Source organism: Ornithorhynchus anatinus, chromosome 1, assembly GCF_004115215.2.
Source record: "Ornithorhynchus anatinus isolate Pmale09 chromosome 1, mOrnAna1.pri.v4, whole genome shotgun sequence".
NCBI classification, from domain to species: domain Eukaryota; kingdom Metazoa; phylum Chordata; class Mammalia; order Monotremata; family Ornithorhynchidae; genus Ornithorhynchus; species Ornithorhynchus anatinus.
The window spans coordinates 96,580,549-96,651,811 of NC_041728.1; the positions used below are offsets into that span (position 1 = coordinate 96,580,549).

Below are 71,263 nucleotides of genomic sequence, written 5' to 3' on the forward strand. Positions count from 1 at the left end.
AAATGTTCAGGACATGTCATCCCCTTCCTCAAAAATCTCCAGTGGTTGCCTACCCACCTCCGTATCAAAGAAAAACTCCTCACCATTGACTTTAAACCACTCCCTCACCTTGCCCCCTCCTAAGTCACCTTGCTTCTCTCCTTCTACAGTCCAGCCCACACACTTCACTCCTCTGGCGCTAACCTTCTCAGTGGGCCTCGATCTCTCCTATCTCTCCATCGTCCCCTGGGCCACATCCTACCTCTGGCCTGGAACACCCTCCCTCCTCAAATCCACCAGACATTTACTCTCCCCCACTTCAAAGCCTTACTGAAGGCATATCTCCTCCAAGAGGCCTTCCCAGACTAAGCCCCACTTTTCCTCATCTCTCATTCCCTTCTGCGTCGCTCTGACTTGCTCCCTTTGCTCTTCCCCCCTCCATTCACTTATGTCTATATGTGTATTTTTATTTATTTGTATTGATGTCTGTCTCCCCCCACCCCTAGACTGTGAGCTTATTGTGTGCAGTAATTGTCACTCTTTATTGCTGTATTGTATTTTACCAAGTGTTTAGTATAGTGCTCTGCACACAGTAAGTGCTCAATAAATACGGTTGAATGAATGAATGAATGAATGAATGAGGCTCAGGCTAAAGAGGTCCCCAACTTCTCCAATCTCTGGCACAAAAGGGGCAGGAGTCGAAGTTCACCCTGAAAGAGCACCGCAACTCCTCCACTCCTTGGCAGGAAGTGGGCAGGAGTCAAGGCTCAGCCTGACAGAGCATTCCTAGTCCCCCACTCCCTGGCGGGAAGGGGGCAGGAGTCGAGGCTATCTTAACAGCACCCCCACTCTTCCACTCCTGGCAGAAAGAGGGCAAGAGTCAAGGCTCAGCCTGACAGAGTGCCCCAACTCCTCCACTCCCTGGCTTCACTTTACTTCTCTGTGCCTTGGTTCCGTCATCTGCAACATGGGGATTCAATACCTGTTCTCCCTCCTACTTAGACTGTGAGCCCCATGTGGGTCCTGATGATCTTGTATTCTTTCATTCATTAAATCGTATTTTTTGAGTGCTTACTGTGTGCAGAGCACTGTGCTAAGTGCTTGGAATGTACAATTTAGCAAAAGATTGAGAAAGTCCCTGCCCAACAATGGGCTCACAGTCTAAAATAGGGAGACAGCAAAACAAAACAAGTAGTCAGGCATCAATACCATCAAAAAAGATAAATAGAATCATAGATATATACACATCATTAATAAAATAGAGTAATAAATAATACATACAAATATACATAAGTGCTGTGGGGAGGGGAAGGGGTTATACCCCAGTGCTTAATACAGTGCTTGGTATTTAATAAGTGCTTAACAAATACCATAATTATTATTACTATCCACATAGACACACAAACATGATGGTCACAATGTTGGTGAAGTGCCCCTTCAAGGATGGGGAATGAGCCTCGACCCTGACATCAAAGGACCGAGGGCCTGTACAGAGGAATTGATTAGAACCTGAGCAGAGGAATTGATTAGAGCCTGAGCAGAGGAACTCATTAGAGCCTGAGCAGAGGAACTGATTTAGAGTGCCAGTGACTTTCACAATCCCACTCACACTTTCTCATCCATACCAGTCATGTTCTTGCTGAGGCACAGAGAGCAATGAGGGAGACGGTGAGCAGGGCTACCGTTTTATCCAGCTGCTGGAAAAAATGGGATTAGATGCCAGCTCTCCTACTTTCCAGAGCAGTGCTCTTTCCACTAGACCATCACCCCTCCCTCAGTTCCACTGCACTTATCCCTATTTTTTTTTACTTTAATGCCTGTCTCCCCCTCTAGACTGTAAACTCCTTATAGACCAGGAACATAATAATAATAATGAATAATAATTAGGGTATTTGTTAAGTGCTTACTATTTTCCAGGCACTGTACTAAGTGCTGCAACGTGTCTACCGACTCTGTTATATTGGAATCCCCCAAGTGCTTAGTACAGTCTGCACAGAGTGCTTAATAAATACCACTGCTTGATTGATTGGACCAATGTCAGGGACCCAACCCTCCCCTCTCTCTGCCCCCGCCCCCACATTATACATAAATACTAACATATACCCACACATGTGCACAAACACCAAAACATACAAATACCTATGTAGATACACCTCCAGAGAGGCACACAGACAAATGCCTAAATCAATCTCAAGAATCTGCATAGTCTAGCACAATAGGGAACTGAAAACCCACTGGATTATTTCCTCAAAAAGTGGGGCATCTTTCAGGCGCTGGATCAGGCCCCAGGAGTTGGGGGAAGAAAGGTTTGTCCGGGGGTATCTTCCCCTGCAGCCCAAGTCTGGGCCAGGCAGAGAAGGTAAATGCTGAGCACTGGGGTTAGAGAAGCAGCGTGGCTCAGTGGAAAAAGCCCGGGCTTGGGAGTCAGAGTTCATGGGTTCGAATCCCGGCTCTGCCACTTGGCAGCTGTGTGACTCTGGGTAAGTCACTTAACTTCTCTGTGCCTCAGTTACCTCATCTGTAAAATGGGGATTAACTGTGAGCCTCACGTGGGACAACCTCATCACCCCGTATCTCCCCCAGCGCTTAGAACAGTGCTCTGCACATAGTAAGCGCTTGAGAAGCAGCGTGGCTCAGTGGAAAGAGCATGGGTTTTGGAGTCAGAGGTCATGAGTTCGAATCCCAGCTCTGCCACTTGTCAGCTGTGTGACTGTGGGCAAGTCACTTAACTTCTCTGTGCCTCAGTTACCTCATCTGTAAAATGGAGATTCAGACTGTGAGCCCCGTGTGGGACAACCTGATTCCCCTGTGTCTACCCCAGCGCTTAGAACAGTGCTCTGCACATAGTAAGTGCTTAACAAAAACCAACATTATTATTACTTAACTTGCAACTGGGTCCTCGCAAGTCTCTGACCCTCAGGTGGAAGCGTGTCTGCTGACAAGGACATGCTGGCTGAGGCTGGCAACCCTTCACCAAGGAAAGGACTTTCTACTGGGAGTCATGACCGAGTCCGCCCTGAGGCTGGACCCATCTGCCCACGGTCCCTTCTACCCGAGCTAGGCCTGGCTAGGGCAGGGGCAAGGGTATAGCTGGAGAGGAAGTGCCATGTTCCCCAGGGCTGACACAATTCAAATGAACCCCGGAGGCAACGCAGCATGGATGAGTGAGAGTAATGAGTCGGTGAATGAGCGAGTGTGTGAGGGGTGACTGAGAGAGTGAATGGATGAGTGTGTCAGCGAATGTGAGGAAATGAATGTGCGTGTGTGAATGGGTACCTCCCTGGGCGGAGGGGCGGGAAGATTGATCAGAGAAGGTTGACCTCCCATGCCGTGTCCCAGTGATCCACAGCTAGAGGTGAAGAGGGCAGGGGGTGTAAGGAGGGTGGCCCATAGTTTAGGGTAAAGTCTTCACCCGAGAGAATTGGTCTTGTCCGCACACTGGCAGGACCAAGCCCTGGACTCACCTGCCCCCTCGTGGCCAGAAAGAGGACCAACATGCCGTCTCTGGGTTGGCTGCCCTCTCCCGAACTGTCCGTCCGTGGGTAATAATGTTGGTATTTGTTCAGCGCTTACTATGTGCACTGTTCTAAGCGCTGGGGTAGGTACAGGGTCATCAGGTGATCCCACCTGAGGCTCACAGTTAATCCCCATTTTACAGATGAGGTAACTGAGGCACAGAGAAGTTAAGTGACTTGACAGCTGACAAGTGGCAGAGCAGGGAGTCGAGCCCATAACCTCTGACTCTGAAGCACAGGCTCTTTCCACTGAGGTATTGCAAGGACCGGGAGGGTGGGAGTCAATCAATCAATCAGTGGGTATTTACTGAGCCCTCATTGTGTACAGAGCACTGTTTAACCTCTTGAGTCCGTCTGAAGCTCAGTGGATTCAGGTGCCCCTACCCCAGCGAGCTACCCCTTTTCCTCATCCCCAGGCCTGGATCCGAGATTGCAGGGGATAAGGGGCTGCCATCTAGACTGTAAAATCACTGTAGGCAGGGATCGTGTCTGTCAACTCTGTTGTATCATACTCTCCCAAGCGCTTAGCACAGTGCTCTACATACAGTAGGCTCTCAATAAATACCATCGATGTTAGAGAGGATGAAGGGAGGAACATGTACAAAATCAGAAGTGGGATAGCTGAGATTATTCCTGATTCCTTGAGTGGGTGGGGGCGGGGGGAGGAACAGGTCTGGGCCTTAGGCATCTGTGCCTAACCCGTTGTACAGGGCCCTTTGCAGCAGGCCCAGAATAAGGTGTCAGTACGTGAGTCGGAGGTGGGGGGGGGGTGGGGGGGAGAAAGGGGGGGCGGGGAGAAGGAGAGGGAGAGGTCAGGCAGGGGGAAGGAAAGAGGAATCTGCTAAGTAATACGGTTTTCTTGCATGGTTTACAAGAGAGGACAGGACACTTAGGTTCAAATCGTAGCTCTTCCACAGGCCACTAGTGTGGCCTTGCACACCTCAAGCCCTTTATGTCTTAGTTTCCTTTTCTGTAACGCAGGAATAAAAATGCCCTCCCTCCCACCTCTCCCTTCCTAGACTGAGTCCCGTTTGGGCCACAAGCTGTCTGATCTAATTATTCTGGTCTAATGATCTCCCTAGCGCTCAACCCACTGCTTGGCATATGGTTAACACTAATAAAGACCATATTGAAGTTTTCCCCGAGGGATCCTTGTGGACCACTCCCTCAAGGGGCCCTTACAGGCCACGTGGCTGCTCGAGAAGGGCACTGAGGGTAACTTACATTGTATGCCTAGCACAAACCACAGTCCCTTGCACGTTTGAATAGAGGACTGCGGTTGCCTTGGCTTGCGCCGTCCACTCTTTGCTGCTACCGGGGCCCGGGCCAAACGGGAGCTGCGGCCAAGCCGACTGCCGCGGGGGCCCCTGCACGGCTTCCGAGCTTCGGGGAGCTCAGGGGATCACCGGAGCGGGGAACTCGTGCCGCAGAGCCAGAGAGGAAGGGTGCCCGCCGGATCCCCGGATCCCCCCACTTGACACGCCCCCTTGCAGCTTTCCGTCTTGGTGGTCGGTCCTGGACTGACCCCTCCGCCTCCACCCAACTCTACTCGCTGAAATGCTGACGTTCCCGTCTGGTTTAGGCCCCGCCTTATTAATAATAATGTTGGTATTTGTTAAGCGCTTACTATGTGCCGAGCACTGTTCTAAGCGCTGGGGTAGACACAGGGTAATCAAGTTGTCCCACGTGGGGCTCACAGTCTTAATCCCCATTTTACAGATGAGGCAACTGAGGGACCGAGAAGTCGTGACTTGCCCAAAGTCACACAGCTGACAAGTGGCCGAGCCTGGATTCGAACCCATGACCTCTGACTCCCAAGCCCGGGCTCTTTCCACTGAGCCACGCTGCTTCTCTAGGAACTTATTCTGGAACTTGGTGTGTGGGTGGGTGGAGGGGGGGGCACACTGCCCCTCCTTTCGCCCCCTCCCCCCTCAGGACCTCTCCCTCTGTGTGATGGGGAGCCCGCTTCATGGGCCTTTAGCGGAGGGGTGCGACGTCGGCTGGTACCCCGGGGCAGGGGGCAACCTTTCCATTGGAGTGGCGGGGGCTCTCCTCTCCGGACTCCCCAAACTCCCATGCCCTGATCCTACCTCCTCAAGCTCTCATGCTCTGATCCATCTCCCCAAACTCCCATGCTCTGACCCATCTCCCCAAACTCCCAAAGTCTGACCCAACTCCCCAGACTCCCATGCCCTGATCCCACCTCCCCAAATTCCCATGCTCTGATCCCACGTCCCCAAACTCCCATGCTCTGATCCCACCTCCCCAAATTCCCATGCCCTGATCCCACCTCCCCAAACTCCCATGCTCTTAACCCCCTTCCCCAAACTCCCATGCTCTGATCCCACCTCCCCAAATTCCCATGCCCTGATCCCACCTCCCCAAACTTCCATGCCCCGCCGTTTCGGGGGAGGACACAGAGCTGAGTGGCCCTGCAGGGTCCCGGCCTTACTAGCGCGCTCCCCGAGCCTGGAGCCACGCTCGGGGAAGGGAAGAAATCGATCGTGTCCCTCGTCTTGGCCCTCCATCTCCTGTTCCTGGGGTTCCGCACCCAGGTTGGGGGTGGAGGGGAGGGGGGCTCTGGGCTCGCGGCCCCCTCCTGTTCGGGATGCGGGACGCTGGATCCAGAGCGGGGTGGTCCCTCCCACTTCCCCACCCTATTGCTGCTCCCCTCGGGCGGGGGGAGAGGCCGGGGATGAGGTGCGGCCGGGAGGCCTCCCCGCGGCCCCTCTCCGACCCGACCAGGCCCGGCCTTGCGGGGAGGAGCTGCGGTTTGGGAACGCCCCCCTGGCTCCGCACGCTCGGGGCGGGGGCTCCTGCTGGCCGCGGAGCCCGGGCCCTGCCCTTCCCCCTTCCCCCGGCCCCCCTTCCCCCTCCGGCTTGCCTTCCTTCCCTTTCCCGCCCGGCAGAAGCCCTATAAAGCAGCGGTCGGCTGCTCCGGGCGGGACAGATAACCAGCCCTGCCCTGCCCTGCCCGGAGCTAGGCCGGAGGGGGAGCAGGTCGAAGCGGCTTGGAGCGGGTTCCCTCTCCCCCTGTCCCCCCTGCAGCCGGCTCCGAGGTCCCCTCCCCGGCAACCCCCCGCGGGGACTGACAGGACCGTCCCTCCGTCCAGCCGGCCCCGGTCAGGGGAGGAAGGGGAGGTCTCGCCTCTCCCGGAGCCATGCTCCCGCTGTGGCCTCTGTGGCTCCTGGCCCCGGTCCGGGCGCTGCCCCAGGGTCCGGCGGCTTCGGCCCAGTCTCCGGCCGGCAGCCAGTGCATCGGGACCGACTGCTTCGCCGTCTTCTGGACGGCCACGTCCTTCGAGAGGGCGTCCCTGCTGTGCGAGAGGCGCTCGGGCCACCTGATGACCGTGCGCTCGTCCGTGGCCGCAGATGTGATCGGCCTGCTGCTGGAGAAAGCCCCGGTCCGGACCCCCGGCAGCCGCCTGTGGATCGGCCTGCAGCTGGCCGACCACAACTGCAGCCACGACGGGGACGGACCCCTGCGGGGCTTCCGCTGGGTCACGGGCGACAGCCGCACCAGCTACAGCAAGTGGCGAGACCGGGACGACCCGAGCTGCGGACCGCTGTGCGTGGCCGTCCCCGTCTCGTCGGCCGAGCGGGACCTGATTTGGGAGACTCAGTCCTGCGACGCCGTCTCCTCGGGCTTTCTGTGCGAGTACAACTACCCCAACTCCTGCCAGGCCCTGGCACTGGCGGCCGGTGCCCGCTACGTCACCCCCTTCGGGGGGCACGGGGGTAACTTCCAGTCGCTGCCCCCCGACAGCAAGGCCTTCGTGTCTCAGCTGGGACTGGAGCTGACGTGCGGGGTGCAGGGGCGTGGGGACGGGCAGGAGCAGGGGCTTCGCTGGGGCCGCCCGGACCCGGGGGCCTGGGACTGCAGCCTGGATCAGGGCGGCTGCCAGGGCACCTGCAAGCGGGAGTCCGGCGGGCCCGAGTGCGAGTGCCCCGGGGAGACTGTCCTGCTGGCCGACGGGCGCTCCTGCGGGCCGGCCGGCGACTTGTGCTCGGGCAAGTGTGACCAGTACTGCATGGAACTCGAGGGCTCCGACGGCTTCCAGTGCATGTGCGACTCGGGCTTCACGCTGGGCCCCGACGGCCGGACCTGCCTGGACATCGACGACTGCGCCCTCAGCCCGTCCCCGTGCCCGCAGGCCTGCATCAACGAGAAGGGCGGCTTCCGCTGCGAGTGCCACCCGGGCTACCACCTGGAGAACGGCCAGTGCCAGCAGCCCGACTGCGCCAGCCTCAACTGCGAGTACCAGTGCCTGGTCCAGCCCGACGGCCTGCCCCGCTGCGAGTGCGCCCCGGGCTTCGCGCCGCGCCCCGACCAGCCCGAGAGTTGTGCCCTCTTCTGCAACCAGACCCAGTGCCCGGCCGACTGCGACCCCAGCCCCGAGGGCCCCTGCTCCTGCCCGGCGGGCTACATCCTGGAGGAGGAGGCCGAGGCCGAGGGCGGCAACGTGTGCAGCGACATGGACGAGTGCTCGGCGGGCAGCTGCGACCAGGGGTGCCGGAACCTGCCCGGCTCCTACGAGTGCTTCTGCTACGAGGGCTTCAGGCTGGACCCGTCAATGGATGGGGGCTGCGTGATCGACGGCGACGGCACCGTCGAGGAACCCGGCTCGGGGGAGCCTTCGCCGGCGCCGCCGACCTCCACCACCTCCCCAGAGACCCGGCCCGCCGGGAGGGGCGTCCCCCCCGGGGCGCTGGTCGGCATCGTCCTGGGCGCCCTGGCCCTGGCCGCGGTGCTGGTGGCCGTAGGGTGGCGGCTGCGGAGGCGCCAGTGCCAGGCGCTGGGCCACAAGGGCGCCGGGCCTGCCAAGGAGATGATGCTGCACCAGATGCGCGACCATCCCGCCCCCCAGAAGCTCCAGGTCCTGGGCCGGGCCCCGGGGGTGCCAACCGTCTGAGGGTGCGGCCGGAGGGCTCAGCCGGGCAGTGCCCCCGGAGCGCTCAGCCGGGCAGTGCCTCCGGAGCGCACAGCCGGGCAGTGCCCCCGGAGCGCACCGCCGGGCAGTGCCCCCGGAGCGCACAGCCTGGTAGAGCCACCGGCGCGCACGGTCGGGCAGAGCCAAGGGAGTGCGGAACCTCCCCCGTCCCCAGAAACCCCTACTCATTTTCCCGTCGGACCCAGCCCCCGCCCCCTGCCCCTCGCCCGCCGCTGTTCCAGGACCCACCCGCCTTTCCCCCGGGCGGCGGGGCCGGGGCGGCCGTCGGACACCAACCTCAGCGCGCCGGAGCCGTTCGTGGCTCCGAGCACCCTGACTCACAGCTGGTTTCGGGGGTCTTGAGTGGGCCCCGGGGGGCACAGGGTCTAGCTGATGGGCTCCTTGCTCTCCTCCTTCTAAAGTTAGTCGCTGCCGGCGCACCCCAGGGGAAACTTGGCCCCGGGGCCACCTGAGGGTGGGACCCAGGGCCTCCTGCTGGGGGAGAGGCAGGGCTCCTTTATCTCAGTCCACGTGGGGGGATCTCTGTCCTCCCTTCCTCTCCCTCCCCTCGCATTCCATCCCCACCTGGCCGCCCGGCTGGCTGCAGAGCTCGCAGACCAGAGAGGAAAGCATTGAGAAAGGAAAGCCTTATTCAATGCTCGGAATCCACCCCGCCCCACTCTCCGGAGTCGCCGGGGACCGGGGCGTTCTTGGGGCTGGGCGGGTTACTTAAGGGTCAGACCAGGGCTTAGAAGCTGCCCCCGGGGAAAGCTTCAGGCTGAAGGGGTCGCTGAAGGGGTCACTCGGAACTCGGCCCTCTGGGCTCCAAAAAGATCATACTGACGGGAGAAGCAGAGACTTTGGGTGCCTTTATCCCCAGCCTTTCAAGGTTGTACCTCACAACCAGATCCTGACTGGGCCCGCAAAGGGAAAGGCCAGCTTTGAGCAGCCAGAAGCCCTGCTCTTGACAAATGGACCACTTCTAAGGTGGGCTGGACTACCTATATTTGCTGTCCTCACTGAACGGATTCACCGGATGATTGTCTGGCTCCCCGCCACCCAAACTATGTAGACGTAGCTTGTGCCTCTGGAATTCTCCCATTTTGGGTGAAGGAGGATTGCTCGAAGATGTCGAGGGTTGAGAGCCGGGCCCTTCCCATTTCAAAAAGCTGGGGAGTTTCTGTTTCTGGGTTTCCCCCTTTGAAGAAGCAGCAGGAAGTACACAAACTGGAGCGGGGACTCTGGACCCTGGAGTGGAGGGTGTCTTGGGACGTTTAAGCTGAAGTGATCCAATTGCCTTCAACTTTGGAAGAGAAATTCTGTGTTCTGCAAAGCCCTTGTTTTTTAACTGTATAGTAGTGCCCTACCATTTTGTAAACTTGACATGTGTAAATAATTATTTATTTATTGTAAAGAGCAGGGCAAGGCCTTGCTTGAAAGTGCTTAGTACACTGCTCTGCACACAGTACGGATTCAATAAATACAATTGAATGAATGAATGAATGTTCAGAAATAAATGGTTGTGCAAGCCTGTCTGGCACCAGGACCGGGGGTACTTGTTTATTTTCCGACGGCAGGGAGTGGCTTTGCCAAGCAAGACTTGCTGCTTTCCCTGTCCATTTGTGTCTTTAAACAAGAATTCAAGAACCTGGGGAAAGTGACAGTGCAATGCTGGATTCAGTGCAGTTTGCCATGCTGCTGGCCCACCTTTAAAACTCTACTTTCCGAGTTCCATTTTCTTCTGAAAATTCCTGAAGCCACTGGCAAGCAGTCTGAAGGGATTGGCGTGTGCCTCTCTGCACCAATACCTCGCCTAGTGGAGGGGCTGAATGAACTATCTTTGGAAAACCAAAATACTGGGAAGTGTCAGGGAAAAAGCAGCTTTAATCCATTTCAGAAACTTTAATGGGTGAGTCCCATGCCCGAAGGCACTGCTCAGGACTGCCAATTTGGTACCCTCGCTCCTAGCATCCACCCCCGTAAGCCGCTCCACCATGTGAATGGGGTCCCCCGGCAGCTTCCCCCTCCACCCAGGAAGATGCCAAAACATCATCGGGCTCTGCTAACCTCCCCACATGTCCCACCCTGAAATGAAGGTCACTCCCTCTGGCTCCTCCCTGAGCTGAGCATCTTGTTGAGCTGCCCATCTTCCACCGCAGTCACCGGAGATGCAGTGCAGGATGACTGTGGTGTAAACCTCCTGCCCTTCTGCCTAGGGATGGTGAGGGAGGAGCTCACATCTGGTGGTCATACGGTATCCACAAAGCTGGAAATAAACTCACACAAAGGCAACAGTATACGCACAGAGGTCGATGACCTGAAAATGTCTGGGGATGGAGAGGGCTGGGTCCTTCAGCTGCTGGCAGTGCAGCCAAAGGAAGTTTCTTAGTTTGGGAATTTATAAGTATTTAAGTGCTTAGTAAGTACCAGTGTAGAATATTAAAGGTAGTAAGTACCATCACTATGTGCTAAACCCTGGGGTGGATGCAAGATAATCTGATTAGACTCTGTTCCCTATGGTTTTTGTCCTATTTGTTAAGTGTTTACTATGGGCCAAGCATTGTGCTAAGCAATGGGGTAGACATGGTGCAGTCAAGCACAGACCCTGCCTCACATGGGGCTTATAGTCTAAGGGGGAGGGAGAATGATAATCACAATAATTGTGGTATTTGTTAAGCACTTACTGTGTGCCAAATATTGTATTTAACCCTGGGGCAGACACAAGCTAAACAGGTTGGACACAGTCCTGGAGCTCAGGATCCGAGGGGGAGGGAGACCCCATTTTATATATGAAGAAACTGAGGCCCAGCAAAGTAAAATGACTTGCTCAAGGTCATAGGGCAGGCAAGTGGAGGAACTAGGATTAGAACCCAGGTCTCATGACACCCAGTCCTCTACTCTTTCCACTAGACCACACTGCTTCTCTCAATCTCAGTGGGGCTCACAGTCTAAAAGATGGGGGCAGGGAGGGGAGCCACTCTCTTGTCTCCAATTTATTACAGATGAAGAAATTGAGGCACAGAAAAATTAAGTGATTTGCCCAAGGTTATACATGGGCATATACCTGGGATTAGAATGCTAGTCTCCTAATTCCCAGGCCCCTGCCCATTCCACAAAGCCATCCTGCCTTTCTTAATAATGATAATAATATCTATATTACTTGTTAAGCACTTACTGTGTGCCAAGCACTGTTCTAAACCATGCCAAGCACTGTTCTAAACTCTGGGGTAGATAAAAGCTAATCACGTGGGACACAGTCACTGTCCCCCAGGGGCTCACACTCTTAATCCTTATTTTACAGAAGAGATAGCTGAAGCCCAGAGAAGTTAAGTGATTTGCTCAAGGTCACATAGCAGACATGTAGAGGAGCCAGAATTAGAATTTAGGTCTTTCTGAGTCCCAGGCCTGTGCTCTATCTACTAAGCCATGCTGAGGCAAGATGAGATTCCCTCCTCATCGCAAACATCTGTGGGCCAGACCTTTGTTTCTGGATTGTCTCCTTTAAAATGGTTGGGGGCTGGTGCTATGGTCTGGAGCTGGTCACAGCGCCAGTGACAGGGATAGTGCCTGAACCTCCAGCCATGTCACACTGGCAGGGAAATCTCTGCCTTTCCCAGGCTCTGCTCTTGAGAATGTCCAGCTGACTGGGGCCAGCTGCTGAAGTCAAAAGAACCCTGGACCTGGGCCAGGCTAATGGGAACCACTTGAATGCTGTTTCTGTCTTGTGGGTGGGAACCTGGGTTTGGGGGAGAATGGAAGAATTGGGTCTAGATAGAGCAGCGGGAATGGTGTCAGAGGCAGAGCAGAAATAAGGCATAGTGGAGAGCATAAGACAAAAAGCCAGCTGAGTGGTCAGACTACCTTGGCCCCCAGCTATTCAGTCCTGTTCCTATCAGGCACCAGGTTGGGAGAGAGAGCAGCAGAGTAGCCCTAAGTGATCCACCCTTCCACCTGATTGACATTGAAGTCCTGGGACCTTGTGCCCTGCTTCTTCCCCACCCTGCCAGGTTTCTTGGGCATGACGACACTGTGTAGGAGGCAGGGCTGCAGGGGAGAGGGAGGGCTGATGTGGTGACCCCAGGAATAGAGAGATGGGGGCACAGAGAGGGCCAGCTGGGAGGGGCATCATTGCTGAAATGGAAATGTCTTCTGCCTCCCCAGGCCATGGCTCCCTGGCCCTCTCCATTTCCATAAAGATAATACCATACATTCACTGACTCCAGCCCTGCTCCACTCCTGCCAGAGAGGGAAGACACACAGTAAGTCACTTGGGATCTGCCTGAATGAGCCTGGCCAGATGTTGGGGTTGAGTTCAAATTGTACCACCCTTTGGCCAGGGCAGCCATTTTCCAGTAGTCCCAGGACCTACCCCCACCACCACCCCCAGGATGGGATTACTGGTGGTGAGCTCCCCCGCACTGGCATGGAGTGGCAAAATTTCTCACTCAGCTGCGGAGTTCAAAATGCTCTCCGTCCATTGGAGAGCAGGGTGTCCCCTACCCTGACCCACCACCATCTGCATGAGCTCTCAGGTCAGTAACTTTCTGCAAAGAAATGAATTCCAGATCCCTGCCTCAACTCGTGCCGAGGCAGCTCGTAGGCGTGCTAGTTTGGTCAGCATCTCTCCTGGGACCAGCAACTGCAGTTGACCGCAGAAAACCACAAAAATCTAGAGACCTCTCCAGTGAGGGTGGCGCCAGGGATTCTCTGGGGAAGCCTTGGGGTGTCTCCCAGAGTGACAGTAGATTGGCAGGGTGGGCACCCTAAGCTCGCTTGCCTCTCTGGTGTGTGTGGGGCTGGCCTGGATGGTTCCAGATTAGTCTGCATGCAGAATGCTGGCAAATTATTCCCTCCCTAGGGTCCACAACAGGGATAGGAGGAGGTGGGTGCAGAGGAAGAATGAATGGGGAGGAGGAGAAGGAGAAGGAGGAGCAGAGGGAGGAAACCCTTTTGGCCCTCCCCCACCAGGGTGGGGCACTTGGGTTTCAGTTGCCAGTGTAGTAGAACAGACCTCGAAGTCAGCAAGTCATGGGTTCTAATCCAGACTCTGCCAATTGTCTGCTGTGTGACCTTGGGCCTCACTTCACTTCACTTCTCTGGGCCTCAGTTACCTCAATTGTAAAATGGGGATTAAGACTGTGAGCCCCACGTGGGACAGGGACTGTATCCAACCCTATTTGTGTCCACCCCAGCCCTTAGTACAGTGCCTGGCACATAGTAAGTGCTTAACAAATACCATTCATTCATTCATTCAGTAGTATTTATTGAGTGCTTACTATGTGCAGAGCACTGTACTAAGCGCTAGGAATGTACAATTCGGCAACAGATAGAGACAATCCCTGCCCAGTGATGGGCTCACAGTTTAATCAGGGGAGACAGACGGACAAAAACAAGACAAGGCAAAATGGGAGCAAGTTAAGGCAGTGCAGAAGAAAGTGAGAGAAGAGGAAAGGAGGACTTAGGAAAAGCCTCTTGGAGGAGATGAATATATACGAGGAGGGAGGGCATTTCTAGGCCAGAGGCAGAGGTTGGTGATGAGATAGACAAGATTGAAGTACAGTGGAAAGGTTAGCATTACAACAGCCTGGCCAGGTGAGGCAGGAGGGGGCAAAGTGATTGAGTACTTTAAAGCCAATGGTGAGGAGTTCCTGTTTGATGTGGAGGTGAATGGGCAACCACTGGAGTTTCTTAAGGAATGAAGAAACATGTCCTGAACGTTTTTGTAGAAAAGCGATCCGGTCAGCAGAGTGAAGTATGGACTGGAGTGGGAAGATACAGGAGGCAGGGAATTCAGCAAGGAGGCTTATACAGTTATCAAGGCTGAATAGGATAAGTGAATGGATTGACATTTTGTTGCAGATGCTACTGGTCCTGTCCATCAAGACACTCCCGATCCTATCCAAGATGATCCAGGTCCTACCCCGCAAGATGATTCGGGTCCTGTTTTAGAGGCCCAGGTCTTGAGAAGCTGCATGGTGTAGTGGATAGAGAAGGGGCCTCTTGGCTGCAGACAAGAAGACACGAATCGTTCTGGTCAGGTTTGGGATTTTGTTCCTCACCATCATCTTGAATTCGCAGCTACAGAGAAATGGTGAGTGCTGAACCCCAAATTTTATTTTGCAGAATGGTCAAACACCATAGCTTGGGAGGTGATCAGTGAAAGACCACCCCCCAAGACACTTTTTAGGTTACATTTATACTGTTCTCGAAAAAATCTAACCTAAAAGTGTCAGAGTGAAGATTGGCAATTCCGATTATACGGTTCGATTACCCAAGATGGTGATATAGATAGAAAGACTCAGAGACAGAAGTCGGGATAGCGCAGAAAAGGAGGAAAGTGGCTATACGTCCATTCATCCCGGTGGGATAGGAGTATACCACAATTATTATTTCTTTTATTGGTGCTATGGGTCAGGGCCAGGTGAATTCAGTGAGCTGGGGGGGGGGGCTGGGGGGAAGAGAAGCACTGAAGTCCCCAAAGTGTAGCTGGGAGGAGATCCATGTGGACAGTGGAGCACTGGGTATCTGAGAACCTGGCACACTAATGATCAGGCTCGAAGACCAACTAGAGCAGGGAGGAAGCACCAAACCAGGTGTCTGCTGAGCTCCTGACTGCTTCACCACTTAGCCATATGGTGCCACCCTGGCCTGCCTCCCGACCAGCACCTTTCAATAATTATAATAATAATAATTTGTTAAGCACTCGTATGTCAGCGACTAAACTTGCAGCCAGGAGGCTGGGAACACTGGGATGGATGGTGAACACTATAATGGAAACCCTCACAGGAGGGTGGGCAGTCTGGGCCCTCAGGGAATGGTGGGCACTCAAAAACCAGGTTGGGGCTGTTTCCTTTCCTACTCCAGACTTCATCCTGAACACTCTGTAATGAGCAGGCCTGCCTGAATAACAGCCATCAGACCAAGCCCTGCCCCAGCCCAGCACTCCCGTTTCCCCTCTTCTTGTGGGCTGCCACAAGGAACAGACAGCCTGAGTGGGGGCCTATTCGTGGCCCCCACCCATCCAGGCAGCAGCAGTCAACTGGGTGAAACTGGGGATCAATCAAGAGCCCCACAACAGGGCCCAGTCTCTTCACATGCTGAATCCAATGGGTTTAGCTGATCCCAAACATTGTGTTTCGATGCACCATATGCCACTCCCTTGGAAGAATGGTGTGCCCGCATTGCCAGGAAGTCTACCATTCTGGAGATGGGCATGGGTTTCTGTCATGCCCCCTGAGGCCCAAGGTGGGTAGGCTGGACACCATGGGTGTACTGCTCGATTCCGATTCAGAGGAGGGCTCCCACAGTGAAATTACATCTTCATGGAGTGGTGAGTTCCTTGGTGAAAGGAAATGTGTCAAAACCAGCTGGAAGTGAAAGAGCAAAATGCAAGGTTGGCATTCCACTTGCCAGTAAGCTCTTTAAAGTGGCTTTCTTCAGATAAACCTGGATCAGATTCTTTGGTTCTTCCCAGCCCCAATCCCGACTGCAGCCTGCCAGCAGCAAAATTTGGGGTGTGTTCCTCATCCCTTCCCACCCCTCCCTCCCTCACTCTTGTATCAGCAGGTTCCAATTCAGGCAAACAGCTGATTTCCTCGGGAGAGAGAAAGAGAGAGGGCAAAGCTAAATATTGTTTTAACTTCCCTTTCCAGCTACACCTCACCCTGTCCTGTAGGCATTGAAAGTGACTGCAAGAGCCAAAGCCACTCGGGACGGTCATCAAATCTTGCTGCCATGGGAACTTCTTGCTTCAAAGGCGCAAGACAAAGTGTGACGAATCAAAACTAAATCCAATTTCAGGTAGATGCCAGGGCTGTGGCTTGCTTGTCACCAACCCAAATAACCAGGTTCTCCCCACTGTTGAAGCTATATCGGGGAATTTTTCCTTGTCCAAGAAAGGGTTAGCTGGGCCCTCTCAAGCCACATGGAGCCTCCTTGGCCTCCCCTTTCCCTCTGACCTGCCATCTCTAGGTGAAAGGGCATTATTCATTCACTTGATCAAAATTTATTGAGCACTTACTCTACACAAGCTAACAATAAACAGACATTCCCTGCCCATAGTGAGCTTACAGGAAGCCATCAGGGACTGGGTCTGATAGCCAGCCTGCTGCTTACCTTGGACACAGAAGGTACCACCATCCAAAAGGGAGTGGGCAACAGTGGTTCTATAAAGGACCCAAACATAAGTGCTGATCTTTCTCCCACTGGACAGACTTTGAAAAAGAAGATGGTACAGCTCTGCATATAGTGAGTGCTCAATGAATACCGTTGATTGATTACACTCAGTTGCCCTGGAACAAGGCACCACATTCTTGACAAACCCTTTGTTAAGGAAAACTCACGTTGCAGAACCAAGACCCACTTTGCCAGAAGGATGCTAGCTAATTCATTCAAAAGTATTTATTGAGCGCTTACTATGTGCAGAGCACTGTACTAAGCACTTAGAATGTACAATTCGGCAACAGATAGAGACAATCCTTGCCCAATGACGGGCTCACAGTCTAAATGGGGGAGATAGACAGCAAAGCAAAACAGTACATAACAAAAACAAGACAACATCATCAAGATAAATAGAGTCAAGGGGATGTACACCTTATTAACAAAATAAATAGGGTAATAAATTATATATACAAATGAGCACAGTGCTGAGGGGAGGGGAAGGGGGAGGAGCAAGAGACTGGGGGGAAGGGGAGGGGGAGTAAAGGGAAAGGGAAGGCCTCTTGGAGGAGGTGAGATCTCAGTAGGGCGTCGAAGAGGGGAAGAGAGTTAGTTTGGCAGATGATATGTTCTATGCAAAAAGAGCAGTGAGAGCCCTATTGTAGAAGAACTGAGTGAACGGGGGGATATTGTACTGAGAGCCTACTGGGTTCAGAGCACTGAACTGAGCACTTACTTTGCACAGAATGATGTACTGGATGCACACTGCAGAGCACTCAACTAAGCACTTCCCATGTATAGAGCACTATAATAATAATGTTGGTATTTGTTAAGCGCTTACTATGTGCAGAGCACTGTTCTAAGCGCTGGGGTAAACACAGGGAAATCAGGTTATCCCACGTGGGGCTCACAGTCTTAATCCCCATTTTACAGATGAGGGAACTGAGGCACAGAGAAGTTAAGTGACTTGCCCACAGTCACACAGCTGACAAGTGGCAAAGCAGGGATTCGAACTCATGAGCCCTGACTCCAAAGCCCGTGCTCTTTCCACTGCGCCACGCTGCTTCTCATGAAGCTATTGGATGCAGAGCACTAAATTAAGCACTTTGTGAAAAAAGACCTGTACTAGATACACCCTGGGTGCTGAGCACTGTGCTAGACATTTGAGGGCACACAATAAAAGTAGAAGATGTGGTCTCAGTCCTTGAAGAGTTTACAACCAATAGGACTATCCGGAAATTCCTTCAAAATCATCTTCCCCAAAGGCATGTACCTTGCCCATCCCCGAGTAACTGCCTCCACGGGACAGTGGAGAAGAGTCTTTGGCCCACAAGTATTACACATCCACCCCTGGGCCCACCCTCTGCTCCCTTCCCCTTCTCTCCTCCTCCTCCACAGCTGCTGCCAAGTCTGGCCTATGGAACCCCCTTTCTCTAAGCTCTCTTTCATTCTTGACCTTTTCCTTTCCCCATCTCTCCTCCTCCTTGCCCTTACTGGCTCACTCCTGAGGACACGGACTCTTCTGCTGCTCTCTCCAGTGGAGGCCTCTTCTTCTCCCACGCCCCCAGACTCACCGGGAAAGGAGGCATCAGCTACCTTCTCACACCCCAATGCCGCTTCCGCACTATTCCCCCTCCCCTTCCCTCTCCTTCCCCTCCTTTGAAGCCCATATTATTCGCCTCTATCACTCCCTCCAGATTCCTGTAGCTGTCCCCCTGGTTCCACCTCTAACTTCTTTAACCACCTTGACCCCTTTCTCACTTTCCTTCTCTCCTTCTCCCTACCCACTCTGATCCTTGGAGACTTCAACATCCAAATAGTTGTACCCGGTGACTCCTCTGCTACCTGCCTTCTATCACTCCTTGACTCTGCCAACTTCTAGCTCCACCACACCTCACCCACTCAGCAACTTGGTCACACCCTCAATTTCATCATCTCTTCCCGCTGCACTATCTCCTTTCTCACCAACTCTGAAATCCCTCTCTTTGACCATAATCTTCTCACCTGTCCTCTCTCACACTCCCTAACCCTGCAAATCTGTATTACTCCCCTACAGAGACCTCCTCTTGCTTGACCCCATCCATCTCTCCCAAAGCATCTCACCCCACCTAGCCTCCCTATCCTCTCTTCCCACTCTCAATGATCAGATTACTGCTCTCAACTCCACCCTCTCTACTCAACTCAGTTCGCTCTCTCCCCTTTGCCTCCGCCAATCTCGCTCCACTAACCCGCATCACTGGATTGCTGACTCTGTCCACCTCCTTCGCTCTTATGCTCGAGCTCCTGAGCGCTGCTGGTGTAAGTCTAAGCACCAAGCCAAACTTATTCACTTTAAATTTACCCTTTCCTGCCTTAACTCTGCCCTCTCCTCTGCCAGGCAAAACTATTTTTCTTCTCTCATTGACTCCCATGCCCATCACCCCCGCCAATTGTTCTGGACTTTTAACTCTCTCCTCAGGCCCCCTGTTCCTCCCCGTCCCCCTTCCCTTACCCCCAACGATCTGGCCACCTAATTCATTAGGAAAATTAACACCTTCAGGTCTGAGCTCCCCAAAGTCACCCCTCCTCCTTCTCCACCCCCCCCACTCACAACCCTCTCCCCTGCTTTCCCATCCTTCCCAGCAGTATCCTCAGAGGAGACGCCCTCCCTTCTCGCAAATGCTACCCTCTCCACCTGTACTTCGGACCCCATTCCTGCTCAGGTTATAAAAGCTATCGCCTCTTTCCTCCTCCCCTCCTTAACTTCCAACTTTAGCCACTCACTCTCCAACAGCTTCTTCCCCTCTGCCTTCAAACATGTCCATGTCTCCCCCATTCTAAAAAAAACCCCTCTCCTGACCCCACTTCCCCATCCAGTTATCATCCTTTCTCCCTCCTACCCTTTCTTTCCAAATTCCTAGAGCGAGTCATCTACACTCGCTGCCTCAAATTCCTCAACTCCAACTCTCTCCTGGACCCCTTTCAATCTGGCTTCCATCCCCTCCATGCCACCGAAACTGCCCTCTCAAAGGTCACTCATGAGCTCCTTCTTGCCAAATCCAATGGCTCCTACTCTGTCCTAATCCTCCTTGACCTCTCAGCTGCCTTTGACACTGTCGACCATCCTCTTCTCCACACTTTATCTCACATTGGCTTCACAGACGCCGTCCTCTCCTGGTTCTCCTCTTATCTCTCTGGCCGTTCATTCTCGGTCTCATTTGTGGGCTCCTCCTCCCCCTCCCATCCACTGTAGGGGTTCCTCAAGGGTCAGTTCTTGGCCCTCTTCTGCTTTCCATTTATACTCACTCCCTTGGTAAACTCATTCACTCCCACGGCTTCAACTATCACCTCTACGCAGTTGACACCCAAATTGACATCTCCTCCCCTGTTCTCTCCCTCTCCCTCCAGGCTTTTATCTCCTCCTGCCTCCAGGATGTTTCCACCTGGATGTCTGCCCGCCACCTAAAAGTCAACATGTCTAAGACTGAACTCCTTATCTTCCCTCCCAAACCCCCATCCCCTCCCTGACTTCTCTGTCACTGTGGACAGTACTACCATCCTTTCCGTCTCATAGGCCCACAACCTTGGTGTCGTCCTTGACTCTGCTCTTTCATTCACCCCACACATGCAATCCGTCACCAAATTGTGCCGGTCTCACCTTCACAATATCACTAAGATCCACCCTTTCTCTTCCATCCAAACTGCTACCTTACTGGTACAAACTCTCATAATATCCCAACTGGATTATTGTGTCAGCCTCCTCTCAGATCTCCCTTCTTCCTCCCCACTCCAGTCTATTCTTCATTCCACTGCCTGGATCATCTTCCTACAGAAATGCTCTGGGCATGTCACTCCCCTCCTCAAAAACCTGCAATGATTGCATGCCAACCTTCGCATGAAACAAAAACTCCTCACTCATGGCTTCAGAGCTCTCCGTCACCTTGCCCCTTCCCACCACACCTCCCTTCTCTCTTTCTGTTGCCCACCCCACACACTTTGCTCCTCTGCTGCTCACCTCACTGTTCCCTGTTTGTGCCTGTCCTGCCGTCGACCCCTGGCCCATGTCCTACCGCTGCCCTGGAATGCCCTCCCTCCTTACATCCACCAAACTAATTCTCTTCCCCTCTTCAAAGCCCTACTGAGAGCTTACCTCCTCCAGGAGGCCTTCCCAGCCTGAGCCCCTCCTTTCCCTCTGCTCCTCCTCCCCTTCCCATTCCCCCTTCTCCCGCCCTCTGCTCTTCCTCCTTTCCCTCCTCTTAGCACTGTGCATATTTGTATATATTATTTATTACTCTATTTATTTTGTTAATGATGTGTATATATCTGTGATTCCATTTATCTTGATGATGGCTGTCCCTGACTACATGTTTTGTTTTGTTCTGTTTTGTTTTGCTGTCTCCCCCGTTTACACTGTGAGCTCGTTATTGGGCAGGATTGTCTCTATCTGTTGCCATATTGTACATTCCAAGTGCTTAGTCAGTGCTCTGCACATAGTAAGCGCTCAATAAATACTATTGAATGAATGATTGAATGAATGAATGAATGAATGTCAAGTCTTCAGAGCTACAAATCTCCAGAGTCAGAAACCAATCAGGCTGCAAACCCTGAAAAGAGCCTACTTGGGACTGCTAGAGTGCACCAAGTTATAAGCCCATCAGCAAAATACCTAACCTGGAGAAGGAACAGCTCTTTCCCTTCCTCCCTCCCTCCTTCCCTCCACAGTGGTCTCCGGTGAAGGTTGTGTAATTGTAGGGATTGCCATGACTTTCAGTCTCCCTCTTTTCTAGAGGGAGTTTCTGTTTCTGCTGTCATTCCAACCCAGGCTGATTTTCTAAAGCTGGAGTGAATCACTTTCAGGGGAAATTGAGGGAGTCTGAGAACTGGATTTTCCCCAGATTGTAAGCACAGTGATGTCTGGCTGCTTTGTGGCCTTGCGCAAGTCACTTAAATTTTTTGCTTCAGTTTCCTCATCTGTAAAAATTTCTTCTTCCTCCTACTTAAACTGTGAGCCTTATGAAGAAGAGTATATCTGTCCAACTCAATTATCTTGATATACCCTAACACTTACTACAGTGCTTGGCCCATAGTAAGCACTTAACAAATACCACAATTACTGCGAAGGACTTAAGATCTAAGTGATGGTGAAGAACTGCCTGTGGCGTGATCCCAAATGTTCATGGTCAGATCTAAACTAGAAATCATCTGGACCCTTTATTTCAACCATGAATATTTCAAGTGAAAGCAGTGCTGTTTTGTCTTGAAATATCCATAAGGTGCTGAATTCAGGCACCCTGCTGTTGGAATTTGGAAATTTCAGAATCTTTCCTTTGAAAATTGGAATGTGGAAAATTTTATTACGGAATGGATAGTTGTTTTGAGCACTGGCAAAATGGGCAGAGAACGTGTCTACCAACTATGTTGTATGGTACTCTCCCAAGTACTTAGTACAGTGCTCTGCACACAATAAGCACTCAATAAATACCACTGATGGATTAATTGAACAGCACACCCAGAATCAGTCAGCAGGGCAGAGAGAAGTCAGCAGGTGTACAAAGGATAGAATGCATGTTTGAAAGGATTTTCCTAGTTGACACACAGTCCCATTTCTCTCCTCCCTAAATCTCACCCTCTTGGAGATCTGGGAATGACTCTCAGATTCCCATCCACCTCCCCAATCCCCAGCCCTCCCAGCAGCTGTCAGTTAGACAGACAGTGGGCCAATCCAAAGGGGATATCACCTTCTGGCAAAACTCCAGTCTCCACAGCTGAAATAATGAGCTTCCAGTGAATCCTGAAATATTGTGACAAAATGAACTGTGTGCAGATTCCCTGCCAGTTTGAGCAGAGCAAGGGATCTGGAGCCAGGGATCAAGGTGGAGTGTGGGAGTGGGTGGAAAGGTGAGAGCCAGTTGTGCCTGGGGCCACTAAGCCAACAGCTCAGGCACCCTCTCTTGCTGCATTTAGGCTGGGTCTTCACAAACAGTGTTCATTCATTCATTCATTCATTCAATCTTATTTATTGAGTGTTTACTGTGTGCAGAGCGCTGTACTAAGTGCCTGGGAGTGTACAATACAACAATAAAACAGACACATTCTCTGCCCACAGTGAGCTTACAGTCTACAGGGGAAGACAGTCATTAAAATAAATAAATTACAGATATATACATAAGTGCTGTGGGGCTGGGAGTGGGGATGAATGAAGGGAGCAAGTCAGGGAGATGCAGAAGAGAGCGGGAGAAGAGGAAAGGGGGGCTTAGTCAGGGAAGGCCTCTTGGTGGAAGTGTGCCTTCAGTAAAGCTTTGAACAGGGAGGAGAGTAATTGTCTGAGAAAAATGGAGTTGCTTACCTGACCAAAAAAACCCTCTTTGACCTGGACCCAGAGCAGTTAGCCTCCCAGCCACACCCCCGTCTCCTTCAACCTTGAGTCAGCACCTTGTACCCACTGAAACTGCTCCCTGGGGGAGGGGACTGGTCCGGTGCCAGTGCGGTTAGCAGGAACTCTCATCCCTGCACATCTGGGCAGAGTGCCCCACACCTTGCCCAGGCACGAAGAACCCCACTGTAAATTCCTGCCTTTCGCTGATCCCTGATCTCTCCGGGGTGGACCTCGGTACTAGTGTTCTGGACTCCTTGGAGACTCATAAACATTGACATTTGGTAAATGTAAAGGGATTTCCACCGATTCCCAGTCACCGGTCTCACCCTCTTCTAGATGACCCCAGCATCATACATTGGGCATACATTTGTCACGGGCTTAGGTTCCTTTCACTGAATCACTGGGCCACATACCCCTTAGGGAGAGAAAGCTTAGTCTCCACCTCTGTAGATCCAGAGCAGGGAATCATGAAGGTAGGCATAGTTCATGTGGACAAATGCCAAAAACCTTCCCACTATCCCTTAATCTCCCTGCTTTAATAATAATAATAATAATGTTGGTATTTGTTAAGCGCTTACTATGTGCCGAGCACTGTTCTAAGCGCTGGGGTAGACATAGGGGAATCAGGTTGTCCCACGTGGGGCTCACAGTCTTAATCCCCATTTTACAGATGAGGGAACTGAGGCACGGAGAAGTTAAGTGACTTGCCCACAGTCACACAGCCGACAAGTGGCAGAGCTGGGATTCGAACTCATGAACCCTGACTCCAAAGCCCGTGCTCTTTCCACTGAGCCACGCTGCTTTCATCAGAACAGCATGACCTAATGGCAAGAGCATGGGCTTGGGAATCAAAGGACATGGGTTATAATTCCAGCTCCACCACTTGTCTGCTGTGTGACCTTGACAAGCCACTTCACTTCTCTGGGCCTCAATTACCTCATCTGTAAAATGGGGATTAAGACTGGGAGCCCCACATGGGACATGGACTGTATTCAACCTGATTATGTTGTATCTACCTCAGCACTTATTACAGTTCCTGGCACATAGTAAGTGCTTAACAAATACCATTAACAACCCCCAACAAACTTCTACCTACCCCAGTGCTTAGAATGGTGCTTGGCACATATTAAGCATTTAACAAATACCATAATTATAATTTCTCTACTCTATTCCCCCGCTTACTACCACTTCAACACTTCCATGTCACCTAGGCACTTGATTCTCACTCCTTAAAGACTTATATTCTAATCCCCCATTGTCCCTGCAGAAGCACTCATTCACTAATTTTTAAGATCTGTTGCTTAACTCTACCTTTAATGGATTTTAGGGTCTTTCTCACTAGACTGTAAGCTCCTTGAGGGTGGGGATTGTGTCTACCAACTCTATTTGTACTCTCCCCAGCGTTTAATACAGTGCTCTGAACAGAGTAAGGAGCCCAATAAATACCTTTGATAAACTGACATGAGGATCCATAAATTGAAAGTAGGCGTGAATGGATAAAATGCAGAACCCATGTGGGCAAACAAATCAATAACCCATCAATATGGTGCCTTGGGGCACATGAGAGTGCAACCAGGGAGTGGTGGGCTGGGGCCTCCTCAATCTTGACCAGGTGTGGGAGTTGTGCCTGTTCAGACTTATAGTAATCACAATAAGGAGAATAATAATAACAATAATGGTATTTATTAGGCATATACTTGTGCCAAGGACTGTACTATGCACTGGGGTAGATGCAAGACAATCAGGATGGGTAAAGTCTCTGACCCACTGCATGGCATTTCACTTTTTTGTGTATTTATATTTAAGGAGTCTCAAAGGCTGGGGATTTGGAAATTGCCATGAGGCCAAGAAGCCAAACACACCACTCATCCACTCTAGCTGCTGGTCTGATGGGGGTCACTCAATCGCTCTGGCTGCTGGCCTCTTGATGGCACCTCATCCCCTCAGACTGCTGGTCTTTTGGGGATGTTCTGGCTCTGGCTTAACTGCTCTGGCTGCTAGTCTGATGGGGGCCCATCATCTGTTCTAGCTGTTGTTCTGATGGAACCCCTCATCCAGTCTGGCTGCTGATCTGATGGGGTTCACTCAACTGCTCTGGCTGCTAGTCCGTTGGGAGCACCTCATCTGCTCTGGTTGCTCATCTCTTGGGGGCCCTCTTCTGTGAGAAATGCCAAGAACTGCAGAAGCTGTTTGGTCCCCTTCTTTCTACTCGCTTCACTGCGTATTCACTGACCTCCAAATCCAAAGATGACCAGCTCTTTCTTCTACTCCAGAGAAACGGCAAGCGACTGCAGCTGGGTTTGTAACATTCTAGTTGTGTGGTCATGGCCTCTATTCATGCCAGAGAGTGGTGTGACTCTGAGGGTCAGGAAGGGTGGGGGTGGGGTGGTCAGCAGGCTGAGGCACAGTAGTTCAGAACCAAAACAGCACTATGGGCTGTGGCAAATACAAGTCACCTTTCACCCCACAGTTTGGCACCACCCTCTGCCTGCCCTCATCCTCCCTTTCCTCCGCACACCCCCTGGGGCAAAGCAGCTATGATATCAATAGCTCCTCTTGCCTTGACTATATCAGGCCACGTAATTGTGTCCCTGACATCATCTGCCCCTTCCTCTGATCTACACAGTCCATGTGAGTTCGGCATTATTTTGGATACTACCACTGGTTCATGACAAACCAAGGATTATTGGCATAAGGGCGGCCAGGTGGTGCTTCATTAGTTCACATGAAATCTAGATTCCTCCAGTGTAGACTGGTCCCAGATGAATGCAAAAGTTGCCCTTGGCCTCCGGGATAAGAACAGACAATGAATGAAGAATGAAGGGGTTACATCCGACCTTGGACCAGGACAGATTCTCACTGCCCAAGTCAAACAGAGAGCAGAGACAATTCATGACCCCCAGACTCTCCTTTGCCCAGGTGCTCTGACTTGCTGGGCTGCTGGAGGCCCCAATAGAACATGGTGCTGCCTTCCCCAATCTCTGCCCCTGCTTCTCCCGGAACAGCTGTGGTGCTTTCTGGAGGCTGGGGGAGGGGGATTGCCAGATCCGGTCAGCCCCAGGAATGGTTTTGGATCCAGGGCCAGAGGAACAAGTGCTGCTAGGTTGGTGCTGACCCCTGCCCCAGTGCTGCCTTCTGATCTGGCCCAGGTACAGTATTCCTCACACCCCCCTACCCCACCCTGTCCTCTCCCCTCTCCTGTCCCCTGCCCTGAGGCACCATCTGATCTGGCAGAGTGGAGACTCATCTTTCCCTGGCTCTCCCCTGCCTACTCTTTCAGGAGGCCAGTCCATGATGCCATCTCGAGCCATGGTGTGGTGCTTTTGGCAACCTTTCGGCTAACAGGGAGCCCTCATAGATCCGTAGGTTTAGGACTTGCCTATGGGGCCTGTGGCTGAGGGGATTTCAAAGCTTTTCCCATACTGTAAGCTCCCTGTGGGCAGGGGTTGTGTCTGCCAATAAGCAGCGTGGCTCAGTGGAAAGAGCACGGGCTCGGGAGTCAGAGGTCATGAGTTCAAATCCCAGCTCTGCCACTTGTCAGCTGTGTGACTGTGGGCAAGTCACTTAACTTCTCTGTGCCTCAGTTACCTCATCTGTAAAATGGGGATTAACTGTGAGCCTCACGTGGGACAACCTGATTACCCTGTATCTACCCCAGCGCTTAGAACAGTGCTCGGCACATAGTAAGCGCTTAACAAATACCAACATTATTATTGAATTGCAGTCTCCTAAGTGCTTAGTATAGTGCTATGCACCCAGTAAGCACTCAGTAAATACCATTGATTGATTGCTGCCCATAATGTTTTCAGCTGGCCCAGGGTGGGACAGTCTCCCTTAGTCCAAACTGGCTGGAATCCTGGCTTGCCACTTGCACCAGAATGGGGTTTTGGAGGCTTACAGAAAATCCTGTTTCACTTCGAAGGATCATCTCTTGCCTGGAAACAGTTTCGATTTTTCCCTTCTGGCTCATCCTCCACTCACACCATCGTCATCATCATCATCATTATCCTGGGTCTACTCTCTGCAGAGCTGGGGTGGCTGTTGTGTGCAGAGCACAGTACTAGGGGATGGGTACAATCACTCAATGGTATTTACTGAGCATTTACTATGTGCAGAGCACGGTACACATGTATCTCCTCGGCCCCCAAACCTCTTCGCTTTAGCAGGAGAAGCAGCTGCTTGGAGTAGAGGGCTGCTTCCCCAATGAGGACCACAGCTGGGAGAGGTTTGTTCCTGGGTGACCATGGCAACCTTCTTCCCCCAACCCCAGGAATCTGGTACCTTGGGCTGCAGACAAACCTTAAGCTTCAAATGAGCAGCAGGGCTGGACCACGGAGGAGAGCATGACTGTGGTGAACTGTAGCTTCTCGGAAAAGCCCAAGCATTTGGCAGGGTCATGCCTGCCTACTGTCTTGGCCACCAGCTCCATTCCCAAGGGCAACTCGAGAAAAAGTGCCTGCCTCGAGGCCCTCAATGTCCACCCTGTGAGTTTACCAGGACTATGGCCCCAGCCCTGCTGGAATTTCCAGGAGGGAGGAGTAGCAGCTGAGAGAGACCCTCTTTGTCCCGAACAGGCCTCGATTCCCCAGTTCTTCAAGGACTCAGTTCAGTGCTCGGCACACTCAATAGGTACCCCTGATTGATCTTCCCTGGGGAAAAGGCGTTCCGGGGGCCGCCCACAGTTCTGGGGAGGATGGAGAAAGAGTGGGGGAGAGAGAGAGGTCAGGTCTCCTTGCTGTCCTTGGCAGCTGGCAGAGATGCCGCGGAAAGGGCACCGGGGACGGGGCTGGTGGGAGGGCCTATGTCTGTCCTTGGGAGAAGATTCAGGTGTCGGTCCTGAAGGGTAGGGTCTCGCCTAGAAGATGGTGGTGCTGGTGAGGGCGCCAGGCCCGCCGTGGGTGGACAGACCTCGGTCTGTTGTGGGGAGAGGATCCAGGCGTCGGCCCCGGAGGGTAGGCTCTTGCCTAGAAGGTGGTGGTGCTGGTGAGGGTGCCGGGCCCGCCTCTGGGCTCCGGATCCTCGGGCTGGCATGGCAGCGGAGGGGTCGGGGCCGGCCCGGCCTTGCCCTCGAGGGCGTTGATGTAGTAGTCCAGGGGCTCCTCCTCCTCTTTCTCGGCCGTCCCCCGCTCATCGTCCACCGCTTCTTGGGGGCGACGGGAGTGGGAGCGGCAGCAGCGGGGTGGGTGGGCGAGGGCCCCGCGGCAGGAGCGGCGGAAGCGGGCAGAGAGGAGGCTGTACAGGATGGGGTTGGCGCAGCTGTGGGCATAGCTGAGCAGCAGCGCCACGTGGGCCGGCGCGGCGCCCAGCCGGGGTCCCAGCAGGCCGGCCAGCTGCACCACGTAGAAGGGCAGCCAGCAGACGACGAAGACGGCCCCGACGGCCAGGACCAGCCTCGTCAGCCGGCCCTCGGAGCGACGGCCCCTCCAGCCGGCCCTTAGGGCCGCGGCCCGCAGCTGGCCCACGATCCCCAGGTGGCACAGGCCGACGGCCAGGGCGGGCAGCACGAAGCCCAGGGAGAAGGTGTACAGGACCGAGGCGGCCGACCGGGCCGGCCGGGGCCCGTGCAGGCCGCAGGCCTCCGAGCCGGGCGGAGGGCCGGGGAAGGCGACGAGGGGCGAGCAGGCCAGCAGGGCGGCTAGCCACACGCCGGCGCTGACCAGGCGGGCGACACGGGGGCGGCGGCCGGTGGCCCGGAGCGGGTGAGCCACGGCCACGTAGCGGTCCACGCTGAGCACGGCCAGGCCGAAGACGCTGGCGAACATGGCGAGCCCGGAGGCGCCCAGCACGGTCCAGCACAGGACCGGCCCGAAGGGCCAGCGGCGCAGGGCGGCGGCGGCGGCCACGAAGGGCAGGCTGAGCAGGAACAGCGCATCCGCCACGGCCAGGTTCAGCAGGTAGGTGCTGGTGGCCGGGCGCGGCGAGGCGCGGCGCAGCAGGACGAAGATGACCAGCCCGTTGCCGGCCAGGCCCACCAGCCCCACCAGGCCGTAGAGGGGCTGCAGGGCGATGGCCGCCACCTCCACCTGCTCCTCCTCGGCCCCCGGCGGGCTGCCGATGGCCGGGGCCGAGGGGTCAGCGCCCCCCGGCGCGCTCATCCCGGCGAGGGCCACCGCCGGGGCCGGACGGCCGGGGTCGGCGGGAGCTGGGGGACGGGACGGAGCTCGGGATCCAAGGACCGCTCCCGCTCCCCCGGCCCGCCCCCTCCGCCGGCACCTGCGATTCGTCTTCCACCCGCGTCCCCAAGCTTAGTGACAGCCCGCCCACCGCCCCCCCCCCCCTCCTCTCTCATCTCCTCCTCCTCTTCTCTGCTCTCCTCGACTCCTCCTCCTTCTCTCCTCTCCTCTCTCCTCCTCCCCCCTCTCCTTTCTCCTCTCCTCCTCCTCCTCTCCTCCTCTTCCTTCTCTCCTCTCCTCTCTCCTCCTCCCCTCCTTTCTCTTCTCCTTCTCTCCTCTCCTCCTCTCCTTTCTCCTCTTCTCCTCCTTCTCTCCCCTCCTCTCCTCCTCCTCCTCCTTCTCTCCTCTCCTCCTCATCCCTCCCTCTTCCTCCTCCTGTCCTCTCTCCTCTTCCTCTTCCTTCTCCTCCGCCTCCTTCTCTCCTCTCTTCTCTCCTCCTCCTCCTCCTTATCCCTTCCTCCTCCTTTCTCCTCTCCTCTGCTCTGCTCTCGACTCCTCCTTCTCTCGTCTCCTCTCTCCTCCTCCCCTCCTCCTCTCCTCCTTCTCTCCTCTCCTCTTCTCCTCCTTTTCCTTCTCCTCCCCCCTCCTTATCCCTTTCTCTTCCTCCTCCTCTCCTCTCCTCCTCCTCTTCCTTCTCCTTCTCCTCCTCCTTATCCCTTCCTCCTCTCCTCTGCTCTCCTCCTCCTCTCTTCCTCCTCTTCTCTGCTCTCCTCGACTCCTCCTCCTTCTCTCCTCTACCTACTCCTCCTCCCCTCCTCTTCTTTCTCCTCTTCTCCTCCTTCTCCTTCTTCTCTCCTCTCATCTCCTCTCCTCTCTCCTCCTCCTCCTCCTCCTCCTCTCTCCTCCCGTCCCTGCTCTACAGCGTCCCGGGATTGGGACAGGTCCTCTCTCTCACCTGTTCTTTCCATCCCGATCCTCGGCTACAGGACTGACTGACCTACGGAGCGGGCTGGGGGCGCTGGGCGCTGGGCGGGGAGCGCTGGGGATGGGGGGGGGGGGGGGGCGGGCGGGGGAGGCGAGAGGGTGTCTCTCCGGATGTAGCATCCTGTTCTGTCCTGTCCTGAAAGAGAAAGCGGGAGGACGGATCGTCCAACTCACCGTCAAGACCTGAGAAAGAAAGCCCTTGAAAGCAAAGCCTTGGCGGTTTGGTTGGGTACCATCAGGGCCGTATAGGGAAGGGGCTGGGAGCTGGCGTCTCCCTCTCACTCTCCCTTGTCCTCTGCATCTCTACCTCTCTATGGGCCTGGAGCAACTAAATGACAGCTCGACAAGGGGAGGGGGCCGAGGGGAAGGGTTCCCGTAACAGCCCTTGATCGGACCCACTTTAGGTCTGTCGGTCCAGGTAGATCCTCCTACGCGAATCTGGCGTCGGATACCCTGACTGTCAGCAGGGCAGGGTTTGGGGTTGGGGGATCTGGGTCTCCCGCAGCTCTCCCGAGCCTTCACCCTGCGCCGGCGTGGGAAATCCCTGCACTTTTTTCCCAGGCCGCGGGCTGCTGGCCGTGCAAGGCAAAGCGGGAACTGGACCTTGTCCCGGGCCCCTGGGGCCTTGGCAGGGAAATAGGGGAGAGGCGTGTGTGCGGGGGAAGCGTAGACCTCTCCCCTTAGAAGTACTTACTGGGAAATCGCATTTGCAGGAATGAGTGGAACTCCCCAGACCTATTTGGCTCCACTAGGACACTTATAATTTGCCCTAAAGAATTCTCTGCTTAGAGAGGAGTCCCACAATTTGCTCATGAACTTGGGGTGGTTTTTTTTGCTAAATTTTCGGATCCTAGAGACCTCGAGTGGTCATCCTGCCCCACCCCCTGTCTCCAAACAGGTAAGTGAACACAGTCAGGCTTGGATAATGGGTGATTTTTATCACTCCGATGATCAAGAAATCTTGTATGTTCATCCTACATCATTGAATTCTTGTTCAATTCTCAGGAGACGTGGAGAATAAGGGGTCCATACCCGTCTCTCATAAATTCCTCCATCTTCATGTCACTGATCAATTTCTCCCTCCCACCCCTCTCCCATCTTCTCTTTTCTGAGCTGAACAAATTTTTGTCCAAGGACAAGTTTGCATCCCCTTTAACCATATTCCTCTTCTCTGGATCCTGACCAGCGTCTCCACATCTGGCATGAAGTGGAGTGACCAGAACTGGGCATAGCACCCTCGATTCTGTTTTGGCCCTCCCAGAGAGTAGAGGAAAGAGAACTTGGTGGCATCGCCTGTCAGACTCCTGCTGATCCACCCCAGGTCCACACTGGCTTTCCAAATAACAGCATTGCATTGCTGACATCTTCCCAGCAATGTTGGACCATGAACCTTAGATCTTTGTCTGCCATCCTTATGCTTAACTGGGCTTTCTCTCTACTAAAGTTGTGCAGCTGTCTTGCAGTGGGAGAAATACTACAGATTATGTCCCCCTGATCCCGTGGAGGAAGATTGGTAGGACCTGCTTTGAGCTGTGGCAAGTGTGAAGATGGTGGCAAGTTGACAACAGAATCAGTACAGCTGTGACAAGAGCCTGCAAGAGACACCTCAGTCGAGGACCACAGCTACAGTTACTACCTTATCTGGGGCTGATGATGTCACGTTGCCAGCAGGGTGAGTGTATGGGCATGCTTGGGGGTGTGTGCTATATCTGCCTGTCATTTCGGCTTGTTTTCCCTCTTCCCATCCCTGACTCACTTTGTTTCCCTCTCCCTTCATCTCTCCTGCTCTTTGTGGCTGCTGCTGTCTCTATCTCTCCTGAGTGGGAAGACAACTGTCTGATGCACAGGTCTCAGTTGGTTGGTTGCCCCACAGTCCAAGCAACATCTTTCTGGCCCATTATCCCAGAGTCAAATTCTCGAACCCCCAGGCCATAATCTTTCCCAGGCTCAAAGGTCTGGCTTATTCTCAGACTTCTCCCTCTCCCCGCCTCTCACATCCCATCAATCTGTCACCAAGTTGGACTCATTCATTCTGGACCTGTTTCTCAGATCCTCTTCCTTAGTACTAGCCTTATTCATCTCATGGTTAGGCATCTCTCTAAGCTTCCTTACTGGGCTCCCTGCCTCCATCTCTCCATTCTCTCCTCATTCTCTCCCTCTCCAGTCTGTTTGATCCCTCTCCACCTGTCATCTCCTTACCTACTACTATTGGCATCCTCTAATTTTGTGGTGGGTATTTTTATGGTATTTTTAAGTGCTTACTATGTGCCAAATGCTCTTCTAAGTGCTAGGGTAGATACAAGGTAATCAGGTGGGATGCAGTTCATGTCCCACATGGGGCTCACAGTCAGAATGCCCATTTTACAGATGTGGTAGCTGAGGCACAGAGAAATTAAGTGGCTTGTCCAAGTTCACATGGCAGACAAGTGACAGAGCTGGGACTAGAACCCAGGTCCTTCTGACTCCCAGGCTTGTGCTCTATCCACTAGGTCATGCTGCTTCTCTGTGTGTGTTTCCCCTGCTCCCTGCCTCCTGTCTTCCTCTTTATCCTCTCACCCTTTTATGTTCTCCCTGTCTCCCTCTCTTTGTGCTTCCCCATTTTCAATTCTTTGGGCACACACTGGACCCCCTACCACACACACATACCAACACACATACACACACACACACCCTCCTCCCTCCCCATCTTAGAAGTCCACAACATACATGTCATCCTTGATTCTTTGTATCCTTTAACTCTCTCATTCAGTTCACTGCTAAATCCTGTCAGTTTTCTATGCACATCGTTTCCTGGATCCACCCCTTCCTCTCCACTCAAATTACTACTACCCTGGTACAAGCTCTAGTTGTACCCCAGATAAACTATAACATTAACCTCTTCTTTGGTCTCCTAGCCTCCAGCCTCTCCCCACCCCATTCTATATTTCATTCATTCATTCAATAATATTTATTGAGAGCTTACTATGTGCAGAGCACTGTACTAAGTGCTTGAAATGTACAATTTGGCAACAATTAGAGACAATCTCTGCCCAATGATGAGCTCACAATCTAAACGAGGGAGACAGCAAAGCAAAACAGAACAAAACAAAAACAAGACAGCATCATCAAGATAAATAGAATCAAGGGGATGTACACCACACTAACAAAATAAATAGGATAATAAATAATATATACAAATGAGCACAATGCTGAGGAGAGGGGAAGGGGGAAGAGCAGAGGGTGGTAGGGGAGGGGAGGAGAGGAGGAGGAGAGGGAAGGGGGCTCAATCTGGGAAGGCCTCTTGGAGGAAGTGAGCTCTCAATAGGAGAGCTGAGAGCTATATTTCATTCTACTGTACTAATCATAATAATTACTGATAATTGTGGTATTTGTTAAGCTCTTACTGTGTGCCTAGAACTGAACTAAACACTGGGGTACATACAAGCAAATTGGGTTGGACACAGTCAAATCTTTATCCCCATTTTACAGATGAGGCAACTGAGACAAAGAGAAGTTAAGTGACCTGCCCAAGGTCACATAGCAGAAAAGTGGTGGAGCTGGGATTAGAACCCAGGTCCTTCTGACTCCTAGGCCCATACTCTATCCACTAGGCCACGCTGATTCTTACATCATCATCATCATAATAATTGTGGTATTTATTAAGCGCTTACTGTGTGGCAAGCACTGTACTAAATGCTGGGGTAAAAAAAGGACCATCAGATCCTATATTGGCCTCACAGTGTTTGTAGGAGGGAGATGAGGGACCTGTGGCACAGAGAAGTTAAGTGACTTGTACTGCAGACAAGCGGTGGAGCCAGGACTAGAACCCAAGTCCTCTGACTCCCAGGCCCATGCTCCCTCCAGTAGACCATGCTGCTTCCCTGAACTGAAGACTGACTAATCCTAAGGACATTCTATAACCGAGGTGATCTGGAACCTACTTGGCTCCCAAACAGCGAACATTAACTGCTCAGAATGAAGATTTCTCATCTTAATAATTATAATAATAATGGTATTTGTTAAGCGCTTTCTATGTGCCAAGCACTGTTCTAAGCGCTGGGATAGATACAAGGTAGTCAGTTTGTACCAGGTGGGAATCACAGTCTTAATCCCCATTTTTCAGATGAGGTAACTGATGCCCAGAGAAGTGAAGTGACTTGCACAAGGTCATACAGCAATGGGATTAGAACCCATGACCTTCTGACTTCCAGGCCCAAGCGCTAGCCACTACACCTTGCTGCTTCTCCCCACAAGACAAAAATCAGCCCTACTTTTCTGAGTCTCCCATCTGACCCACCTCCACCGGCCTCTCTTCCGGGTCCCTGCTCATCATGTGTGCCTATTTGGACCACAGTTTCCTTATTTTCCCTCACAGGGGTTGCTGCTTTCCAATAGTGGGGCAGGCCCAATCCTCTGACTGTGGAAAATGATTTGCTCCTTGGTGTATCCTATGGGGTCACTGGGAAAGGCAGGTTAATGATATCTGTGTTGAAGGATATTATTAGAAATGAGTTGGTGAAGCAAACTTTCTGGAATACTGACAACAATAATAATAATTATGGTATTTGTTAAGTGCTTACTATGTGCCAGGCACTGTATTAAGCACTGGGGTGGATACAAGCAAATTGGGTTGGACACAGTCCCTGTTCCACATGGGGCACACAGTCTTGATCCCCATTTTACAGATAAGGCAGCTGAGCCATCAAGAAGGGAAGTAACTTGCCCAAGGTCACAATGAATACGAGTGTCGGAGCTGGGATTAGAACCCATGACCTTCTGACTCCCAGGCCCATGCCATATCTCTACACCATGCTGCTTCTCATGAGCCTCTGACCTTCTGAGGTCAGAAATCGAGTCCAATGGAATTTGAGAAAACAGTGGTTTTAAACCCAATTGCTTCATTTGAAGTCAAGTGGGGGATGGGGTCAGGGGAAAGGGGATAGAGTCAAAAAGGAAACAAGAAGGAAATGAGAAGCACCTTCATCTTCCTGAAGCAATCTTCAGTCCACATCTCTCCTCTTTTCAAAACCCTCTGCTAACTTCATTTGTCTCTTCTCATCAAACTAAACTTCAAACTAAACTAGCTTGAAGACTCTCTACCATTTCTCCTTACTAGAATTCACCCTTTCTTTTTCACCCAAACTGCTGCCACGGTCATCCAATTCCTTAACTTGTCCTGCCTTGGCTACTGCACTAGTCTCCTTGCTGACCTCCCTGCCTCCTGTCTCTCCCCTCTCCAATCCATACTTCACTCTACTGCCTGGATCTTTTTTCTGAAAAACTATTCTGTCCATACCTTTCCATGCTTTAAAAGCCTCCAAATGTGGCCCATCCACCTCTGCATCAAATACAAACTCCTTACCATCAACTTTAAGGAACTCAATCGGCTTTCTGCCATCTATCTTATCTCACTGATCTCCTGTTACAACCCAACCTGTATGCTCCGCTCCCCTAACACCAACTTATTCTCTCTACTTTGATCTCATCTGTCTTGCTGTTAACGGCTTACCCACACTCCCGCTGGCCTGAAACTCCTGCCCCCTTAATATCCGACAGTCCACCAATCTTCCCACCTTCAAAGATTTACTAAAACCACGTCTCCTAAATAAATTCTTTCTCTCCTACTGCTACTAGGTGCACAGCTCAGCACTCCACTCATAACAGATGCCCAGGGACAGTGGTCTGAGCCAAGAGTCCCAATAAATCCTTAGGGAAATGATCCCTTTAATGAGAGTACTAGCCTCTCACAAATGTCACCTTTCAGGGAAACAGCCTAATTCCCAATCTGGCAAAGAGTGGAAGTGAATTGAGGAAGAACCAGCCTGCACTGCCGTGTGCCAAGCTTGTGGGTTCCTACGGGCTTCTGTTGACATTTTGTTTGGGCTGGGAAAGATCTTGGACACATTAGTTCACCAGACACATTAGTTCACCACAGTGTTTACCTTCTGGCATTTTGGTGCCGCAGGTAGCTGTGAAGCTACGCCTGTGAAAAAGCTGCAGAAACTGTACCGTTCAGCAAATGAGGCTTTTCGAAACAAGGTTTTCAATCGCTCCTCTGATCAGGAACAATGCATATATCCTTAGTGAGGTCCCTTTTGTTTCCTGATGCAAATGAAATAGGTCCAAGTTTGGAAAATGAGAAAGGAGGATCATTCCCTTACTCCGGAAATAAATTTTGGAACTCAGAACAGAAGGATCATTCTGTAAAAATAGCACATTCCTTGTCCATGGGTGAAGCGGGCAGTTTTGAAAGGGGAATAAATGGTCTCCCTAGGGAGCTGGGTGGTCTTCTTGGTATTGTGTTGCATCTCCACCTGCCCTAGGATACCTGGCCCCCAAGGGATCAGTCTTCCTAGCATCAAGAAGCAATGTGGCCTAGTGCAAAGACCACAGGCCTGGGAGGCAGAGGACCTGGCTTCTAATCCCGGCCCTGCCATCTTGTTGTTGTGTGACCAATCATGTCAGTCTCTTAACTTTTCAGTGCCTCAGTTACCTCATCTATAAAATAGGAATGAAATCATATTCCTTCCTACTTAGACTGTGAGACTCAATGGGGGACAGTGACTCTGTCCAACCTTGAATCTATCTACCCCATTGCTAAGTGCTTGACACATAGTTAGCACTTAACAAATACCATAATAATAATACTAATCCCAGAGATGTTAAAATGAGATCATTGATGTGAGAGTGCTACAAGAAAACAATGACAATATAATGACCATTAATGGTAAGCAGCATGGCCTAGTGGCAAGAGCATGGGCTTGGGAGTCAGAAATTTTGGGACCTAATCCTTTCACTTCTCTGTGCTTCAGTTACCTCATCTGTAAAATGGGGATTAAGACTGTGAGCCCCACATGGGACATCCTGATTACTTTGTACCCAGCCCTCAGAACAGTGCTTGGCACATAGTAAGAGCTTAAGAAATACCATAATTATTATTATTATTATTACTATAACAGGGAAAGGTTATTATGGCTATTATTGTTGTTACTCTTAGTCCCTCACTCCTTTCTCCTAAAGGGATTACAGGAAAGGCAATAGGAGGTCCAGATAAAGCCTGACCCATGCCCTGACCCATGGACCAAACTCACAGCTATAACACTGGAACATCCAGGCTTGGTCCTCTTGTCTTGGTGACCAAACAGGGAACAGGTAGCCTCTGGTGGCCTCAGCAGCCACCCATGTCTCTAGTCCTTCAAGCCCAGGGGCATTTTCACACTGAAATGAAGAGTTTGCAACCTGCACATCCTTGGGGGCCACCAGGTGACCATCCACTGCCCTATTTGGGTCACAAGCACCACCTGGTCCAGAGCCTGATCTGTGCAGCACAGAGAGGGACAAGAAGCAACTCTGAATTGAGATCTTCTCAGTGTTAAATGCTCCCTGTGGACTGCAGGCAAGAGCCCCCCACCCCAGCACCTAATCCAGGGAGGGCCAGGGGCTAGCAGTAAACAGGATTTATCCACTTGGATGATTCTTTGGTGGTGAAGTCTTTGTTCAGCCTCGATGTCAACACCAAAAGCTGCAGTGCAATCTGTGCTCCGTAGAACTGGTGATTTTACTTCCTGTGTTGCCTTGGAAACGCCCAATGCCTGTGTCCTGTGGCATTCTTATCTATGTGCACTTAGGGAGACAGTTGGGCTGTGTTTGAACAGATAAAGAAAGCAGAGGGACAATGGAAGACAATTTACGCCACCTAGCTGATCAGGAACTGTCCACTGGCTCTTATAGATGAGAGAGGTTTGAGGCCCGGGAGGGCAAAGGGATCACTTAATATCAGCAGATTTGAAGCTCTTCAAGGGCAGCATATATCCCCGGCCCACATTCGGCTTCTGGCCTGGAATTACCTCCCTCCTCACATCTGCCAAACTAGCTCTCTTCCCCTCTTCAAAGCCCTATTGAGAGCTCACCTCCTCCAGGAGGCCTTCCCAGACTGAGCCCCCCTTTTCCTCTGCTCCTCCTTCCCTCCCCAACGCCCCTATTCTCTCCCTCTGCTCTACCCTCTTCCCCTCCCCACAGCACTTGTATATATTTGTACGTATTTATTACTCTATTTTATTAATGATGTGTTTATATGTATAACTCTATCCATTTTGATAGTATTGATGCCTGTCTACTTGTTTTGTTTTGTCACTTCTAGACTGTGAGCCCACTGTTGGGTAGGGATTGTCTCTATCTGTTGCCAAGTTGAACTTTCCAAGTGCTTAGTACGGTGCTCTGCACACAGTAAGTACTCAATAAATAGGACTGAATGAATGAATGAGTCTCTTTCATGAAGCAGTGTGGCCTGGTGGAAAGAGCACAGACCAGGGCACCAGAGTACCTGGGGTTTAATCCTGTCTTCACCATTTGCCTGCTGTGTTATATTGGGTGTCACTAAACTTTTCTCGGTCTCACTTTCCTCATCTGTAAAATAGGGATTCAGAGTCTGTTCTCCTCTTTAGACTGGAAACCCCATATGAGACAGGGCTGGTGCCTGACCTGATTAACTTGTATCTATCCCAGCACTTTGTACAGTGCTTGACAAAAATTAACAAAATACCAAAATTATGGATGGCACGACCATCCTTCCCGTCCCGCAGGCCCGCAATCTCGGTGTCATCCTTGACTCGTCCCTCTCGTTCACCCCACACATCCTATCCGTTACCAAGACCTGCCGGTTTCACCTCTACAATATCGCCAAGATCCGCCCTTTCCTCTCCACCCAAACGGCTACCTTACTATTAAATAGTAAATACCATTGATCGAATGCGGGCGTGGCTATGTCAACTTGTCGGTTGCCCTCCAGCAGTTGTAGAGCACACTAATAATGATAATAATAGTAATAATAGTGGTACTTGCCAAGCACTATACTAAGCACTGAGGTAAATACAAGACAATCAACTTGGATACAGTCCCTATCAGAGAGTCATAAGCACTGAAAGCAAACTCGGTGCTACCAGCTACATCTGGTAATTAGCTTGTAAAGGAAACCCCCTCCCTGGTGGTGTTTTTCATAACCATTGTGCCCTCCGGAAAACAGGAAGACCTAGCTTTCTAGAAGCTATGAGTGCTTGTACAGTTCTTTCTCCCACCCTGATTGAGAGTGCATCCATGTGAGTGAGAGAGAGCCAGCACAGAGGATAGAACATGGGCCTGGGAGTCAGAGGGACATAATAATAATAATAATGTTGGTATTTGTTAAGCGCTTACTATGTGCCGAGCACTGTTCTAAGCGCTGGGGTAGGCACAAGGGAATCAGGTTGTCCCACGTGGGGCTCACAGTCTTAATCCCCATTTTACAGATGAGGTAACTGAGGCCCAGAGAAGTTAAGTGACTTGCCCAAAGCCACACAGCTGACAAACGGCTGAGCTGGGATTTGAACCCCTGACCTCTGACTCCAAAGCCCGTGCTCTTTCCACTGAGCCACGCTGCTTCCCTCTAGGGCTGCCTCTGCCACCCATCTGCTGTGTGACCTTGGGCAAGTCCCTTAACTTCTCAGTACCCCAGTTTTCTCATCTGAAAAATGAGGACTAAGACTATGAGCCCCATGTGGAACAGGGACTGTGTCCCACCTGAATAGCTTGTATCTACCCCAGCGCTTAGAATAATACTTGGCACATAGTAAGCACTTAAGTACCATAATTATTAATTGTTATTATTATTAGGGCAGCTTCTGCTTCATTGTGGAAGCTATTCTGCCATCTTCCAAATGGCCTGGATAAATTTGCTAACAATGCAGAGCACTGAACTGGGCACCTGCTGTGTGCAGAGCACATTACTGAGTGCCTGCTGTGTGTAGAGCATTATTCTGTGTTCCTGCTGTGTGCAAAACACTATACTGGGCACCTGCTGTGCCCAGAGCACTGTACTGAGCAGTTGCTGTGTGCAGAGCACTGTATTGAGTGTCTGCTTTGTGCTGAGCACTGTACTGATACCTGCTGGGTGCAAAACTCTGTACTGAACCCTTGGAAGAGTACGATAAATATAAAAGACATGATCCTTACCTTCGAGCTGCCGAACATGACTATAGGAATCAAGAAGGCTGATCCAGAATCATTTTAAAGATCAATCGTATTTGAGTGCTTACTGTGTGAAGAGCAGTGCACTAAGCACTTGGGAGAGTACAATGCAACAACAGAGAAAACAATACAGAAACATCTGTGTCTTAGGAAACCAGCCTCAGGATGGCCAAGGTCTGGTTGACCTCCCCAAAATAGGGAACCCCTGCTCAGCTACTCCTCCCAATTGGCCCACGGACTCTGGGGATCAGTTCCTGCAGGCAGCAGGTAGACCTGCTGTGGAGGATGGTGGCTGAGACCAGCCTAGCTAGGCCCCACAAATCTTGTCCTCTGGGCACACTGCTCACTGTTCGACTGGCAGGGTCCCATCTGCCCATCTAATTAGTTCCCAAAATGCTCTAAACTGAACCAGGACTAGCCTTGGGCTCTGTTTGCAGAGCTGCAATGTCCTTAGAACAGTGCTTGGCACATAGTAAGCATTTAACGAATACCATAATAGTAATGATAATAATCCCTATTCAATTTAATCCCATTCTGATCACAGATGAGGAAAGCGAGGCTCTGTGGGACAGAGAGCCCCATTCCACTGCGTCACTGAGGGCAAGGAGTTTTCCCGGTTGACATGTCCTCTTCCTCCCGTCCATCTGCATGGGAGCCATAAGCGAACTTGGGCTGGACGTTGGGGCAGACCAAAGGGACCAGGATGCAGAACAATTAGTGGGCACTGCCCTCCCATCAGCTTGATGCAGTTGCTGGGCACAGAAGCCTCAGTTTACTGGCCCTGTGCCATTTCCTAGGACTGTTAGCGACATCCCCTGTTTTGCCAGCATTCAGTTTCCTGCTCTAACCATTATGCTTCTAGGCCCAGGTATGGGGGAGCACTGTTACCTCTCCAGCCAACACTGTATCCTCATCACCCCCGCTCTGTTCTCTGCTTTGGTGGAACCTTGTCACCTTTTCCATTTCCTCTGTCTCAAATCCTCCTTGGAATCCCTGCCAGTTTTAAGGATCATCAGCCGGGCTGTCAACCCGAACCCGAGCCTGGTTCGGAGGTTTTTCATCTGCAGAGTAAGAAAAGACCCATTTCTCTGGCGGTGAAAGGCCAGCCCTACACCTCCCATTAAACTTTATAATGAAAAACAAAAACACAAAAGCTTCTGAACAGAGATAGCATTTGCCAGTGCTGAAGGCCATCTATTTCATGGCCTGGGGAACAGACTGCCTGACAGTCAAGAGAACTGGGTCCTAATCCTGGCTCCACTACTTGCTTGCTGTGATCTTGGGCAACTCATTTTCACTTCTCTGGGCCTCGCTTTTCTCATATGTGATCAAAGTGGGATTAAATTGAATAGGGATTATTATTATTTTGTATTTGTTAAACGCTTACTATGTACCAAGTACTGTTCTAAGTGTTGGAATAGATACAGGGTTATCAGGTTGTCCCACTTGGGGCTCACACTCTAACCCCCATTTTACAGATGAGGAAACTGAGGCACAGAGAAGTTAAATGGCTTGGCCAAGGTCACACAGCAGACAAGTGGTGGAGGCAGGATGAAATACCTGTTCTCCCTCCCCCTTAGACTGTGAGCCCCGTATGGAACAGAGACTATGTCTCATTTGACTGTCTTATATCTATCCCACTGCCTAGTACCAGGCTTGGCATGTAGTAAGCACTTAACAATCACCATTATTATGGTTATTGTTAATAGTCATCATCAGAATATTAAGCAGGTTTTCCATTTCAGGTTGAGAAGCAGCATAGCCTAGTGGATAGAGCACTGGCCTGGGAGTCAGAAGGAGCTGGGTTCTAAACCCGGCTCTGCCACTTGTCTGCTGGGTGACCTTGGGCAAGTCACTTCACTTCTCTGTGCCTCAGTTACCTCAGCTGTAAAATGGAGATTAAGACTGTGAACCCCATGTGGGTCAGGGACTGTGTCCAACCTGATTAGCATGTATCTACCCCAGAGCTTAGGACAGTGCCTGGCACCTAGTAAGCACTTAATAAATACCATAAAAAAAGAAGAAAGAAGGATGCCTGTTCAGAACCAGAACCAGACCTAGATTCTGGTCTCTAGAGTTCTGAGCATACTCCCCTGGTATTCTGAAAACGCTTGAAATAATTTGCAGGGTCATGAAATGATTAATGAAACCGCTTTCAAAGTAGCTTTGTTGGTGTGACCAGCTGCAGCCCCTGGGGATTTTGCTTAAAACCACCCAGCTCCCTGACCGATAAAGACCTTCAATTTGCTTTGGTCAGACCTAAAACCAAATCCAGTTTAGCCCAGTAAAGATTTGACAAGGGTGTCTGCCTGGAACAGGTCTGTTTTTCAAAGATGGTGTGTTCTGGAGAAATCCACTTTGGCGCCAGGGAGGTAGGGATCAGACCATGTGGTCAAGCCATATGAGTTTATAACTTCCCTCCCTCTGTGAGCTGGGCCCCAGCTCACCCACCGGACGGACAGGCCCACAGCCCCACGAGGACTCTGACCATGTTCCAGCTTGCTGCAAGTCCACCCCCACCAGCCCTTTCCAGCCATCCAATCAAATTGCGGTAATCACGAGGCTAGAGATTGGCACCAATCAATCACAAAATTCCTGACCACTGGGCAGGATGCAAAGTGGATGAAGAAAATTAAAAACCCAAGCTAAAGCATCTACATGTTTCCAGATCCAAATGGCAGGATGAAACAGGACTGTTTAGAACTGTTCATGCCTGTTCAGAACCAGAACCAGACCTAGATTCTGGTCTCTAGAGTTCTGAGCACACTCCCCTGGTATTCTGAAAACGCTTGAAAGAATTTGCGGGGTGGTGAAGTGACTAATGAAACTGCTTTCAAAGTAGCTTTGTTGGTGTGACCAGCTGCAGCCCCTGGGGATTTTGCTTAAAACCACCCAGCTCCCTGACTGATGAAGACCTTCAATTTGCTTTGGTCAGACCCCAAACCAAATCCAGTTTAGCCCATTAAAGATTTGACATGGGTGAATCAAACAGGACTCAGGAGTAGCTCCAGAGTCTTGGTGTTCAAAAGAAGAAAGTTTTCAGGGAGAGGAGCCCCTCTCTCTGAGCACAGGGCTTCCTTTGGCCATATTTCCCTGAGGGTAAACCAGGTCACAGAACTGAGGAAAGTCTCTCTAACTCATGGCCTGAAAGAACGCAAGTCCAACTTAGTAACCAAATTATTAAACCTAAACAGCAAGCAATTTCTGGGGTGGCAACAGGAAAGAAGGCTCTTGTTTAGATGTTCTGCTTAACTAGAAATTCAGCTAGGATTTCACAGGCATGTGCTTATCCAGCTGGGCTCCTGGAACAGCCTGATTAATCTAATGGAGAAGAGGGCTTTGATTTACCCAAAGCAGTTTCATTGCAGATATCTCATTTTGTTTTCACAACATCCCTGTGAGATAAGGAGGGTCAGGGGATATTATTCCATTTTACCGATGAGGAAGCTAAGGACCAGAGAGGCTTGGACCTCAATGGTAATGGGCCCCAAGGAGTCTCTCAAGGTGAAGCAGAAGAGGATTCAAAAATTTTGGCTGTCCTGAAAAAGGGGTTATGGGAAAGCTGGTCTCAGCTCTATCTGGAGGAAAGACCCAAGGCCCTCTATTTGGTGGCTTCTATCCAGGTTCTGAGGGGAGCTGAACCTCCTGGAAGTGCTGGTAGCCTGATCTAACTATTCCCTTAGCTCGGTTTAAGCAGACACTCCTGGAGGTACCATGTGTATCAATTAATCAATCACATTTATTGAGTAATAACTATATGCATAGCACTGTACTAAGTGCATGGGAGAGTACAATATAACAATAAACAGACATATTTCCTGCCTACAACAAGCTTACAGTTTAGAGGAGGAGACAGACATTAATATGAATAAATGAATCACAGATATGTACATAATTGCTCCCCTCTCAGGGTCGCATCTGGAGAGTTTCCAGCACTCTACCAGACTCGACTATGGGAGGGAGAGTTTATCAGAGGCATATTCATTCCATTCCTAGCTTGAGCAGTGGCTAGCGAGTGGAAGGCAATCTGCTATAAATCAAAACTCATCTGTCCCGGGCAGCAACGGCCTGAGAGAGAGTTGAGGGTGGAGACTCAAGTTTACTACACAGAAGGAGGCAATGGTAAATCACTCAAGTATTTTTACCAAGAAAACTCTATGGATACACTACCAGACGGATTGCAGATGGAGATGGAGCGTTCTGGGAGAGATGTGTCCATGGCATTGTAGTGGATTGATGACTCGACAGCATAAAACAATACAATGTAAATGCTGCTGGGATGGGGGTGGTAGAGGTGATGAATGTGTCGGGTAACAGGGTGCAGGAGGGGAGTCCAGCTCTTCTCTGAGGCAAGGCAGAGCCTGGTTTGGGAAACCCTCTCCTGGGAGAGCATTAGCATTGGAGGAGGTTTGTTTTTGTTTTTGTTTATGATATTTGTCAAGTGTTTACTATGTGTCAAGCACAGTTCTAAGGGCTAGGGTAGATACAAATCATTCAGTTGGACACAGTCCCTGACCCACATGGGGCTCATGGTCAAAGTAGGAGAGAAAGGGTGCTGAATCCCCATTTTGCAGATGAGCAAACGGAAGCACAGAGCAGTAAAGGTCACGCAGCAGGCAGGTGGTGGAGTCGGAATTAGAAGCCAGGTCCTCTGACTCCCAGACCCGTGTTCTTTCCACTAGGCCACACGTCTTCCCTACGCACCCTAGACATTCTTGGCACTGCATATGGCTTTCTGCTTGGGGAGGTGGGAGGGAGGGAGGTTGGATCTGTGGGGCTGCAGATGGGCAGGTAAAATAGGGGGCAGCTGGGTTAGATAGACAAAGCTGAGGGGAGGACCCTAGGGGAGCCACCTAGGTGTGGTGTGGGGGATGAGCGGCAGAGGCTGGCAGGAAGGGGCAGGAATTAAGGCTCAGTCAGACAGGACACCCCCCACTCCACTCCCTGGTCAGAAGCAACATGGCCTAGTGGATAGAGTCCAGGCCTGGGAGTCAGAAAGCAAGTTATTTAACTTCTCTTTGCCTCAGTTACCTCATCTGTAAAATGGGGATTAAAACTGTGAGCTCCGTGAGGGACATGGACTGTGTCCAACCTGATTAGTTTGTATCTACCCCAGCATTTAGGTCAGGGCCTGGCACAAAATGAGCACCTACCAATACCATAAAAAAAGAGACAGGGGTGGGAGTCGAGGCACAACGTGCTAGAGCACCCCCAGTCATCCACTTCCTGGAGGGAAGGGGGTGGAAGTTGAGGCTCATTCATTTATTAATTAATTCATTCAATCATATTTTTTGAGCACTTACTGGGTGCCAGGCACTGTACTAAGTCCTTGGGAGAGTACAGTATAACAACAGACATATCCGTGTCCACAACAAGCTCATAGTCTGGGGGGAGACAGACATTAATATAAATAAATGGATATATTAATAAATGAATTACAGATATATGCAGATACCTATGTGCTGTGGGGATGTGAGGGAAGTTGAATGAAGGAGCAAGTAAGAGCAGCACAGAAGGGAGTGTGAGAAGAGGAGAGGAGGGTTTAGTCAGGGAAGATCTTTTGGAGGAGATGGGCCTTCAGTCAGGTTTTGAAGTGGGGGAGAGCAATTACCTGTCTGATAACAACGGGGTAAGGCCAGAGATAGGATGTGAGTGAGAGGTCAGCAACGAGATAGACAAGATTGAGGTACAGTGAGAAGATTTAGCATTAGAGGAACGAAGTGTATGGACTGGGTTGTAGTATGGGAGTGGAGAGGTGAGGTAGGAGGGGGCAAGGTGATAAAGTGCTTTAAAACCAATCGTGAGGAGTTTTAGTTTGATGAGGAGTTGGATGGGCAACCACTGGAGTTTCTTGAGGAGTGGGGAAATACGGTCTGAATGTTCTTGAAGGATTCAGGCAGTAGAATGGAGTATGGACTGGAATGGGGAGAGACAGGAGGCAAAGAGGTCAGCAAGAAGACTGATACAATAATTAAGGCGGGATAGGATAAAGGCTTGCATTAATGTGGTAGCAGTTTGGAGGGAGAGGAAGGGGTGGACTTTGGTGATGTTGTGAAGGTAGAACTGACAGGACTGAGTGATGGTTGGAGTACGTGGGTGGAACGAGAGAGAGGAGTCAAGGATAATCCCAAGATTCTGGGTTTGTGAGACAAGAAGGATGGTGGTGCTGTCAATGGTGATGGGAAAGTGAGTAGGAGGACACAGGGTTTTGGTGGGAAGATAAAACTTCAGTTTTAGCTGTAATAAGTTTGAGGTGACGGGAGGACCTTCAAGTAGAGATGTCTTGAAGGTAGGGGAAAATGTGAGACTGCAGAGAGGGAGAGAGATCAGGGCTGGAGATGTATATTTGGGAGTCATCAGCACAGAGGTGATAGTTGAAGCCATGTGAGTGAATGAGTTTTCCAAGGGAGTGGGTATAGATGGAGAAAAGAAGGGGATCCAGAACCAAACCTTGAGGGACCCCCACAATTAGGAGATGGGAGGCAGAGGAGAAGCCCGTGAAAGAGACTGAGACTGGGATGGGAGGCAGAGGAGGAGCCCGTGAAAGAGACTGAGAAAGAGAGAGGTAGGAGGAGCATTAGGAGAGGACAGTGTCAGTGAAGCCGAGATTGGATAATGTTTCCAGGAGAATGGAGTGGCCGACAATGTCAAAGGCAGCAGAGAGCCCCAACACCTCCACTCCTTGGCCTCTACCCACTGCAGCCCATACTTCACTCCCCTGCCCGGATCATCTTTCTACAGAAATGTTCAGGACATGTCATCCCCTTCCTCAAAAATCTCCAGTGGTTGCCTACCCACCTCCGTATCAAAGAAAAACTCCTCACCATTAACTTTAAACCACTCCCTCACCTTGCCCCCTCCTAAGTCACCTTGCTTCTCTCCTTCTACAGTCCAGCCCACACACTTCACTCCTCTGGCGCTAACCTTCTCAGTGGGCCTCGATCTCTCCTATCTCTCCATCGTCCCCTGGGCCACATCCTACCTCTGGCCTGGAACACCCTCCCTCCTCAAATCCACCAGACATTTACTCTCCCCCACTTCAAAGCCTTACTGAAGGCATATCTCCTCCAAGAGGCCTTCCCAGACTAAGCCCCACTTTTCCTCATCTCTCATTCCCTTCTGCGTCGCTCTGACTTGCTCCCTTTGCTCTTCCCCCCTCCATTCACTTATGTCTATATGTGTATTTTTATTTATTTGTATTGATGTCTGTCTCCCCCCACCCCTAGACTGTGAGCTTATTGTGTGCAGTAATTGTCACTCTTTATTGCTGTATTGTATTTTACCAAGTGCTTAGTATAGTGCTCTGCACACAGTAAGTGCTCAATAAATACGGTTGAATGAATGAATGAATGAATGAATGAATGAATGAATGAGGCTCAGGCTAAAGAGGTCCCCAACTTCTCCAATCTCTGGCACAAAAGGGGCAGGAGTCGAAGTTCACCCTGAAAGAGCACCGCAACTCCTCCACTCCTTGGCAGGAAGTGGGCAGGAGTCAAGGCTCAGCCTGACAGAGCATTCCTAGTCCCCCACTCCCTGGCGGGAAGGGGGCAGGAGTCGAGGCTATCTTAACAGCACCCCCACTCTTCCACTCCTGGCAGAAAGAGGGCAAGAGTCAAGGCTCAGCCTGACAGAGTGCCCCAACTCCTCCACTCCCTGGCTTCACTTTACTTCTCTGTGCCTTGGTTCCGTCATCTGCAACATGGGGATTCAATACCTGTTCTCCCTCCTACTTAGACTGTGAGCCCCATGTGGGTCCTGATGATCTTGTATTCTTTCATTCATTAAATCGTATTTTTTGAGTGCTTACTGTGTGCAGAGCACTGTGCTAAGTGCTTGGAATGTACAATTTAGCAAAAGATTGAGACAGTCCCTGCCCAACAATGGGCTCACAGTCTAAAATAGGGAGACAGCAAAACAAAACAAGTAGTCAGGCATCAATACCATCAAAAAAGATAAATAGAATCATAGATATATACACATCATTAATAAAATAGAGTAATAAATAATACATACAAATATACATAAGTGCTGTGGGGAGGGGAAGGGGTTATTCCCTCCGCCGCTCTCGCGCCACTAACCCACAGCCCTGGATCACCTCCTCCGTCCGCCTCCTACGCTCCTATGCTCGAGCTGCTGAGCGCTGCTGGCGAAAGTCCAAGCACCAAGCCGACCTCACACACTTCAAATTTATCCTTTCCTGCCTTAACTCTGCCCTCTCCTCCGCCAGGCAAAGCTTCTTCTCCTCCCTCATCGACACCCATGCCCGTCACCCCCGCCGATTGTTCCGGACCTTTAACTCTCTCCTTAGGCCCCCTGTTCCTCCCCCTCCCCCATCTCTCACCCCTAATGATCTGGCCACCTATTTCCTCACGAAAATCAACACGATCAGGTCTGAGCTCCCCAAAGTCACCCCTCCGCCTCTCCCCTCCCCCCCCAACAACCCCCTCCCCTACTTTCCCATCCTTCCCTGCAGTATCCTCAGAGGAGATCTCCTCCCTCCTCGCAAGTGCCACCCCCTCCACCTGCGCCTCGGACCCCATTCCCTCTCACCTTCTTAAAACCATCGCCCCTGCCCTCCTCCCTTCCTTAACTTCTATTTTTAACCACTCGATCTCCAAGGGCTCCTTCCCCTCTGCCTTCAAACATGCCTACGTCTCCCCCATCCTAAAAAAACCCGCTCTTGACCCCACTTCCCCCTCCAGTTATCGTCCTATCTCCCTACTACCCTTCCTTTCCAAAATCTTAGAACGAGTCGTCTACAATCGATGCCTAGAATTCCTTAACTCCCATTCTCTCCTAGACCCCCTCCAATCTGGCTTCCGTCCCCTCCACTCTACCGAGACTGCTCTCTCTAAGGTCACCCGTGACCTCCTTCTTGCCAAATCCAATGGCTCCTACTCCATTCTGATCCTCCTTGACCTCTCTGCTGCCTTTGACACTGTCGACCATCCCCTCCTCCTCCATACCTTATCTCACCTTGGCTTCACGGACTCTGTCCTCTCCCAGTTCTCCTCTTACCTCTCTGGCCGATCATTCTCGGTCTCCTACGCTGGAGCCTCCTCCCCCTCCCATCCTTTAACTGTTGGAGTTCCTCAAGGGTCAGTTCTTGGCCCTCTTCTGTTCTCCATTTACACTCACTCCCTCGGTGAACTCATCCGCTCTCACGGCTTTGACTACCATCTCTACGCAGATGACACGCAGATCTACATCTCCGCCCCTGTCCTCTCCCCCTCCCTTCAGGCTCGCATCTCCTCCTGCCTCTGGGACGTCTCCACCTGGATGTCGGCCCGCCACCTAAAACTCAACGTGAGCAAGACTGAGCTCCTCATCTTCCCTCCCAAGCCCGGTCCGCTCCCAGACTTCTCCATCACCGTGGATGGCACGACCATCCTTCCCGTCCCGCAGGCCCGCAATCTCGGTGTCATCCTTGACTCGTCCCTCTCGTTCACCCCACACATCCTATCCGTTACCGAGACCTGCCGGTTTCACCTCTACAATATCGCCAAGATCCGCCCTTTCCTCTCCACCCAAACGGCTACCTTACTATTACGGGCTCTCGTTATATCCCGGCTAGACTACTGTGTCAGCCTTCTCTCTGACCTCCCTTCCTCCTCTCTCGCCCCGCTCCGGTCTATTCTTCACTCCGCTGCCCGGCTCATCTTCCTGCAGAAACGATCTGGGCATGTCACTCCCCTTCTTAAACAACTCCAGTGGTTGCCTATCGACCTCCGCTCCAAACAAAAACTCCTCACTCTAGGCTTCAAGGCTCTCCATCACCTTGCCCCTTCCTACCTCTCCTCCCTTCTCTCTTTCTACCGCCCACCCCGCACGCTCCGCTCCTCTGCCGCCCACCTCCTCGCCGTCCCTCGGTCTCGCCTATCCCGCCGTCGACCCCTGGGTCACGTCCTCCCGCGGTCCTGGAACGCCCTCCCTCCTCACCTCCGCCAAACTGATTCTCTTTCCCTCTTCAAAACCTTACTTAAAAATCACCTCCTCCAAGAGGCCTTCCCAGACTGAGCTCCTCTTCCCCCTCTACTCCCTCTGCCATCCCCCCTTTACCTCTCCGCAGCTAAAGCCTCATTTTCCCCTTTTCCCTCTGCTCCTCCACCTCTCCCTTCCCATCCCCACAGCACTGTACCCGTCCGCTCAACTGTATATATTTTCGTTACCCTATTTATTTTGTTAATGAATTGTACATCGCCTTGATTCTATTTAGTTGCCATTGTTTTTATGAGATGTTCTTCCCCTTGACGCTGTTTAGTGCCATTGTTCTTGTCTGTCCATCTCCCCCGATTAGACTGTAAGCCCGTCAAACGGCAGGGACTGTCTCTATCTGTTGCCGACTTGTTCATCCCAATCGCTTAGTACAGTGCTCTGCACATAGTAAGCGCTCAATAAATACTATTGAATTGAATAAATACTATTGAATGTTGTATATTTCAAGCCCTCAGCCTGGTGCTCTGCTCACTAGGGCCCAATGCAGCCCTCAGTACCTTGTAATAATAATAATAATAATGATGATGGTATTTGTTATGCACTCACTATGTGCCAAGCACTGTTCTAAGCGCTGGAGTAGATACAAGGTCATCAGGTTGTCCCACGTGGGGCTCACAGTCTTCATCACCATTTTACAGATGAGGAAACTTAGGTCCAGAGAAGTGAAGTGGCTTGCCCAAGGTCACACACATTGTGCATCCAATACAGTGCACTTCTGACTCCCAGGCCCATGTTCTTTCCACTAGGTCATGCTTCTCTGTGTTCTTTAAGCACTTGATATTTATTATTATTATTATTATTATTATTAATAATCATTGTTATTATTGTATTTGTTAAGCAGCTTTCTATGTGCCAGGCACTACATTAACTGCTGAAGTGGATACAAGCAAATTGGGTTGGATACAGCCCTTGTCCCGTGTAGGGCTCACCATCTCAATCCCCATTTTATAGTTGAGATAACTGAGGCACAGAGAATTGAGGTGACTTGTCCAAGGCCACACAGCAGTCAAGTGGCACAGCTGGGTTTGTACCCCACGATCTTTTGATTCCCAGGCCCATGCTGTATCCATTATGCCGTGTATTTACCTCACCCTCAGCCCCACAGAACTTATTAACATGTATGTCATTTATTTGTATGAATATCTGCCTCCTCCTCTAGACTGTAAAGCCCACTATATAACTGAGGCACAGAGAATTGAGGTGACTTGTCCAAGGCCACACAGCAGTCAAGTGGCACAGCTGGGTTTGTACCCCACAATCTTTTGATTCCCAGGCCCATGCTGTATCCATTATGCCGTGTATTTACCTCACCCTCAGCCCCACAGAACTTATTAACATGTATGTCATTTATTTGTATGAATATCTGCCTCCTCCTCTAGACTGTAAAGCCCACTAAATAACTGAGGCACAGAGAATTGAGGTGACTTGTCCAAGGCCACACAGCAGTCAAGTGGCACAGCTGGGTTTGTACCCCACGATCTTTTGATTCCCAGGCCCATGTTGTATCCATTATGCCATGCATTTACCTCACCCTCAGCCCCACAGAACTTATTAACATGTATGTCATTTATTTGTATGAATATCTGCCTCCTCCTCTAGACTGTAAAGCCCACTGTGGGCAGGGAAAATTTTTAAAAAGCTGTACTCTTCCAAGTGCTTAGTACAGTGCTCTGCACATAGTAAGCACTCAATGAATGCTATTAATTTACTGATTGATTCTTGCCCCTCCAGGCTTCTTGTATCCCATCCCTCCAACAGACATGCCCCCTGCCTTTGGTCCTGCACCCCATCTCCATTCGACATGACTCCCACACCAGACCTGCACCCCTTCATCCAACAGGTGTGACCCCCCCACCCCACCCCACTCACTGCATATATCCAACAGGTGCTACCCCTTCCCCCAGACAGTTCCTCAGGGGTCAGTTCTTGGCCCTCTTCTGTTCTCCATTTACACTCACTCCCTTGGTGAACTCATTCGCTCTCACGACTTTGACTACCATCTCTACGCAGATGACACGCAGATCTACATCTCCGCCCCTGTCCTCTCCCCCTCCCTTCAGGCTCGTATCTCCTCCTGCCTCGGGGACGTCTCCACCTGGATGTCTGCCCACCACCTAAAACTCAACATGAGCAAGACTGAGCTCCTCATCTTCCTTACCAAGCCCGGTCCTCTCCCTGACTTCCCTATCACTGTGGATGCTATGACCATCCTTCCCGTCTCTCAGGTCCGCAACCTCGTTGTCATCTTTGACTCGTCTCTCTCGTTCACCCCACAAATCCGATCCATTACCAAGACATGCCGGTCTCACCTTTACAATATCGCCAAGATATGCCCTTTCCTCTCCACCCAAATGGCTACCCTATTGCTACAGGCTCTCGTTATATCCCGGATAGACTACTATGTCAGCTTTCTCTCTGATCTCCCTTCCTCCTCTCTCGCCCCGCTCCAGTCTATTCTTCACTCCGCTGCCCGGCTCATCTTCCTGCAGAAACGTTCTGGGCAAGTCACTCCCCTTCTTAAACACCTCCAGGGGTTGCCTATCAACCTCCGGTCAAAACAACAACTCCTCACTCTAGGCTTCGAGGCTCTCCATCACCTTGCCCCTTCCTACCTCTCTTTCCTTCTCTCTTTCCACTGCCCACCCCGCACGCTCCACTCCTCTGCCGCCCACCTCCTCACCGTCCCTCGGTCTCGCCTATCCCGCCGTCGACCCCTGGGCCACGTCCTCCCACGGTCCTGGAATACCCTCCCTCCTCACCTCCGACAATCTAATTCTCTTCCCCTCTTCAAATCCCTACTTAAAGCTCACCTCCTCCAAGAGACCTTCCCAGACTGAGCTCCCTCCTTTTTTCCCTCTGCTCCCTCTACCCCCCTTTCACCTCTCCGCAGCTAAACCCTCTTCTCCCCCCTTTCCCTCTCCTCCTCCCCATCTCCTGTCCCACCCCCTCAGCACTGTACTCGTCCGCTCAACTGTATATATCTTCATCACCCTATTTATTTTGTTTATTTTGTTTAATGAGATGTACATCACCCTGATTCTATTTATTTGCCATTGTTTTTATGAGATGTTCTTCCCCTTGACTCTATTTATTGCCATTGTTCATGTCTGCCTGTCTCCCCCGATTAGACTGTAAGCTCGTCAAAGGGCAGGGACTGTCTCTATCTGTTGCCGACTTGTACATTCCAAGTGCTTAGTACGGTGCTCTGCACATAGTAAGCGCTCAATAAATACTATTGAATCAACCATCCTCACTGCATCCCCCAAAAGGCCACCCCTTCCAACTGCCACAGACCTGCATCCCATCTGTCTAACATGTGGGAGCTCCTTGGGGCATGTTCCTGTGTGTGGAGACTGCTCTGGAGATCTGGAAGTAATAAGGCCTCTCCCCCCTTCACCTCAGGGAGGTAGACAAGTTAACCTCATTAACCTGACTGAGGCGGGATTGATTAAAGAGCCCTGATCTTTCCCCTCCACCCCCAACTCCCTAATCCACAGACATATTTATTGCCATAGCATTGGCTGGGCTCCACTGGCCTCTCGGTCTCTCTGGGAACTTAGTTCTGCTTTTCTGACGTAGGCTGCCCTTCAGTGGGGCTGGGTTGCCTCCAAGGGACTTCCCCAGAAATCTTGACCACCAGCTGCCACTTACACACCACACTCTCCCGGGTTCTGTCCAGCCCCTACCCCTTATATCTGTTTGCCCGTCTAGAATGTAAGCTCGTAGTGGGCAGGGAATGTGTCTGTTTATTGTTATATTGTACTCTCCCAAGCTCTTAGTACATTGCTCTGCACATAGTAAGCTCTCAATAAATCCCATTTTAGGATTGAACCTGGAGAGTTTCCAGTACTCTACCAGTCTTGGCTACAGGAGGGAGAGTCAAGCTGAGGCATACTCATTCTATTCCTAGCTTGGGAAGTGACTAGCAAGTGGAAGACAAACTGCTATAAGTCAAAACTCACCTGTGTTGGGTAGCACCAGCTTGGGAGAGAGTCGAAGGCGCAGACTCAAGTTTACTGTGTGGAAGAAGGCAATGGTAAACCATTTCTATATTTTTACCAAGAAAACTCTATGGCTACACTACCAGATTGATTGCAGATGGAGAGTGAGGCATTCTGGGTGAGATGGGTCCATGGAATCCATGGGTCGGAGACAACTTGACAGTAGGACAAGACAAGACCGACTGATTGACTGACTGCCTTGTCTTCTGGGCCATTTAGATGGACCCTACAGGCTCTGGCCCCCAGGATTTCCCTGTTTTCCCAATAAGCCAGCATGACCCAGCCCCTTGGTGGAGGGAATTTCCATCTCAAAACATCTGGGGTGTCTCTCCTTCAGTGTCTTCAAGGTCCTCCCTGGAAAAACTGGAAACTAGGCAATTCGGGCTCTGATGTTCTCAAGACTTTCTCTCCGCCCTGTAGGCTGAACCCTTACCATCCATAAAGGGAAATGAAAATCTCTAGTGATAAATGTTCTTTAGTGGAAAACATGGTGTTCCTTCATAATAAATGCCTTTTATATGCTCTCATAATATCCCGGCTGGATTATTGTGTCAGTCTTCTCTCTGATCTCCCTTCCTCCTGTCTCTCCCTGCTCCAGTCTATTCTTCATTCCGCTGCCTGGCTCATCTTCCTGCAGAAACGCTCTGGGCATGTCACTCCCCTTCTTAAAAACCTCCAGGGGTTGCCTATCAACCTCTGCACGAAACAAAAACCTCTCTCTCTAGGCTAGAAGGCTCTCCATCACCTTGCCCCCTCCTACCTCTCCTCCCTTCTCTCTTTCTACTGCCCACCCCGCAAGTTCCACTCCTCTGCCACCCACCTCCTCACCGTCCCCCGTTCTCCCCTATCCCGCCGTCGACCCCTGGGCCACGTCCTCCCGCTGTCCTGGAATGCCCTCCCTCCTTACCTCCACCAAACTAATTCTCTTCCCCTCTTCAAAGCCCTACTTAGACCTCACCTCCTCCAAGAGGCCTTCCCAGACTGAGCTTCCCCTTTTCCCTCTGCTCCCTTTGCTGCCCCTCTGCCCCCCCTTCACCTCCCCTCAGCTAAGCCCCCTTTTCCCCCCTTTCCCTCTGCTCCTCCCCTCTCCCATCCCCTCCCCTCAGCACTGTGCTCGTCCACTCATTTGTATATATTTTTATTACCCTATTTATTTTATTAATGACATGTACATCCCCTAGATTCTATTTATTGCTATTGTTTTTGTCTGTCTCCCCCGATTAGACTGTAAGCCCATCAATGGGCAGGGATTGCTCTATCTCTTGCCGAATTATACATTCCAAGCGCTTAGTACAGTGCTCTGCACGTAGTAAGTGCTCAATAAATACTATTGAATGAATGAATGAATGAATGCCTTCTCCACTAGTCTCCTGAGAGTTGCTCTTCAATATGTTGAAAATCTTCTCCCAGTCAAGCTAATGGCTTGGCAGAGCACCCTCTGTGCTAAAGGCACTGGAGGGAGGCCAGGGTGTGGGGAAGTGGACTATCCATTATGCTCAACTTAAATCCTCCCTGATCCTGCTTTATAAGAACATGCCCAGGCCATGTAATTTCCCAAGCATCTATTTCCCAGGAAGTAGAGATCCGAGAGGACATCACTCTGGTTACCGCTTAATCTTTGTAGACAGTGTTGCAAGCAAGTGGTGACTTCCCAGGAGTATGGCCATGAGCAGTGTGTCTGAGCTGAGAGAGGGTAGGCCTGAACAGCCCTGTATTGAGACTACCAATCCAGGCCCTCCTTGCCCAAATGATGGCCTTAGCAAAGTCATTTTAACCACTTTTTATTCCTAAGTTTTTCCATCTGTAAAATGGGTGTGGGTATTATTAACGAATACCAACCCTCTCCAACCAAAAGCTCCATCTCTCCTTCAGCCAGGAGAAACCCGACAGTTATGTATACATCTATGACTCCAGACACCTCACAGCTCCCCTCTCAGAATTACATCTGGAGAGTTTCCAGTAGTCTACCAGTCTCGGCTAATGGAGGGAGAGTCAAGCAGAGGCATACCCATTCCATTCCTAGCTTGGGCAGTGGCTAGCAAGCGGAAGGCAATCTGCTACAGGTCAAAACTCACCTGTGCTGGGTAGCAGAGGCATGGGAGAGAGTCAAGGGCAGAGACTCAATTTTAGCACGAAAGAAGGTGATGGTAAACTACTACTGAGGTTTTACCAAGAAAACTCTTTGGATACACTACCAGAACAACTGCAGATAGGGGTGGGGCATTCTGGGATAGATGTGCCCACGGAATCTCTATGGGTCGGAGATGATTCGACAGCATAAGACAATTCAAAAATCTCACAGCTGACATGAACTGGCTCTAAAATGCAGTGAAAGTGATGTTCCAGGCACTACTCTGCCTGCTTACCAGAGAGAGAGAGAAAGGCAGAGACAGAAAAAAACAGAGACAGAGAGAGACACAGAAAGAGAGAGAGAAAGAATGGAGATAAACTAGGTAACCCGGGGGTCTTTAGTCTAACCCATCAATGGCGGAGCAAGTCTACCCATCTCCCTACTTTCAAAAACCTACTAAAAATCATATCTTCTCCACGAGGCCTTCTCTGACTAAGCCCCCATTTCACTTACTGCCCTCCCTTCTGTGTCAACAATACACTTGTCTGTGTACCCCCTAAGCACTTTGATACTCACTTTTGTAAATATTATAGAGAACTATAGAGCTATATAGATACTTATAGATATTATTAGTTAGTACTTATGTAGATATTTTCCTATCCTTAATCCACTTTAATGTCTGCCTCCCGCTATAGCATGTAAGCTCCTTGCAGTCAGGTATTGTGTTTACCAACTCTTTTGTATTGTAATTTCCCAAGCATTTAGTACAGTGCTTTTCACACAGGAAGCATTCAATAAGTATCATTGGTTAATTGATTTATTGATCTATGGTGCTCTGTGAGCAGAGCACCATACTAAGAGTATGGTGAGAGTAGTCAATCATATTTATTGATCTCTCAGTGTGTGCAGAACACTGTACTAAGCGTTTGGAAGAGTGCAATATAACAATAAATAGATACATTCCCTGCCCGCAACAAGTTTACAATCTAATGCAGTAGAGTTGGTAGACATGATACCCGCCCACAAAGAGTTTACAGTCCAGAGGAGGAGATAGACATTAAAATAAATTACAAATAGGGCAACTGACAGAGATTAAGGATAAGCAGCGTGGCTCAGGGGAAAAGAGCCCGGGCTTGGGAGTCAGAGGTCACGGGTTCGAATCCTGTCTCTGCCACTTGTCAGCTTTGTGACTGTGGGCAAGTCACTTCACTTCTCTGTGCCTCAGTTACCTCATCTGTAAATTGGGGATTAAGACTGTGAGCCTCACGTGGGACAACCTGATTACTCCTTATCTACCCCAGTGCTTAGAACAGTGCTCTGCACATAGTAAGCACTTAACAAATACAAACATTATTATTATTATAAGTACATAAGTGCTGTGGGTTTTGGGGTGAGGTGAGTACTGAATTACTTAAGGGTACAAATACAAATGCTTAGGTGGTGCAGAAGGGGAAGCAAATGGAGTGGGGAAATGAAGAGTCTGTCAGGGTAAAAATTCTTGGAGGAGATATGATTTTAGAAGGGCTTTGAAGTGGGGAGAGCATTAGTCTGTGTGGGAAGGGGGAAGAAGTTCCAGCTGTGAGTGTCAAAGCCAGGAATACCACCTGGGAGGCAGAGGAAATTTGCCAAGGAAGACTTGGAGGATGTTCTGCTCCAGTCTTATGGGTGTCCATTCAGAAGGTACAATTGTTCAATTGAGAAGCAGTATGGCTAATAGATAAAGGATGGGCCAGGGAGTGAAAAGGACCGGGATTCTAATCTTTTTTGGGGGGGGGAGGGTATTTGTTAAGCACTTATTATATGCAAAGTGCTGTTCTAAGCAATTGGGGAGACACAAGGTGATCCGGTTGTCCCACGTGGGGCTCACAGTCTTCATCCCCATTTTACAGATGAGGTAACTGAGGCTCAGAGAAGTTAAGTGACTTGCCCAAAGTCACACAGCTGACATGTGGCAGAGCTGGGATTAGAACCCATGACTTATGACTCCCAAGCCCGGGCTCTTTCCACTGAGCCACGCTGCTTCTCTAATATAATCTAATCTTGGCTCTGCCACTTGTCTGCTGTAAGATTGGACAAGTCATTTAACTTCACTGTGCCTCAGTTACCTCATCTGAAAAATGGGGATTAAGATTGTGAGTCCCATGTGGGACAGGGATCATGTCCAACCTGATTAGATTGTATCTACTCCAGTGCTTAGTACAGTGCCTGGCACATAGTAAGTGCTTAACAAATACTACAGAAAAATTGTGATTGCATTTTCTTGAAGCTTTCTGTTCTCCTAGAGGACAGTCTGTTTTGTGCTATGGACTGGATTGAGATGGTACAGTTATTTTTTAAATTTTATGATATTTATTAAATGCTTATTCTGAGGCCCTGTGCTGAGAGCTAAAACCATCATATCAGGCAGAATCCTTGTTCTACCTGGAACTCACAATCTAAGTGGTAGGGAGAGGTAAGTATCTTGTCCCCATTTGACACATGAGGAAACTGAGACCCAGAAAGGTTAAACAACTTGCTCCAAGACACACAGAAGGTCCGGGGCAGAACCTGAGATGTGAATCTTAGACCTGGTTATCCAGGGAATGCGTTAGGCTTCCTAGGCCCCTGTGTGTGTCTAAGAACAGGCAGGTGGTATCGTTGAAAGATGGAGGAGGCAGCCAGACATAGACTGGACACATGGTGTAGTGGACAGAGGACTGGCCTGGGAGGCAGAAGGTCATGGGTTCTAATCTCATTCTGCCCCTTATCTGCTGTGGGACCTTGGGCAAGTCACTTCATTTCTCTGTGCCTCATTTATCTCACCTGTAAAATGGGAATTGAGACTGTGAGCCCCACATGGGACGGACTGTGTCCAACTCGTTTTGCTTGTACCCACCCTAGTGCTTAGTATAGTGCCTGGTACATAACAAGTGCTTAACAAATACCATCATTAATTAATTCACTAGAAGCAAGGGTAAAAACAGAGTTGCAACTGATAAAGACAAATCTGGAAATTAAACCATTAAATAAAATATAGCAACTGATAGAAGCAGTGGTGAACCAGTGGAAAGAGTATAGGCCTAGGAGTCAGAGGACCGGGGTTGTAATTCTGACTCCCCAACTTTCCTGCTGTGTGACCTTGGGCAAGTCACTTAACTTCTCTGTGCTTCAGTTTCTTCATCTGTAATAATAATAATTATGGTATTTGTTAAGTGCTTACTATGTGCCAAACACTGTTCTAAGCGCTAAGGTAGAAAGCTGGGGTAGCCCAGGCTCTTTCCACTAAGCCATGCTGCTTCTCTAAAATGGGGCAGCATGGCTTAGTGGAAAGAGAATGGGTTTGGGAGCCAGAGGTCGTGGGTTCTAATACCAGCTCCGCCACTTATCAGCTGTGTGACTTTGGGCAAGTCGCTTAACTTATCAGTGCCTCAGTTACCTCATCTGTAAAATGGGGATTAAAACTGTGAGACCCACATGGGACAACCTGATTACCTTGTAACTACACCAGCGCTTAGAACAGTGCTTGGCACATAGTAAGCACTTAACAAATACCATAATTATTATTATTATTAGAATATCAGCCCCATTTGGGGCAGGGACTGTGTCCTACATGATTGCCTTAGAATCCCCCGGCACTCAGAACAGTGGTTGACATAGTAAATGCTAAAAAAACCCACAATTATTATTTTATTATTATAATTATTATTCATTAAAGAGCAAAGTAGCAGTAGGCAAAGTCAGGGGAAACCAAGCAGCCACGGGACTCTGAATCACCCCACCCACAACAGCTCTGGTTTCTTCACTGGCTGAGGTCTGCCCCCCCCCCCCACACACATTTCCACTTCTCCAGGCCCCCAAACATGCTGGTCATTGGGCGTTCAGGCAGGGCTGCCCTTGGGTGGGCCAGTAGGGAAAGCTGAAAGTGAACTCTCAGGAATTCGAGACCTCTCACTGCTGTTCTAAGGCAGAAAGGTCAGTCAGAGCCGCATCTGCCAGTGCTGTCAGGGTGGGTCAGCCCTCGGGGTTGACGATTGTGCTGACGTCTGGGGCCAAGTCAAGGAGCGAGAAGAGGCTCCAGGGTGTTTATCTGGTGGCATTCCTGGCTGTCAGGATGGACGCAGGCTGCTTCGTTCCTGGGCCCGGGTTGGCAACATTAATCATCATAATGAGCAGGACCCACATGGAGCTGTCTTGTCCAGCAAAGCCAGAGTTCAGCAAACATCTAAGAAGCAGCATGGCCTTGTGGATGGAGCATGGGCCTGGGAGTCAGAAGGACCTGGGTTCTAATCCCAGGTCCATCACTTAATAATTATGGTATTTGTTAAGCACTTACTATGTGCAAGGCACTATACTAAGCCCTGGGGTCGATATAAGCAAATCAAGTTGGACACATTCCCTGTCTCATGTGGGGTTCACAGTTTCAATCCCCATTATACAGATAAGGAAACTGAGGCACAGAGAAGTGAAGTGAATTGCCCAAGGTCTCACAGCAGACAAGAAACAGTGCTCAGCACTTAGAATAGTTCTTGGGACATAGTAAGTGCTTAACAAATGCTATTTTTTAAAAAAGTAGAGGATCTGGAATTAGAACCCATGACCTTCTGACACCCAGGCCAGTGCTCTATTCACTATGCCATGCTGCTTCTCAACTTGTCCACTGTGTGACCCTGGGCAAATTACTTCACTTCTCTTGGCCCCGGAGACCTCATTTATAAAATGGGGATTAAGACTGTGAGCCCCTTGTGGGACAGGGACTGTGTCCAATCTGATTAACCTGATTCTACCTCAGCATCATCACCTACTTCGACTGCAGTTCTCAGACATCAGCGACTCCCAACACAACTGGCTGACCTGCTCAGAAATGCATCCATCAGGGATGAGCACACTGGCTCCCATGGAACCAACCCTGACCCCCCGACCTCTTCCCCCCAGCTTGAACTTGGGGGTCAAATCATTGCATGGCCTCTCCCAAGCTATATTTGTCCACCTCCTCCCCAGTTCGACACCAACCCTTGGGTTCCAGGCCACCCCAAACCAAGGAGGATGCAAAAAGGAGTTGCAGGTCTTTTCCAGGACCTGTCAGACCTGTCAAACAATCAATTAGTGGCATTTATTGAGACCTGATTATTTGCAGAGCTCTATACTAAGCTATTGGGAGAGCATAACACAACAGAATTAGCAGACAGGTTTCCTGCCCCAAATGAGCTTACAGTCTAGAGATGTAGAAAGTGATGGATTTCCGAGATTGCAGAGAAATTCAGCCAGTTGATTGAACCCGGTAGCAATCGGGGACTCAGGATTTCCTGAGCTGGGTTCAGGAGGGAGAAGCAGGGTGAATCAGGGAAGATCACTCAATCAATGGCATGTATTGAGCACTTATTATGTGCAGGAAACTGTACCAAGCACTTGAGAAAGTACAGTACTAACAGAATTAGTAGACACGTTCCCTGCCCATTAAGAGTTTCTGTGACTCACTCATTTACATTGACGCTTGGTCCCATTTTTCCAATTTCTTCTCTAGTGAATCTGTTTAAATTTGGAAAGGGAAGATAAAAACTCTCAGAAAAGCACTGGCCTGGAAGTTAGGGGACCCAAATTCTAATCGCATTTTCACCACTTGCCTGCTGGGTGACTTTGGGCAAGTCACTTAACTTCTCTGTATCTTGGTTTCCTCATCTGTAAAATGGGATTTATATTCCTGCTCTCCAACCCCTTTAGACTGTGAGCCCCGAGTGAAATGGGGATTGTATCCAACCTAACTCTTTGTATCTACTTCAGTTCTCAGTATGGTGTTTGGCCAATAGTAAGGACTTAAATACCTGAGTCACTATTAGAAGGAACAGATAAGAAACTGTGGCCTCGTGGAAAGAGCTTGGCCCTGGGAATCAGAGGACCTGGGTTTTAATCCCAGTTCCGCTACTTCTCTGCTGTGTGACTTTGAGCAACTCACTTAATTTCTCTCAACCATGGTTCCACCTGTTTCAGTCCCCAGTCAATTTATCCAGAGGATATATTGATCTTCTACAGTGTACAGAGCCCTGTAATAGCCTTCTCCTTTTTTATGGTATTTGTTAAATGCTTACTAGGTGCCAGGCACTATACTAAGCGCTAGGGTAGATATAAGCTTATCAGGTTGGACACAGTCCCTGCCCCACATGGGGCTCAAAGTTGAATTCCCCATTTTTGCAGATTAGATAACTGAGGCACAGAGAGGTTAAGTAACTTGTCCATGGTCATACAGCAGGTAAGTTGTGGAGCCAGGGTTAGAACCCAGGTTCTTCTGATTTCTAGGCCTGTGGCCTAACCACTAGACTATATTACTCATCTATGTGCAGAGACCGTTCTGAGTGCCTACTTTGTGTCGTAATACTGTATTTATATAGCTACCCTTCGTGTACCAAGAAGACATGAATGATGGAGACCCTGACTGACTTCCCTCCCTGACTTCCCTATCACTGTGGATGGTACGACCATCCTTCCCGTCTCTCAGGCCTGCAACCTCGGTGTCATCTTTGACTCGGCTCTCTCGTTCACCCCACACATCCAATCTGTTATCAAAACCTGCCGGTCTCACCTTTATAATATCGCCAAGATCCGCCCTTTCCTCTCCATCCAAACGGCTACCTTACTGCTACAGGCTCTCGTTATATCCCGGCTAGACTACTGTGTCAGCCTTCTCTCTGACCTCCCTTCCTCCTCTCTCGCCCCGCTCCGGTCTATTCTAAACTCCGCTGCCCGGCTCATCTTCCTGCAGAAACGATCTGGGCATGTCACTCCCCTTCTTAAACAACTCCAGTGGTTGCCTATCAACCTCCGCTCCAAACAAAAACTCCTCACTCTAGGCTTCAAGGCTCTACATCACCTTGCCCCTTCCTACCTCTCCTCCCTTCTCTCTTTCTACCGCCCACCCCGCACGCTCCGCTCCTCTGCTGCCCACCTCCTCACCATCCCTCGGTCTAGCCTATCCCACTGTCGACCCCTGGGCCACGTTCTCCCGCGGTCCTGGAACGCCCTGCCTCCTCGCCTCCGCCAAACTGATTCTCTTCCCCTCTTCAAAACCCTACTTAAAACTCACCCCCTCCAAGAGGCCTTCCCAGACTGAGCTCCTCTTCTCCCTCTACTCCCTCTACCACCCCCCCTTTACCTCTCCGCAGCTAAACCCTCTTTTCCCCCTTTCCCTCTGCTCCTCCACCTCTCCCTTCCCATCCCCACAGCACTGTACTTGTCCACTCAACTGTATATATTTCCATTACCCTATTTATTTTGTTAATGAATTGTACATCGCCTCGATTCTATTTAGTTGCCATTGTTTTTACGAGATGTTCTTCCCCTTGACTCTATTGCCATTGTTCTCGTCTGTCCATCTCCCCCGATTAGACTGTAAGCCCGTCAAACGGCAGGGACTGTCTCTATCTGTTGCCGACTTGTTCATTCCAAGCGCTTAGTACAGTGCTCTGCACATAGTAAGCGCTCAATAAATACTATTAAATGAATGAATGAGACATTCACCTCTGCTTGAGTCTGTTCCTGAAAATGCCACTGCAGAAGCCACAATCCAGGCTGTACACACAGAAGAACTGACCCTTCTGGTGCTCTCCTCTAGACTATAAACTCACTGTGGGCAGGGAACACGTCCACCAACTGTTATATTGTACTCTCCCAAGGGCTTAGTACAGTGCTCTGCACACAGTAAGCACTCAATAAATATGGATGATTGATTGTCATACCTGTTGGTTGCAGCATCAGGTACTGAGTTTTGTGTTTGCTTCCCTGTTTCACAGTCCTCATAGTGCTTCTATCAGTCATATTTATTGAGTGCTTTCTACATGCAGAGAGAGCACTGTACTAAGTGCAAGGTAAAGTACTTCCCCGATTTTCTACTGCAGCTCAGCCACCACACTTTGCTCCTCTAATGCCATCCTACTCACTGTACCTTAAATTTGTCTGTCTCGCTGCCAACCTCTCACCGATGTCCTGTGTCTGGCCTGGAACATCCTCCCTCTTCATAAATGATAGAAGATCCCTCTCCCTACGTTCAAAGCCTTAACAAAAGCACATTTCCTCCAAGAGATCTTCTCTGATTAAACCTTCAGTTTCTCTTCTCCCAGTCCCCTCTGTGTCACCCTTGCACTTGGATTTGCTTCCTATATTAAGCACTTAACATGTGTCAAGTACTGTAGTAAGCACTGGGGTAGATACAAAATAATCAGGTTGGATGGAAATAGTTCCTGTCCACATGGTACTTACAGTCTAAATAAGAGAGAACTGAGGTGCAGATGTCTTGCTGCATCCTCTCACCTGGTCATCAGTACTGGTGTGCAGAGTCTCAAAGGCCTGATGAGCTTCTCCATGCAAGGTATGTTGGCTGAGTTATTTCCATAGCTCAGGTCTAAAGATGCTGTCAAGTGCTTTCGTGAGGCCTATGAAAAAGATAGACAGATCTTGGTGCTGCACCCTGCATTATTGCTGTCTCTGACGAGCTGCACAGATCATGTCTATTCTGTCACGCTTTGATTTGAAACCATCTGAAACCACACAAACACATCATCTGAAATCAGATGGTTTGCTGAGGAGCAGTATGGCATAGAGGAAAGAGCATGGCCCTGGGAGTCAGAAAGTCATTGGTTCTAATCCTGGCTCTGCCACTTGTCTGCTTTGTGATCTTGGCCAATCACTTCACTTCTCTGTGACTCAGTTACCTCATCTGTAAAATAGGGATTGAGACTTTGAGCCCTACATGGGACAGGGACTGTGTCCAACCTGATTAACTTGTATCTACTTCAATTCTTAGAACAATGCTTGACATAAAGGAAGTGTTTCATTCATTCATTCAATCATATTTATTGAGTGCTTACTGTGTGCAGAGCACTGTACTAAGCCCTTAGGAGAGTACAATACAATAGAATTACCAGTCACATTCCCCACCCATAATGAGCTTACACATTAGAAGGGGAGCCTTATTAGAAGGACGATCACTCTCCCCACCTTAAAAGCCTTATTAAAAGTGCATCTCCTCCAAGAGGCCTTCCCAGACTCAATCTTCATTTCCTCTTCTCCTACTCCCTTCTTTGGCACCCTTGCGCTTGGATTACCACCCTTTATTCACCCTTTCCTCTGCCCCACAGCACTTACATATCCGTAACTTATTTCTTTATATTAATGCCTATCTCCCCATCCAGACTGTAAGCTCTCTCGGGGCAGGAAATGCATACTGTGTACTGTATACTCTCCCAAGCATTTAGTTCAGTGCTCTGCACACTGTAAGTGCTCAATAAACATGGTTGATTGATTACTTAGAACCCAGGTCTCCTGACTCCCATACCTCGCTGTTTCTACTAGGCCACACTGCTTCTTGGCATGACTTTAGGCAGAGCACAGAGGGTGCAAGGGCTGCTTCAAGGCAGGCATACGGGAGATCCTGCTCTTCTTGCTCCTCCTGCTCCCCCTGCTCCCTCTGCTTCTCTTGCTTCCCCTGCTCCTCCTACTCCCCCTGCTCCTCTTGCTTGTCCTGGTCCTCCTGCTCCTCCTGCTCCCTCTCCTTCAGCTGGTTGGTGTTCTCTAGTCCACCCAGGTTGAACAATAAGTTCAAGTCTTACTGCTGCCAAGCTTTGAATTACTATTTTTAATGATAATAATAATAATAATGGTATTGATTAAGCGCTATGTAATGATAATAATAATAATGTTGGTATTTGTTAAGCGCTTACTATGTGCCGAGCACTGTTCTAAGCGCTGGGGTAGACACAGGGGAATCAGGTTGTCCCACGTGGGGCTCACAGTCTTAATCCCCATTTTACAGATGAGGGAACTGAGGCGCAGAGAAGTGAAGTGACTTGCCCACAGTCACACAGCCGACAAGTGGCAGAGGTGGGATTCGAACTCATGAGCCCTGACTCCAAAGCCCATGCTCTTTCCACTGAGCCACACTGCTTCTCATGTGACAAGCACTGTTCTAAAGGCTAGGGCATATACATGATAATCAGGCTTACCTTTCTTCTCCCCTTTCCCACCTCACTGCTTAACTCCTGGGCCTCTCAGAATGGTCAGGCACCCTTTCATGACTTTAGCATGACCCCTGCTCCAGTTTGAGCCAATTTGACTTTTCTCTCTCTCGCTCCCTCCTCTCGCCACCTGTTTCCCTTGTCTTGGCTGGGATATCCAGTATCTTGGCTGACTGTCCTGTCATTTGCTGTTTGTGAGCCTACCCACTGAGAACTTTTGTATCTCAGGAAGTTTGGTTGAGAATTGGTAATTTTTGTGTATATTGAGGTTCATATCCTTAGGGGTGTTTAGACGTTCATGTTTGATTTTGCTTTCCACTGTTCCTCTGTCTTCATTGAACTAAACTCCTGTGTCTCTGTTTGGTTTTTTTAATGGCATTTGTTAACCGCTTACTATGTGCCAAGTGTTGTACTAAACACTGGGGTTAATACAAGATAATCAGGCCACATCCAGTTTCTGTCCCACACAGGGTTTACAGTCTAAGGGGAAGGGAAAACAGGTATCTAATCCCAAGTTTGCTGCTGAGGACACTGGGGCAGGGAGGAGTTGAATGATATGCCCCAACTCACAGAGCAGGTAAGGGACAGAGCTGCAGTTAAAACTCAGGTCCTCTGATTTCCAGGCCTGTGATCTTTCCACTAAGCCATGTAGCTTCAGTTCTGAGTGCCTGGGGTCTCAGGTTCCTGTCCCCTCATCCCTAATAATAATCATCTCTCACTGAAAGTCACTCACCTCCACTGTATATTTATTGTCTGCTGTGTGACCTTGGGCAAGCCATTTAACTTCTCTGTGCCTCAGTTACCTCATCTGTAAAATGGGGATTAAGACTGTGAGCCCCACGTGGGACAACCTGTTGACCTTATATCTACCCCCGCAGCTTAGAACAGTGCTTGGCACATAGTAAGAGTTTAATAAATACCATCATTATTATTATTATTAGTGTTACTTGGTCCCATCACTTAGGAGAATGATTTGCACACAGTAGGCAGTTAATAAATACACTTACAATTACTATTACTACTAGTACTAGTATAATTTAAGCTTTTTCAGGTTACTGATTCCATTCAGTTGAGTTGGGTTCTATAGAGATAATAATCTAAATTGCTTCACCTAGTGGTTTTAAATAAAACCCTCCCTCTCTATATAAATATAGATAGATCTTGCACATGTGTACAGCGTGGCTCAGTGGAAAGAGCACGGGCTTTGGAGTCAGAGGTCATGGGTTCGAATCCCGGCTCGGCCACTTGTCAGCTGTGTGAATTTGGGCAAGTCACTTAACTTCTCGGTGCCTCAGTTCCCTCATCTGTAAAATGGGGATTAAGATTGTGAGCCCCAAGTGGGACAACCTGATTCCCCTGTGTCTACCCCAGCGCTTAGAACAGTGCTCGGCACATAGTAAGCGCTTAACAAATACCAACATTTATTTAACAAGAAGCAGCATAGCCGGTGAAAAGAGCACAGGTCTGGGAGTCAGAGGAACTGGGTTCTAATCCCGGCTCCTCCACTTGCCTGCTGTGTGACGTTCGGCAAGTCACTCAGCTTCTCTGTGAGTCAGTTTCCTCATCTGTAACATGCAGGTCAAATCATAAACCTTCCTTCCTTGACTGTAAGGCTCACACAAACAGGGACTGTGTCCAAATTTATAACCTTGTATCTACCTCAGCACTTAGAAAAGTTCTTGGCACAAAGTAAGGGCTTAACAAATACTATAATTATTATTACTATTATTAGAGAAGCAGTGTGGCTCAGTGGAAAGAGCACGGGCTTGGGAGGCAGAGGTCATGGGTTTGAATCCTGGCTCTGCCACTTGTCAGCTGTGTGACTGTGGGCAAGTCACTTAACTTCTCTGTGCCTCAGTTACCTCATCTGTAAAATGGGGATTAAAACTGTGAGACTCATGTGGGACAACCTGATTACCCTGTATACCCCAGCACTTAGAACAGTGCTCTGCACATAGTAAGCGCTTAACAAATACCAACATTATTTTTATTATCTTTGCTCTGGTTTTGCAGGGCTGAGCCCTGCTCAGGGGCACTGGGGAGGGGGAAATGGAGAAGGAGGAGGTGGGAGGAGGGCAGTGATCAGGGAGTACACTGCCACAGCTGTCTGCCACTCCTGACTCTCAAAACAGAGCCAGCAATGGTGTAAAGCTACAGTCAGTGTCCCCAGGAGGTCTAGGAAGGAAGAAGTTGAGGCTGCTGCTTGTGGATCTGGTGGGGAAGGGTGCAGGTGTTGGGGAAGAGAGAACAGGGGGAGACTGCAGGTAAGCTTGTCCTCTAGACTGTAAGCTAGTTGTGGGCAGGGAACGTGTCTAACAACTTGGTTACATTGTATTCTCCCAAATACTTAGTACAGTGCTCTGCGCATGGTAGTAAACTTGTCCTCTAGACTGTAAGCTTGTTGTGAGCAGGGAAGGTGTCTACCAACTCTGTTATATTGTACACTCCTGAGGGCTTAGTACAGTGCTCTGCATGCAGTAGTAAGCTCATCCTCTAGACTGTAAGCTCATTGTGAACAGGAAACGTACCTACCAATTTTGTTATATTGTACTCTCCCAAGTGCTTAGTTCAGTGCTCTGGACAAAGTAAGCACACAACAGATATGATTGAGAGCAGGCAATCAGGGATAAAAAATGGGATGGATAAGGTGGAAACAGAGGCATGGCCCGCAAAGTCACAAGGCAAAAGTTCTGGGACAGAGACTTGTGTTTCCTGAGGGCATGAGCCGTGACTTCTACTGTTATTGTAAGTCCTCAAGGGCCCAGTACAGTGCATTGCACACAGTAGTTCCCAGAACAATGAGAAGTCCTGGACTCTGCGAACAGGGGAGAGAATGGGACAGAAGTGAGTCAGTGGGATCCTAGGGTTCCTTCCGCTGCACTGCATTCTGTGGAAAGGGAGCAGTGACAAAGGAACAAAGAATATTGGGCTGGTTTGACCAGGATGAGATCAGAGGGAGAACCCAAAGCTCTTCCTGGCCCAGAGACTCAGCCCTGGAAATGAAGGACTCTAGGTGGTCCATCTTCAAATTCCCCAGGTAGGAGAGGAGGCTCTGTAGGAGAAGTTCTATGGGTTCTATAGGTTCATCTCGTTACAGATGGGGATTGAGCATCAACTCTGTCACATTGTAGTTTCCTGAGCACTTAGTACAGTGCTCTGCACCCAATAGGTTTTCAATAAATACCACTGATTGATCAATTGAGCTAGGGAAACTAATCAGACTGGGGAAATGATTAACAAATAGCTGGCCACTTCGCCTCCAGGGGCATCTGGCCATATCAATCAGTCAGTGGTATTTATTGAGTGCTTCCTGTGCACAGAGCATTGTTCTAAGCATTTGGGGGAGTACAATAGAGTTAGTAGTCATTATCCCTGCCCACAAGGAGGTTACAGAAGTGTTGTGGAGTGAAACCTCTCCCCCGATTAGACTGTAAGCCCGTCAATGTGCAGGGACTGTCTCTATCTGTTGCTGACTTGTACATTCCAAGCACTTAGTACAGTGCTCTGCACATAGTAAGCGCTCAATAAATACTATTGAATGAATGAATGAATGAATGAAAGAGCATGGGACTGGGAGTAGAGAACCACCGGGGTGCTAATCCCAGCTTTCCCACTGCCATGCTGGGTGACCCTGGACAACCACTTCACCCTCCTGGAGCCTCAGTTTTCTCAACTGTAAAATGGCAATAAGATAGATGGTCTGGACCTTTTGGGACTGAGATTGGGTATGACCTGATAAGTCTGTACCCAGCATTTAACACATAGTAAGCAATAATAAATTGAATTAATACATTATTTGTATTCTATTTCTTATCCTCTCTGGGACTCAGTTATGGAAAGTGCACAGGTCTGGGTTCCCATCCATGCTCTGCCACTGCCCTGCAATGTGACTTTGGGGCAAAATTACTTCACTTTCTGGCCTCAGTTCCTGCTTCTGTAAAATGGGGATAAAAATACCTGGTTTCCCTCCCTTTTTGACTGAGCTTCATGTGGAACAGGTAAATACTGTGTCTGATCTGATGGTGATCTGATGATCTTGTTTCTGCCTCAGTGCTTAGCCCATTGTAAGCATTGTAAGCTCTTTGTTGGGAGGGAATGTGACTGCTAATTCTGTTGTATTAACTCTCCCAAGTGCTTAGTACAGAGCTTTGCACATAGTGAATGCTCAATGTCATCAATTAATTGGATGATTAATAAATTACATGATTATTATTGTTATCAGTAGCTGTAAAATGGGATAATGATTCCTGCTTCTCCCCACTTCTTTGGAATTTTGTGAGGATCAAGTCCATTATTGCTAAAGCTCATTGTGGGCAAGGACACGTGTCTACCAACTCTGTTGTATTGTGCTCTTCCAAACGTTTAGTACAGTGCCATTGATGATGATGATGAGGATGCTAAAACCCCCTAAGAGAATAAAAGCTCACTTCAAGTTCAAGGTATTCGTAATTCCCTCAGTCACAGGGCAAAGAAAAAGTCATCAGCCACATGAAGGAGGGTCGCTTGCTGTGACCTTTATGACCAGCTCTAAGGTGGTTGGTCTATCGAAGAGAAACTGTGCCTCCATAGTCTCGTCCCTGGATTAGGAATGCATTGTGAACAGCTGGGGGACACCCTGCTTTAGAACCTCAGCCCCTGGAGTAGGTGTGAACTGCCAGGACAACAGATGCCTCATGGAAAGAGCACAGGCCTGAGAGTCAGAGGACCTGCCTGGATTTTAATCCTGACTCTGCCATTGGTCTACAGGGTGACCCTAATGAGGTTACTTCACTTCTTTTGACTCAGCTTCCTCCTCTGTAAAATGGGGATTCATTACCTGTTCTCCCTCCTACTTAGAGTATGAGCCCCCCATGGGACAGGGACTGTAACTTGTAACTCTCCAGTGCTTAGAACAGTGGTCGACATATAGTAGGTGCTTTGCAATACCATTAATATTATTATTATGAAGCTGGGAGACTTCAGAACACCAGACCCTGAAACACCACCCTGGGTCAGTCAGTCCCTGGTTCCTTCAGCCCCTCCAAGCCTTGTTTTGCAGGGATTTTCACTTCCTTCTGCATCACCCTGACTGGCTCCCTTTATTCATCTCCCTCCCAGCCCCACAGGACTTATGCCAATATGTGTAATTTATTTATTTATATTAATGTCTGTCTTCCCTGCCAGACTGTAAGCTCATTGTGGGCAGGGAATGTGTTCATTT

The 71,263-nt window shown here is 50.2% G+C and overlaps 2 protein-coding genes and 2 non-coding genes across 4 annotated transcripts; 3 read left to right on the forward strand and 1 right to left on the reverse strand.

Annotated features, from left to right (window-relative positions):
• Positions 1–6,380: 6,380 nt before the first annotated feature.
• THBD (thrombomodulin) lies at positions 6,381–9,971 on the forward strand. The gene has a single exon (XM_001509876.5). It carries the CDS (start codon positions 6,656–6,658, stop codon positions 8,405–8,407), a length of 1,752 nt encoding a protein of 583 aa, XP_001509926.2. The 5' UTR covers positions 6,381–6,655; the 3' UTR covers positions 8,408–9,971.
• Positions 9,972–26,663: 16,692 nt separating this feature from the next.
• SSTR4 (somatostatin receptor 4) lies at positions 26,664–29,032 on the reverse strand. Its single transcript, XM_016226106.2, has one exon. The coding sequence runs from the start codon at positions 29,030–29,032 to the stop codon at positions 27,902–27,904; it is 1,131 nt and encodes a 376-aa protein (XP_016081592.2). The 3' UTR covers positions 26,664–27,901.
• A 14,883-nt stretch (positions 29,033–43,915) lies between these two features.
• Positions 43,916–44,053, forward strand: LOC114816937. The gene has a single exon (XR_003764750.1). It is a non-coding gene; the product is annotated as a small nucleolar RNA SNORA7 (small nucleolar RNA).
• An 11,886-nt stretch (positions 44,054–55,939) lies between these two features.
• On the forward strand, positions 55,940–56,077 carry LOC114817663. The gene has a single exon (XR_003765518.1). It is a non-coding gene; the product is annotated as a small nucleolar RNA SNORA7 (small nucleolar RNA).
• The last annotated feature ends 15,186 nt before the right edge of the window (positions 56,078–71,263 follow it).

Excerpts from the sequence above, each read along its gene's own strand:
- THBD (XM_001509876.5), top strand. The coding sequence starts at position 6,656 with ATGCTCCCGCTGTGGCCTCTGTGGCTCCTGGCCCCGGTCCGGGCGCTG.
- SSTR4 (XM_016226106.2), bottom strand. The coding sequence starts at position 29,032 with ATGAGCGCGCCGGGGGGCGCTGACCCCTCGGCCCCGGCCATCGGCAGC.